At 34.7% G+C, this 72,089-nt stretch overlaps 2 protein-coding genes across 3 annotated transcripts; both read left to right on the forward strand.

Moving 5' to 3' along the window:
* The first annotated feature begins 10,071 nt into the window (after window positions 1–10,071).
* Window positions 10,072–10,782, forward strand: LOC145002932 (protein FAR1-RELATED SEQUENCE 5-like). The gene has a single exon (XM_078962109.1). It carries the CDS (start codon window positions 10,072–10,074, stop codon window positions 10,780–10,782), a length of 711 nt encoding a protein of 236 aa, XP_078818235.1.
* Window positions 10,783–35,085: 24,303 nt separating this feature from the next.
* On the forward strand, window positions 35,086–39,186 carry LOC145000650 (uncharacterized). 2 transcript variants are annotated; one of them, XM_078959912.1, is made up of 7 exons: window positions 35,086–35,516; window positions 35,863–36,882; window positions 37,233–37,323; window positions 37,425–37,582; window positions 38,023–38,074; window positions 38,179–38,349; window positions 38,457–39,186. In XM_078959912.1, exons 2-7 carry the CDS (start codon window positions 35,890–35,892, stop codon window positions 38,999–39,001), a joined length of 2,010 nt encoding a protein of 669 aa, XP_078816038.1. In that variant the 5' UTR covers window positions 35,086–35,516; window positions 35,863–35,889; the 3' UTR covers window positions 39,002–39,186. The 2 variants fall into 2 exon arrangements, with proteins under 2 accessions (XP_078816038.1, XP_078816036.1); XM_078959910.1 differs by having other exon boundaries at window positions 35,087–35,516; window positions 35,857–36,882.
* Window positions 39,187–72,089: the final 32,903 nt, after the last annotated feature.

A 72,089-nucleotide genomic window follows, 5' to 3' on the forward strand; every position in this document is an offset into this window, starting at 1 on the left:
GGCAATCTAACTCGCCCGATGGCTCATGAAACTTCTTGCTAAGTGCAAGGGAAACGAATGATCGGGATGCTCCTGAATCAAATAACACTTGAACTGGGAGGCCGTTCACATGGAACGATCCTAAGGCATACATATACATATAGAGAACATATCAATAACATAACATCATCATAAAAAAATAAAGGGGAAGAATCATACCCGTCACCACATCGGGTGCGGCGCGTGCCTCCTCGGCAGTCAACTGAAATGCCCGACTCCTCACCACTGGAGCCTCTGCCTTGCCCTGCCGACCATCCGTGATCCGCAGGGTCGCTGGAGCTGGCGCCTTTACTGGCGCTGCAACTGTCAACTGGGGGCAATTGGCCTTCTTGTGGCCCCTCTGGTTGCAGTGAAAACACAGCAACTCGGATGTCTGAATAGCTGAAACTGGAGCAGTACAATCCCTGCTAAAGTGCCCTGTCTTGCCGCACTTGTAGCAGCCTCCTGATCCCATCCTACATATCCCCACGTGCGTCCTGCTGCATTTCCCGCAGCGGCTCGATCCTGAATGACCTTTCGGCCTACCGTCTGATCCCTTGGGCTTCTTCCCCGAAGCCCCTCCTGCCTGACCGTCCTCTAGTTTCCGTTTCCGGATGTGCTCCAAATCTATCTCCCTCTCCCTAGCCCTGGCAATCATAGAGTCCAGGGTAGGGCAAGCCGAAAAGCTACCATGCTCCCGGATGTCAGCTCGTAGCATATCATGGTAACGAGTCCTCCTCATGTCCTCGTCACCAGCATACTGGGGCACCAATAAAGCCCTCTCCCGGAACTTGGCGGTGATCTCCGCCACAGTCTCCGTCGTCTGCCTCATGTCTAGAAACTCCCTAGCCAGCTGCTGAAGCTCGACCGCCGGTGCAAACTCTGCCCTGAACCTAGTCACAAAGTCCGACCAGGTCATTGCCTCGATAGCTGAGGCTCCCAACGAGTCACCCACTGACTCCCACCAATCCCGGGCTCGGTCTCGTAAACACCCTGCTGCGTACCTCACCTTCGACCCCTCGGGGCAGAAGCTAGTCAACTGGGCAGACTCGATATCTGCAATCCACCGCCTGGCGACAATGGGGTCCTTCACCCCATGGAAATCTGGCGCACCACTGCCCCTGAAGTCCTTGAAGGACAGTGTGCGAGATCCTGACTGGCTAGAGGCTAAATCGCTCCTAAATGCCCGTAGGCGATCCTCCATCAACTCTATGATCCCTTCCTTGATCGACCCAAAGAGAATGGGGGTCGACTCAAGGATGCCCCTGGTGATCTCCGACGTGATGAACTCACGTAGCCTCTCGTCAATCGGCTCGGAGCCTGATCCCGAACCTGACCCCTCTCCTGAACCGCTATCTGTCGGTCTCGGTCGAAGTACCACCATTCTGCAAAACATCATAATAATCATTAGTGATACTGCTACTTTCTGAGGGATCTCAACTACTTACAGGTTCCCTGGTCTCATTTTGGCCTTCCTTGGTTCGGGTACGGATCCTCTGCTTTCAGTAGTACAGGCCCATACTACCTTCCACATCTATCCGTACCTTCTCCAAGGAATTCCTCGACTCCACCAGATCCCCTTCACTACTGCTGATCAAAGCTATACTCATCCTAGGCTTGCCCTAGGGAGATCTCTAATTCTACTCCAACCAGTTCTCAGCTGCTGCAGGCCTCATTATAATGCCAATTGGCCATTACTCGAATGCCATCACACGTGACGAGGCTCAGATAATCCTTCGAGTACCGGACTCGTCCCTACAACGGTTGGACTCAAACAAGAGCTACGCAGTGGGATCAAATTCGGCACTCTAAGATTATCCAATCTTGATTACATGTGATGTGACGCATTCGACTAATGGCTAACTCCCATTATTCAGAGTCCCACGAAGCACGAAGCAAGCAGCATTTAGACAAGGGTAACAGTCTCACTTAACTCTATCCACTGTCAGGAACTGAGCTAGCATATAGTGCTAAGCTCATACTACCAGGCATAACCTATTCAGGCTACCCTACTTACTGTCTACTCCGTAACTATCATGCAATTTCTCACACAACTGAAACACAAATAGTAGGCACATAAGGCATCACTCCTAGATCCTTAGTCCTATTCTAGCATGCGGTTCTACGAAAGCTGATAAACATAACATAAACTTGTATGGGTACTATGGGGAATACTTACTTGAGCTCGGCCGGTCGCGCACGTCACACACTTCGCTCTTTCTTATGACTCTTTTCCAAGTTTTAGAGAACATTTTCTTTTAGAAATTCTTTCAATCCCTCGATTTGAGTTCAGACACTCCCGAAGGCGTGTCAGAATCCCTGAAACCAGGGCTCTGATACCAACTTGTAACGACCAAATTTTCACATCAAAATTTTTTTTGTTTAAAAACGTTACTTTAGAAAATATTAATAACTAAAACATCATTCAATCATCCGTAATATAAACTGAACCATGTCCGAAAACCAAAACATACAACTAATCAGAATATCAGAGTATCAATCCCAGAAAAGCTCGTAAATACGGAAACCGAAGAGGGTGTGTGTGACATGCTGCTACCGCGCTGGCTCCTTTCCCTTAGCTAAGGAGGTACCTAAAACCAAAACTAAAACCGTAAGCACAAAGCTTAGTGAGCTCCCCCATAATACCCCATACCATACAAGCATTTAACAAATAACATGCAATTAGGAGATACGGGCCCCGCCCACACTCGTGAAGATTCGGGCCCCGCCCACACCTCACTTTCTGAGAGATACGGGCCCCGCCCACACTCGTGAAGATACGGGCCCCGCCTACACTTCGCTATCTGGGAGATACGGGCCTAGCCCACACTCCATTCTCGGAGAGATACGGGCCTCGCCCACACTCAACCGCCAACTCATATCATACAAGTATCGCACAGACAACAAGTGTAAACAATTCTATCATACTGGCATATATCATAATCAACTCAACTAATAGATATGGGCTCGGCCCACACTATAATACTAACGTCTCATCTATACGGGCCGGCCTTGGTGCCTTAGACCCGTTACTACTGGAAGGAAACTCACCTCGAAATAGTTGCTGGTCTGTGTGGGAATTGATCACCTATTACTGCTGCTGCTGCTCCGGAAACTCCCCGGCTGTAATTCCCACAATATACTTAATCATACACTGCTAACTGTCCTTTGGGTAAAAAGACCATTTTACCCCTGGTCTAGCCCTAAGTCAATTCGAAGTCAACTTTTAGTTGACCCAACTTGTCGAGTGGATCTCCACTCGCCGAGTCCCTGTCCAGACTATTGTCCTGGGTCCCTGATTCTACTCGTCGAGTTGGGCTATGACTCGACGAGCTCATCTTCTAATCTGTCATTCAACTCCTTCATCCTACTCGTCGAGTTGTATGAACAACTCGTCGAGTTCATCTTCATCCGAAGAACACATATGCTAAGACTCGCCGAGTTGTATGAACAACTCGCCGAGTCTGTTCTTGATCCATGAAGATTGCCTTGGACTCGCCGAGTCAGGGCATTGACTCGCCGAGTCCTAACATGGGTGAGTTCAGCTCCCAACTCACCGAGTCACCCCCTGTGACTCACGGCTCAACTCGACACATCATGAAGGGACCAGTCTAGTGACTCATGACCAGACTCGTCGAGTCACATATACGACTCGCCGAGTCGCAGCCATGCATCCATCAAATACGCCGATTTGCTCAATTCCAGTCCATGCCATTCACAGATCTGGGCTTCTAGGACACAAATCACACGTAAAGTTTCCAACTTTACGTGTAGATATTCACCAATATGGATTTTAAGGCTCAAAGTGCACCAAAAGAGGTAGATCTAGGGCTTTCATGCAATATGACCCCATAAAGGCATTAGATCCAAGTTCCAGGGACTAAATCATGCCTAGATCTAAAGGCTAACAACTTATTACAACCCACAAAGCACAAACAAGCTTGGGGAAGAGCCCAAGAAGGACTCCTATGAAGCTAAAAGAGATTACAAGCTTGAAAACAGAGGGGAAACGAGCTATACCTCAAGGAAAACGTTGGGATGACACAAAGATGCCTGGTCTCCTTCTCCTCTTCTTGATCTACTCTTCTTTCTCCTCAAAATCTTCAAGAACACTCCAAAAACACTTCAATCTCTCAAGGAAATAAGGGAAAAGCGATGTTGGGAGTTCTGGGGGTGAATGGGGATGAGGTTGGGGCGGAGTGAGGGTTTAAATAGGGTGCAAACCCTTGAATTTTAGGGTTTCATCCAGCAGCGGTGACTCGCCGAGTCCGGGATATGGACTCGCCGAGTCACCAACTTAAACGTGTCCTGAGTCTCGTCCCTACTCGGCGAGTCGGACCTTATGACTCGCCGAGTCCAAGGCTTAAATAGGGAAATGCTCAAATAAAATTCACATACCGGAAACCAGGTGCTACACATAGTATTCTACAAGAGTACTCTTAATGAGCTTAAAATCCAAACTCTTTGTAATCTATAATTTTAGTTTTTTAATACTCATTATCTACTTACGATATATTTCTTTGGTGGAGTGACTCACAATCCATGCATAGTTCATAATGGAAAGCAATTAGAATCGGTGCATAATTATGGTCAAGTTTTATTAGTTAATATGAAATGATTTCTCATCGTCAATCCATGAACCTCGTAGCTTAAAATTACATTCTCCCTGACAACACTTAACCAAAAGTATGTTACTATCATTATGTTGAAAATAGTATTTGGTACCCATTAGTAACAACACAATTGCATACCATACCATATGTTTTGTGTGTTTAGGGTTTTCAAATCTCATCCCTAATATAAGCTTTTGCTTTTTCCAATGTAAGGATTTATTGAAAATTGAATAAACTTTAACAACATGATCGGTGTCTCACCTTCTATACCTAAATTTCCTTTGCCATATTCATCATGATATTCTTCCTATATAATTTTGATTTTTTTTCTTCCTAACATGTACACAACTTACTAAAAAATGAGTCGATGCTTGTATTGTTCGTATAACATATCTCATCACTGAGCTCAATGTCAACATACAAATTCTCAAACAACATATCCTCATTAGCTTGACTACCAATTCATGATGGGTGTTTTTCACAACTTTCGTGTGTAAACTGTTCGATAAAGCGATAAATTCACAAAAATCCATACATGGGGTCTACATCATTCAACACTACGTGTATCACATCTGAATATGAGATAGGATAATGAACAAATTATTCCGGAAGTTAACATCAACAAAAATTTTAGAGACATAAAAATAGGATATTCGAGGAAGAACGATGAAGAGATGTCATTTTTATGGTTGGGAAAACTTACGGTGATCATTAGCTACAAAATTCTTGACTACTCTTTGTTGTTTTTGAATAGACAACTGTCTGGAAAATGTTAAGAGAGATTTTCTCTCTCTCTCTATATATATATATATATATATATATATATATATATATATATATATATATATATATATATATATATATATATATAAGAGATTATAAAAAGACAATTAATAAAGTACACAAAATCTCACTTTTATTTACAAGTGGACAAATATAGGTGAAATTGGTAGCATGGATGACAACTAAGTAATGCATCTATCCTGTCCTTTTAATCTTGCAAATTGACTATCTTAACATAATCTTTGAAACTTTAGTGAGATTAACTATAAAAAAAATTAAAGATCTATTGTGTTGGAACTAAATTGGTTGTATCATACTTACATTACCAAAATAAAGAAGACAATGTTTTCAAAAGAAAATGACTTTGCCGTGAAGGAATGTATGATTGTTGTAGTGGAGTGGGTAGGGCCCTCCAACCAACATCATTCGCGCATGCTAATGACCCGATCCATATGAATAATTCAAACACCTTCCAAAATGAATTCCTATCACTTTCACATGACTACATGACTCATTACTATGATGTCACGTGACTACCGTCGGTGCTTTTCCACGTCACCCTTTATGGATTTGGAGGTTATTTTCTTCCAACTCCAATTTTGTTTAGAGATACGAATAAGGCATGTTCAATTCCCTATCCATAAAGTAGAAGTTCTCTACTCCCAATTCATGAATTTTACCAATTTAGTTTAAAATAAATGTTCAATTATATTGTTTGTCATCAACTAATAATGATAGTCATTTAATTCTTGAGACTTGAGAGGCATTTGCGAATTTGCGAATAGTAAAAATGGGCCATAAAGTTTCATATTAGGCTATTAGCTATAGATAGCGATATATTAACATATATAATGGAATGGTAAAGGGTAAACAAGAGAGCGAGTTTATATTTGGAATCAAATCTTTTTATTACGTGAACATTTGATTAACTTCGGTAGTCTTAAGTTAGTTCAATCATGTAAAAATAAATATGGGACTTGTTGAAAAGTGGTCGTTTATTACAACTATATGAAAGTTCATTAAATGATATAAAAAATGTATCGTAACTCTAAGTTTCTAATTCTAAAGGAAAAAGTTTAAGTTCATTTTTGTTTGTCCTTTTTGAAGAGTCACGTTTGCATTATGATAAATAATTGCTACCCATAAAGTAGCCTAACTTAAGCCGAATTTAAAAAACGATGAACGTAAAATTTAATTAGGCACGTGTTATAGAGTTTAGATTGTTTAAGTAATTACTCATATGCAATGGCGAATTTGACATATGTGCTCATGGACACATTTTATTTTCGGAAGTTTTTGATGATCAACATCTTTATCAATGAGTTTAGACACAATTAGTTTGGATATAAATCAATAAACTATATATTGATGGTTAACAAAAATAGGAACAAAAGCCCAAATTTCAAATCATTATTTATTTATAGATTGTTTTCGAAATATGAAAATTTGTAAGTGAACAACTTTTGCCTTATATGGATGATTGAGTAGTAAAAGAGTTGGAAAACACTTTAAAAGATTTGTCCCTTGTTCGATTCTCATCAGCTTAAGCTCTTTGTTGGCCACATGTCTACCTCGGGTATGTGGGTCTGAAAATTTCCTATCATGTCAAAAAAGTTGCCTCATATGAGGTTTATTATCGTCACCCAAAAATACAAAACAAAAAATATTGTGGTTCATATGAAAAAAGGTTAATTGTTTCTTTTTAGAAATTATTAAACTAAAGAGATCCAAAGTGTTGAACACTGGGCTCATGTACACAAGCAAACTGTTACGAGCCTGCTAAGAAAGTAAGAAGTAAGCTGAACCTAACCGTAAACGTGCAAAATGTTTTTATTTAATAAACGTTTTTAACTAATAATTAAGCATTTAAAATATTTTTCTCATAAGTCAGAGCTAAAAGAAGCTTATGACCTCGAATAATAATTATCAGTACATTAATAAATAAATTTGTAGATAAATATTTTCAGGAAAATATGTTATTTTTGTTGAAATTTTCAAACAATAGTGAAGTTCATTGTTTAGGGCATATGGAATATTAGATAACTTTATATTAAAGATGAAATAAAATATATTTTGAACCAACTTAATGTCTTAAATAATACCAAAACAAAAGCTTGCCAAACTATGATATATTTAACTTGAAACGGAAAAAAAGTAAAATTATGTTTGATCGAGTCATTTTTAAAAAAAGTATTTGGCAAAGTAATTAGAAATAGGACGCACGTAAATGATGTATTTAAAAAATATTTGGCAAAGTAATATAGTCATAGTATCTCACCATACCATTAGCCCAGAGACCTGGTAAATGATGCATATCTTTAGTTAAATTTTGTTTAGAAAACTTTTAAATAAAATAAGAGGTCTATCACATAGATTTTACTTAAATAAGATATTTGGATACAAAAATGACCCATGCCCTTTGGGTCAAAATTATAGATTCCGTATATTTTAACAATCGGGTTTGGAAAATTATCCCGACAAAAATGGATATTTCATGTGTTTGGATAGCTATCTTTAAAGTTCAGATGCATCTTGATGTCTTTAACAAGTATTATGTTTCTTTATTCAAGGATGTCATTGGCCGAGGCAATAGTCTCTCTTTTTGGTTTGATCAAATGGATTGACTTTTCCCCTTTATGTTCAAAATTCCCAATACTCTTGAATCCTCCAAAATATGCAAAGTAGAAGATAAGTGCATGCTTATTAGCCATCTGATTCAATTTTTAGGGCTGGAAACGATTTCCTCAATCTTTTGAGGAGTTAAATCAATTGCAACAACGCTCTAATCTTGTGTTGAAGGTTAATTTATCAAGGAGTGATGACAAGTAGTTATGGTTGGGGAATAACGTTGCAGAGTTCACACTAAATTCCTTTCGGAGAACAATTTTTTAAACAATGGGGTTCCTATAAAGATTTGACCTGTCGGATGGGGAGCAACTATGAGTCGTATTCCCTCTCTCGTGGCTCTCTTAAATTGTCGTTTAACTGTCATCAGTACCCTCTGTCACTAGCAGACGTAATTTTCAGGGGTATCACACCCGTAAATTTGCAATATACCATAAAAGTTCTAAAAAAGCTTTTAATGTGCAAAAACATTTGAGGGGTAGCTCCCACTAAGGTCTGCCATTGTCTATCACATTACGGTTCCTTTGAAGAATGTTTTGATCATCTTTTGGTTTCCTGTAATTTCACTCCGTTGGTTAGGAGTAAAAAATCACATGGTTCAACTTACAACCCATAAGGGCAACTTTGGTTAAATAAATTTTAGTCTATCATTTGGAGTTTCGTAAACCTATACTGCAAATAAAAATCGTACACACAACTTTCATGTCGACACTGTGGTGCATTTAGAGATCAACTCTTTGGTGCATTTGGAGATCAGGAAACGAGAAAAGCTTTTAAATAATAGAATGTCTTCGCATTTCAAAGTAATGAGTAATATTGGAGATGAAGGCGAACACTTTTCTTTGTATTTAAACACATACTTAAATCTTTACTAGTGTTAATTAGGATTATTGGGACGTATTTGGAAAAAACTAGTTAGTAACGGGTAACAGGAAACGGTATATATATATATATATATATATATATATATATATATATATATATATATATATATATATATATATATATATATATATATGGAAAACTTCAATAGAGAACCAATATGGATCAAAGAACCAAGGAACCCATCTTAACCATCTATTTTCTTTTAATCTTGGCCATTAATCCTTAATTAACCAAAAAACACGGAGGGACATTTTGGTAAGTTCAACGTCTAATCTAATGTTGATGTTTGTCCCCGTTAGCGTCTTCTGTCACTGTCCTTCATCGATCAATCCAAAATCTCGGCTGTTCTTCGAAATCAACATTTTTCATCCAATTTACTAATAGTTTCTTCAGACTTCAGCTAATAATCAGGTATTTTTAATATCTATTCATCTTTCGTTTATGATTATTAGGTCAATTCCGGTGCATTGTTTATCAACTTATTTTTATTGTTATTGTAATCGTCTATTGTCAAATTCTGTTGATTTTGCCGTTTAATCTTCAAATTGTTATGTTTTTATTGTTAATTTGTTATTTTTAAGTCGTATGTTGAATTTGCGTTTGATGTTACTGTTTTTCATTCGACCGTTTTTGTAATCATTCCTCTGTAATGCATATTCGACATTTAGATAATCAATTATATCTTGTGCATCTTCTGACATTTAAGTTTTTTTCAAACTTTTAGTGATTTTGAGAATCTTATCTTATCTTATGCATATATTTTAAAGTTTTGTGATTATCTTGTTTATTTGTTTCCTTTTTTGTATAATTATCAATTCTAAATTTCTAATCTGTATATAAACTCCAGGTTATCGACGATTCATTATGCGTTCTTTGAATTCTTGTTCAGATTTGCATTCAACTATTAATGAACAATCACGTAACTTTTTTTTTTCTTAATATAAATTTCACATTTTCTATATAATGTGATAAAATAAATGTTTTGTTTGGTTTTGCAGTTCATGATCAATCATCTTCAAGTATGAATATTGATCATTCAAATAGCAGTAATTCTCGTTATAGTTTTGATTTTGAGCTCTACAATACTGAAAGTTTTAAGCTTGTTCCTTATGATAAATTGATACATAAAAAGCCTTTCAAAGGATAGATGTTTGATTCATTGGACATTGGTCTTGACTTTTACAAGACTTATGGTCAAGAATGTGGTTTTGATGTTAATATGTCAAGTCAAAAAAGATACAATGATGGAACAATTCGTATTAGATATTCGACATGTAGTAGATCTGGTTTCACGGAGTCATTCAAGATTAAAAATGTTAAGAAATTTTCAGATGTTAAGAGAATGAGGACTTCTTCTAAGAAGAACGGATGCCCTGCTGTTTCAAAGTTCAAAAATCTCCGATGTTCTTTAATGTTCTACATTTATGTGTTTGTTGAAGATCACAACCGTGAACTTGTTGCTCAAGATCAGTTGCACTTATTAAGGATTAATAGGACAATGGATTTTCTTGATGAATCCTTTATACATAAGGTTGGTACTTGTAACATTGGTGCTTCAAAAGCTTATAACTTGGTGAGTAGTATGAAGGGTGGCTTTGATTCTAGGGGAGGGACTGCAGTTGACTTTAAAAATTTTCATAGGGATTTAAATTGTAAAATTGGTGTCAAAGATTCCCAAATGGTTATGGATATATTGACAAACAGAAAATTGTGTTTCTCTAATTTTTCATTTGAGCTTCAAAAAGATGTTGATGATCATCTTACTCGACTTTTTTTGGCTGATGATACTTCGAAAGCCAACTATAAGGAATTTGGAGATGTACTATCTTTTGATGCTACTTATCAAACAAACAAGTAATTCCTAATCCTTATTTGTTCTTTTTACGGTATTTGTTCTTTTTAATAATACCTATAAAAAAATCATGTATTCTATGGTATTTGTTCTTTTTACTGAAGTTGACTACCACAAGCATTGTGTTACTTTTGCTGCTAGTTTACTAGCTCGTGAGATATCAGATGCACATGTGTGGTTGCTTGAAGTGTTTTGTAAATCATTTGTCAAGCCTCCCATGATGATTGTAACACATCAGGATTCATCAATGAAGAAAGCTGTTAATTTTGTTTTTCCTGAATCGAAGCATAGACTATGCATGTGGCACATCACTCAAAAACTTGAGGAAAAGGTATATTTTTTGTTTCTTGATTCCTATATATGTTTTGTAACCATATAGATCATAAAGCATATAGTGAATTCACAATGTAAATTTTCATATGATGAAAGGAACAAATCTAAATCATAAATCACACTGTGAATTCATAATGTGAACCAAATGTTATGTTAATATGAATTACATCAAATATTCAACATATGTAATGATTCTTATGTGTTTCTTTTTTTTTAGATTCCTATCGATGTTTATAACCATCTGGACTTCCAGAAAACATTTTTTGATATTATATGGAATCTTCAATGTTCTCCACAAGATTTTGAAAGTTTGTGGTCAACAATGTTAGATAAGTTTCATCTAAAAGAAAATGGCTGGTTAAGGTCTTTTTTAAAATAAGGGATTTATGGATTCCAACTTTTATGAGAGATCTTGAACTTTCTGGTTTGATGCGAACTACTTCAAGATCAGAGAGTCTGAATAATGCTTTCTCACTTTTTTTGCATCAAAAATCAAATTTGGTGAAGTTCATGATGTCGTTTGATGGTGTAATGGAGAAGCAAAGGCATCATCAATCTTTATTACACTACTAGAAAAACAGCCTTTTACGACGCTCATTGCGCGTCGTAAAAGGCTCAGACGACGCGTAAATGCGCGTCAAGGAAGGCCCTGTCATAAAGAGAGACGACGCACTATAGACGACGCTCATTTACGACGCGCGTTTACGACACGCAATGCGTATCAAAGAAGCCCCTGTCATAAAGCAAGACGACACGCATTTGTGTGTCGTAACTTTACAACGTGCTTGTTAATGACACGCAATGCGTATCAAGAAAGCACCTGTCAAGAAAGGCCATGTCATAAATGAAGATGACACACATTTTTGCGTATCATAATTTTAAATGTTTAAAAAAAATATAATTTATAGATTTACTTATTTTCAAATTAAATTTGTATTTAATGTTTCATAATAGAAAATAAAATATCATATACAAAAAATAGAATCCATTGCATAAATTTAATGTTATACAAATAATCGTTCCATGGAAAGATAAAACAAATATAAACCATGATTGGATAACATCAAGTGAGCAAAAGTAATTACATTGAATGACTATATAGTAATTACATTGCTATTAAGGAACACCTTCTTGTTTCTACTTCGTATTGTTATGCTTCTGTTTCCACATGATACCTGTTTTCATCATCAACACATTAGTATTCAGAAAGGCTTCAATCATCATCAATCTATGTTATAAAGTATTAAAATTTAATACATATATAGTAACTCATGGAATAATTTGTAATGGAGTTCAACTTCTGTTAATAGCATTCTTGGAGGTGGGACTTCCATTAAAACAACACGAAGGAAACAATATCGGCAACAACAATAGTGGTTATTGTTTAAGGTAATGGCTTTGTTAAGAAATTTTTAAGTTGATTACCTATTTTACAAAAAAATGTGATCTGAAATTTCCCAAATTGTCTAACTAGACATTCGAGAAGTTCTTGGAAAAAAATTAGCTAAACTCGGGGGACAAAAATGTATTTATTTTGGGTTAAAATAATCAGATACGGATATATGTATGTCAGTATGTAGGAAAGTTAGAAGAAACATCAACCTCTAAATAGCAACTACCCAAAAAAAAAGTAGAATCTAAATCCCTAAAAATCTGCTAATAATCATATGAAGCAATCACCTTACAAAATTAAAATATTATGAAAAAGTTCAATAACTTAATTGAAGGAAAGAAAGAAACAGATTCTAACCCACAATTTCAACCACTGTCATTGCTGCAACACAAGGAAAAGAACCCTCCAAGAACAGCTAACTGCAAGAATTGGTTTCATTATATACCACAAATAATTCATATTCTTCAGTTTAATAAACCACAAAAAATAAAATAAAAAATGATATAAATTAATAAATTACCAGAGTTGCAAGTCCATGACCAGCTAGGCCACACCAATGACACCAAGGGGTGACAAGGCTGCAGTAAGAGCTAAATAAACACAACGTCTTAAATCTTAATTTAGCTTAAGAATAACAAAGAATGGTTATATTTTTGTAGTTTTTAAGTAGTAATTTCAAACAAAATCTTTAATTCTTTAAGACCAATTACTTACCAATTGTAGAGAAAAATGATTTATCACCCTATTCATCTACAAACACTAAAAGAAAAGTGCTAATGATTGTGCTAGCTGCAGTCAGAATCCCACTCCTACTATACGGATTACTGTTGGATAAATCCATTGGGCATGGGCCCATCACAGATAGGGCACCTTCACCTACTTACCTTCTTCACTCCACCTCTTTAATATTCTTGTTCCTGAAGAAAAGTGTAAAATTGAATCACTTTAAAGCATAAATAACAACTATATTGTCTAGGGATATTGTATGCCATGTCCTTCTTTCAACATATGAATAAAAATGTTGAGCTTATAGATGATATGATTAGGGATGCAGGAAGAGTTGGAAAACAATACTTTGTAGTGGGTATAATTTATATCATAAAAACAAAACTAGGAACTTAAGGGTCCAGTAGGTGAATCTTGACCAATTGATAGAGTGTTCGATCCTTGTTTTCCTATAAACAGGAAAAGAAACTTTCAAGTTTCAAGAACAATACACCTACACAATCCATGTTTAAAAATTATCAAGTTACGGAAAAACTTACTAGTTTGCAAAAATCAAATCGTTATAAACAACTTAACAGCCGACAGTTTAAAGCAACATTGAAGCAATGTTGTAACACTATCATCAAGATGAAGGTCCATGTCACCGAATCTGGCATTCAAGATAATATATTATTAGGATGAACGAATAAAATGATTTAACTACCATCAATTAAAGAGAAAAGATTGGTGTTAATCCAAAATTATAATAATCAATTTTCAACACAGTAGATAAATAAATAAATAAACTCATTCACTTACAGTAGCTGTGGCTTCATTCACAGGTTTTCCATTTTTAAGTGTACGAGTCAATATAAATAGTTCTGCTTGTGAGGGTTCCTACCCATCAGGCCTTTTTGCCTTCTGTCACGGTTTAAAAGGGCATAATGGTCATTATGATAGTATTTTCTACAAGGAATAACCTTAAAAAGTATAAAAAAAAAAACAAGTATAATGTCACCTCCTCCACAGGGATTCTGGCATAGCTTTTTGGTCCTGCAGTGTGCCTGAATTTTACCCTTGCACAAATGCCCTTCTCGTCCTAATCCTCCAATGTATCCCAAAAGAAACATAAATTTTGTGTAACAAATAAAAAAAACTATTTTTTTTGTTCTCATCATGGGCTAACTAAAACTCATTAACACACTAACATTTTACTTCTTTGCTCTTATTCATTTTACCTCTCAACTGTTTCCATGTTGAGATTGATGAATATCAAGAAATTTGTTTTTTTAACAGGGGTAAAATCGTAATTTAGTCTCGTTTTGACACTTTACTAAGTCTGTTTCCTCAAGTATGACAATTTTACACTTTTATCAAGAGGTAAAAGTCTGAATATAATAAATGGATCCCTTTCACCAAACTACGAATTCAATTTTGGTCATTACATCATAATCAAAACGCTGCAAAGGGCTTCTGGAATCAGCTCATTTCATTTGTGGTGCGAATAGGAGCTTGGAATTCAGCTTTGTTGTTTTTTCCAGCAATACCCCGGAGAACCAGTAAAGGTGATGTCACCAAACTCTATATCAAAACAATCACAACAATTGTACCAAAGGGTAGTGCAGTTGTGGCTGTGTATGCGATTGCAGCCGTGTTTAGGAAGCAGAAAGTCAGAAAGAGGGGACCACAAACGAGGCATTCGGTTAAAAGTAGGTTTCTCACCTGTATAGCAAAATTAAAATATTTTAGATCAATGATCAATTTGTTAATTTACTATAAACTCCCTTTAGTTACCTTTATTTGTTTCCTTATATGCAACATAACTTATTGTAAATACATAATAGACAAATACTTGTTTTTAAAGATATCAATGATAAGGGCATTTACTTATTTGTCTTTTATGATAATCAGGGCTCCTACTCCTACTGTCATTGTCCCTTCCATAATATATGTCCCTGCTTCTGCTGCGACTTCTCCTCATGTAGCCCCTTTATTAATCTCTATACCTGGAACTACATAACCATACTATCACACTGCTACATTAACAATAAAAATAACCCTAACATTTTATCAGTGTACTACACTCATGAAACCTGTAATTAAGAAAAAACTTATCATAAGACATTATAATAAGAAAAAAACTTCAACATTTACCTATGTTGTGATCTGAGTTCACCATTGCTCTAACTGACCTAAGCCTCCTTTCACATATTCACCGTTTCTAAAGGTACAACATTCAGAATCGTGGACCTTCATTAACCGGAGTCCCACACTTGTCCTTAGAATTAATAACTCCACACTGGTCAACAACATAAGATATCATGATAAGTGTGTTTCTTAATTTAAAGCAATAATGAGCATAAAAACATTACAACGACTTCCTTATATATGCGCATTAGCTATTTCGATCTCATAGAAAATACAGGAAAAGTAAAACATATTGTATCACTTTAATCACCAAATGTAGTGGTGCCCAAAAAATTGAGAAATAAATGGACTCTCATGGAACAAACTCTCCAGACTCAACTGAACCTATATATCTAACTTAGTTTTTTTCAAGAAAACTTCAAACTTTGGATGAGATATAATAGTTAATAAAGGCAATTATTATGATGAACCTGGAATATGAGTCCAATTGTATCATAGAAAAGAACATTGTCCAAACAAAGTTATAAATTTAATGAGTTTTAAGATGGATACCTGTGAGCGAGGTATAAAATCATAGATATCCAAGACATTGAGCAGCTACCAAATCCCTTATATCATGTTCTTTGTAATCCCGAATATCATCACACGTTCAAACCCCCTCCCTAAAAAATCACATATGGAATTCTTGGTGAATAGTAAATTTAAATAAAATATAGAAAACTTTATAGAATGGGGTAGAGAAACAAAAAGCATATGTCTACTCGTTTCTTTTGGTGTTCGGGATACGAGAACTTGTATGAGAGTTTATACTCCATAAATCCCATGGAAATCGAGCTTTCAATAGAATTTGAGACCCATCCCCTTCGACCATATTTACAAAAGAGAAAACATCAAAAGCGGGGGCGATTTCAACATATAACAAACAAAACCTACAATTTCAAAAAGAAATTTATATATAAGAAAGATAGAAAACCGAAGGAAACAGTGGTATGGGGAACCTCTCATGGGCGTACTGGATTTATCGTTAAACCCATTAACAAGCACTTTGGTGTCTCCATATTTGCCACTATCAAACGCACCACCACAATATTTAGGGTTTCGACTTAAGGAGAATATGTGGACGGTGGTCAATGATGATGTTATGATGCCTCATCATTTTTCCTTTCTTCTTCCTCAGTAGATGGTATCATCAGAATCATCGTTTTAAACATGCCGACTAGGTCATATTTAGGGGTTTTTTCGGAATTGAAAATGTGTTTTTGCTGTAACGCGATAGAAAGGGATTCAAAAAGGAGAAAAAAAGGAATAGACAAAAAAAATCAAAGACATGTGTCTGTGAAATTGAGATTTAGGGGTGTGATGGCGCATTGAGATGAAGGAATGAGTTGCCACGTCGGTTTGTATGACCCAATCGACGCCGACTTGTACTCAATGAAGATGAAATTAAAACGATGAAGTCTTCTGAATCTGAACCCCTCCTTTTGCCTCTCAATTTGATCTCCAGTGCCTGCTTATTTTCCTTCTATCTTAATCTTTTTTCTTTATCTTCCGCCTCTCTCTCCTCTTCTGTTTCTCTCTTTTAGAACTCCTCTTTTACCTTCTTTGCCGATGTGGATGAGTCTAGTTGCTTTTGTGCCGCCTCGTGGTAGATTCATCGCCTCTTTCATAAGAAGAGATCACAACCCTTCTTCTCCCTTCTCCTCATAACCCCTTGACAACCTTCGAACACAACCTCATCTGGAAATCGAAAAAAATAATAAGAAGAAGAAGAAGGGAGAAGAAGGGCTTTGATCGAACCAGAGGAAGAAAAGAGGGAGAAAGAGGAATAATAGGCACATCTTTTCTATCTTCTTTTTTCTTTTCACTCTCAAACTCTGGCTGTAAATAGGAAAGTGCAAGAGATATTGAGAGAATAGACACAAGAGAGACATATATATTGATTCAGGTACAGTTAAGAGGTAAGAACATATAATCATTTGAAGAAGAAGGAATTTGGATGGGTGAGGGTGGGGACGAGGCAAACTTGTTTCCTGTGAGATCCAGAGCACAAAATCCCTAGTTCTTCCAATTTTGGGATGGCGTGTCTTTAATGTCTCAGAGGGAGAAAATGGTGGATAAAAGAGGATAGTTGACATCGTTGACTACTGTATGCCTGCCAAGCTCCAAAAATACGAAAGGGAGGAAGAGTTGCAGCCGCGTAATGAGGTCTAGGGTTTACAGAGAAAAGGAGAAGCAAAGAGTGAAGCTTGTCGGCTGGTGGAGATGATGAATTCATTATTCCTTCCCGAACAGAAACAACTTAACTAAGAACGAAACCTTTAAATGAGGTCTAGGGTTTACATGGAATCCCTAAAAGATGGATGAAATGCAAGGTTTTTAATTTTTTAGGATTTCATTTCCCCCTGCTATTAAAAAGGATGGAACACGCGCTTCCACTAAAATTTATAAAGCAACATCCTTAGATGACACACATGTGCCCTCCGTGTTTTTGATTTTTTTCACTAAGATGATAATCTAAGGGCACGCAAGAATGCATGACCTAAATGCTTAAATTTTTTGATTAGACGACACCATTTTAAGGTCACTCCCTTTTGCGTAACATAAATCACTGAGTGTCGTAGATTGTGTGTCGTAAAAGGCTATTTTTCTAGTAGTGTTAGATTATCAGTCCACAACTACTGCCCCCAAGCTAAGGACTCCTTTGGCTATTGAAAAGCATGCATCGGAAATTTATACATATAATATTTTCTTGGACATTTAGAAAGAGTTATATAAATCAGTGTTTTCTTGTGTTCAAGAATATGTAGTTATTGAAGATGAAAGTGAAGTTTATGTTTTGAGAGATAAGAAGAAAAAAAGTTGATTGATAAAAATGTGAATGAGGATGAAGAATCTGATGACTTTTATCGAAATAGTCTTCCTTCTCATTGTCCTAATACTCATTACAATATATGTCTCTTTGTCCTAATATAGTTTATTAAATATAAAATGTAGTTTCAAAATTCACACTGTGAATGTAGGATGTTTTGCTAATTAATAGTGTGAATTTTTATAGAGTTATAAATTGGTTTGTACTTTTCATTAGATTACTATGGAATATGTTTTTTTTTGTGAATTTGATTTGAACTTCATATTTATATTATAATATTATGATTTCTAATGACCTATTGATTAATAATGTGAATTGATGTTAATTTGTATATTTTTATCGAATGGTATGAGATAGAATTTCTTATTCACATATTAATTTGTTTATTAATGATAATTTATAGGTTGTATTTAGTAGAAGGGGTGATAGCATTAGCATCAGTTGCAGCTGCATGCTTTTTGTCCAAGAAGGATTGTTATGTCGTTATATGTTTTTCATATTACATATGAAAGAGTATGATGAAATTCCATCAAATTTCATTTTGAGGAGATGGGGAAAAGATATCATAGCTGATGGATTGTTGAGAAAAAAGTACTTATATCCTCATAAAGGCAGTAAAAATGAATGTTTGATTCAAGATGCATATGTTATTCTTCGTTTGTCTATTAACAAGATAGCAAATAATGAGGATTAGTTGGCTAAATATATAAAGCAACTTTAGGAGGTTGATAGTGGTATTCCTTTATGTGCCTCATCAAGGGCATCTTCGAGTAGATCAGTTCACATTGAAAAAATTATTGGAGCTGCAGTACCTGATGTTATCAACATTCATAATCTAGAGGGGATCAGAAACAAGGGATGAGCTAGTGGTAAAAGAATCAACAACACTAGAGAGAAAGTGATTGAGAAATCTAAAAGGGGTACAAGGTTGTGCAGTTTATGTCGTAAACCAAATCACAATGCTAGGAGTTGCATTTTGAGGTTTAAGAAGTCTGATTTAGAATCTAAGGTTACAGAAGGCTGATTGTTTCTAATTTTTTCTTTTTAAGACAACTAAAATAAGATTTGATATTTTGTAATGGTCATTCAATGGACAGAAATGTTGAAATATTGATGTTAATTTTGATATTCATTGTTTTAGAGTTTATTTCTAATAATAGAATATATTTTTTTCAAATTTATTGTTTTTGGTTAAAGATATTTTTTTATTGTTAGTTTTTTGAATATTTTCTAATAAAAATTTCATGCTAATGATTTTATTTATGTATATTAATTATCATTGATAATCTCATAAATAAAATTTTCATGTTAAAGATTGTCTTAATGTAATTTAATTTACATCGTGAATCTCAACTATTAATTGTTTTAATGATCTATATGTACCATAATTCACATTGTGAACCTCACATATAAAATATACATGTTATAATATGTACTGTAATTCACATAGTTAATCTTACATATAAAATTTTCACAAGGTTAACATATAACAATGTAAATTTTCTACATATATTGTATTGTTATTACATTAACATCTAATCATTTAAACCAAAAGAAATCAAGTAAATGTATGAAATGACAATGTACTTTCAATTCTTTATTCAGAGTAGATATATAATCACTTCCCCCCACCCACACACCAATATCATATTTTTAATAAAACATGTAATTGTATAACATACATGTAGACATTCACATGAAAATATAAACATCTTTTAAGTATTTAGTAAAGTTCATTATATTTGATATAGAAACTACCATCAAATTGTAACATAACAAGCATGTATATGTTCTTAAAGAAATTAAAGTGCATCTAAACTTATACTAATAATGAATAGAAAACTAAGTTTTAAGTTTTACACTTCTTTTTCCAATCCTTGAAGTACTATATCCTTTCTCCCCTTTTTTCCCATCCCTTGTCGAGCAAATCTTTTATTTATTCATTAGTCTTTTTTGCAAACTTAGTTGTTTGTGCAATGATTTTTAACCTCTGTGTGTTTACGTCACTCAATAGTATCTTTGTCAAATACTTAATGCGTAAATCGTTTAACACACTTTGTTGTTGTTTTGATTCTTTTGGTAATCCACGTGTCCAATTTACTGTTTTATCTCCAATATATGTCTCCAAATGACGCATGCAAAAAAATCCATAGTCAACATGATTATCCCTCGTGCACCAATTCATGTTCACCCTTTCTGGTTCAACACCCTCCAAAGTTAAAGCTGATTTGTGATTGACCCTCATCAAGTACCTACTAAAAGGTATTTTCTACAAAAAAGCAATTGTAATTTTCTATAGTTATTATTTTATTTAGATTATCAGTCTATTAATACTTATATTTATAATGTAAATTTAATATTCTTACCAATTCATTAGGTGCATCACGATAAGCTCTAGAAAACTTTGCAACTGAATTTCTATTATCAATGGCATCAACCGTTGGTTCCTCTAAGTTTATGCAGATGATGTAAAAGTGATTTTTTTTATGAACTAGTAAAAACACCTGTTTAATAATTTAAATTGTTAAACTTTGTTAAAAATATGTAATATATTCAACAAAAAGAACAGTTTATTACCAAGTGAACTTTTTCAAATGTCAGAAGTTGTTTGTCCTTTTTCATTGCATCTTTGATATTTGACTCAAATTTATCAAATCTTTGATTGAAAGGGATATTTTTGTCAAATATGAACTGTCTCTGCAAATAACATTAAATATACATCAATCTTTAAAGAGTAAATTGTTAAATTCACAATAAGTTAAATTTAAAATTTAAAATTATTCACACTGTGAATTATAATGGGATTCACTATGTGAATTTTATTACTTATTCAGAACTATTGAAAATTGTATTTATTATATTATCAACATTATCATGATATATATTTTTTTAATTAACTTACCACAATTGATGTATCAAATAAATACCAATTTAGTGTAGAATTTGATTTAAGCTTTTCTTCATAGTTCAAAATATCAGTCCAAGCATCAATGACATGTGCATGTACCCATAATCCTGCCTGCATTGTTTCAATCATTCCTCTTCCAAGCACATACCCTCTCTTAGTCTGAAATACCTTCTTACTTAATTTGTAATTAAATAAAACAAAAAAACAATTAATAGAAAATTAATTTGTATTTGTATTTTATATATTGTTGTATTTAAATAAAATATAACATGAATTATTACCTGTTATTACCAATTCTGGAAAAAATTCTATCTGATACTTGTACTTCATCTGGATCTACAAATTTTGATACACATACCTGTTTTTTATTATAAGGAGAAGATAGCTTCAGTGATGGTTTTTTTAGTCTTTTTCCTACTTCTCTCTCTTTTTTTGTCTTCATCATCTTCAATTCCCAAGATATTGTTGTCACATTCTGTTTCTTCTGAATCATAACTTTCTCCTTCATCAAGTTTTTCATCTTTTATTTCTTTCTTCATGTGTTCATCTTCATTGCTTTCATCTCCTTCCTGAAACTCTTGTGTTAGACCAAGACCCAGTCCAAGTGAAAAACTAGGCATTGATGATTTTCTAGTATTTTTTTATTTTTTTATCATCTATCTTTTGTTCTCTAAAACTTTTTACATTTTCAAAATCATCATAATTATCAAAATTTAAAATACATTGAATAGAATCAGCAATCTCATGCACTATTGGATCATTGTACAGATTTCGTGGTGTTACAATAATTGTTTGATTCTTTATTTCATGTTCATTCAAATTCTCTTCGCTTTTTTTTTCATCTTCATCCGTGTCACTTTTGCATCATCTTCATTTTGAGTTTTATAAATGATTTCTTGTTCAAAGACTTTCTTCATATCTTTCAACTCATCGCTTTCTATGAATTTTGTTGTTGAAAACTCAATTAACTTTCCAAACTTCATTTTATCATTCACTAGTTTTTTGTAATCCTTTTTCGCTTTGAATACCAATTCCTGCGAAATGAGATAAAAATGTCAAAGAAAATGATTTTTTTTTAACTTTTTTCTATAATAAATTACAGTTTCAGAATATGAATGCATTGATGAGGTATCACATTTTTACTGCATTTAATAAATTACATATTCACTTTGTGAATTTATTATAAAGAAAGTAATAAAATACACTTTTATATTCACAATATGAATCACTTTATGAATTTCATTTTAACTACAATTTTATAACATATATCTGTAATTTAACTTCAATCTTTTTAAATTATATAGATTATTAACTTACATCGAGTTTCATATCTTCATTTTCATTGGTGTCGGATTTTTCATCATTCTCTATAACATCATCATTCCATTCCAAAGTTCCAAAGTCACGACTCTTTAACTCAGCTTTTTCCCTTTTCACCATCATTTCATAATCCCAAAAATGTAGTGCATGTATTTGTCTTTTTTCATTCTTATCATTTCTCGTAAACTCCAAATAAGCTAGCTGTTTATGTAAACAAAATTATGATTAATAGTTTTCTTATAATAATATAAATAAAAGTGTTAATTATAAGAATTTTCCTTACCAATAATACAAGAAGTGGCACACAATAGTAGTTTCCTCTATCGGTATCATCCCATGTCGTCTTTGATATTTTCAAGCAATTGGTTATAAAACCACACCAGTCAATTTCTCTCATAGGTGTTTTGCCTAACAAATGTGGCAATATTGTTGTCTTACAATTTCCAGGCTTATTCTATTCACAAATGGTATTAACAAAACAGTAATACAAAGTTTGTTCTGAAAATAATCCCTGAATCCGATGATTCTTTAATTTTCTCTTCAACATCCGATGGTCTCATAGCCTTGAAATCGTATTGTTGCTTCTAGTCCATTAATTTTTTTCCTTCACATTGATCAGTGTTATATATATCTTTTCCACCTAGAGGAATTCCAAGAAAATCATGAACAAGTTCTGGTGTTATGTCTATCTTTGCATTAGGTATATGGATTTCATATCTGATGGATTGAATGAATTCACAACAAAACGTGCCAATTTCCCAGAAATTCCATTGGTTGCAATTCTCAGCAAAGATCCCAATCTCATTTCTCTGATAGCTTTTCTCTGTTCTTTGTTTATAGATTTAACAATATCATAAAACTTCTATGGGCTCATTCTTGTTCTCAAAGATACTCTGTCATTTGGAGTTATTGACACTTTTGCCTTTTTTTCTTTGACTACTTCCAGAGTCTTTGTTTTTCTTTTTCTTTTTCCTGTTAGTCAATAATTTTCATAAGCTTCTCATAATATAACATATATAATATAAAATAACTAACAATACAAGAAATTCACATGTGAATTTGTTTTGCAAAATATAATATAATACATAAAATAAACATGTGAATTTATTTATAACTTTGTAAATTAAACATGTGAATAGTAATAAACAAACCTGTTATTTTTTCATTAGATTCTTTCTTTACAAGGGTATCTTCAACTTTAATAGGAGTCACAAATTTTCTGTATTCAATCATTTTAAGTTTTGGACTCTGTTTGATTTCTGTTCATGTTTTAACAAATTTATAAAGAATTAATTTTATAATACCAAATTCAATTATAATTTTATAAATACTAACCTTGAGTTGTTTTCTTTTCAGGTGTCTTGAAAACAAAATTTTCTTGCTTCATCGACTTTTTCGTTTTTTTTTTTATGTAATCTTGGACTCTGTCTGATTTCTGTTCATTTAAAAAAGATTAAAGATAATTAGTATTATATATCAAAGTAAATTATAATTTTATAAATACTAACCTTTAGTTGTTTTCTTTTCAAGTGTCTTCAAAACAGATTCATCTTGCTTCATCATTTTTTTTTTTGCTTTTTTTGAATCTCATCAGATTCCAAAGTTCTAAAAGGCGTGAGGCGTGGCGTGGCGGCAAGGCCAAGCCTCAAGCTTAACGAGTTATGGCGAGCCATGGCGTTTTTCAAGGCGTAATGTAAGGCGGCGATTTTGTATTAATTTATAATTATATTACCGCATAAATATAAATTTATATCAAATATCCCTAGTTTTTAGAAGTGTTATATCAACAACTAATAACAGAAAGTTAATAAAAAACACAATACTTGTATGTCTGATTAGAAAATGTATAAAAAAGAGCAAAAAAAACGTGTCTTAAACGAAAAAAACGCGCTCCATAACACGCCATAACGCGCTATGGAACGCCATATCACGCCTTGCCACATGCCACACCTAACAGCAATGTTATGAAGCTTTTCGTAACGGCGACGCCGCGCGTAATGCCATGGCGCGCCTTGGCGCCCGTCATGGCGCACCTTTTAAAACACTGTCAAATTCTAAACTTTTTATTTTTCAACATTTCCTTCAATAGTCTTTTCATCTTCATTTTTTCTTAACTTATTAACTATTTCCACCACGGTTCTCCTTGCTGTGTTTTTTGTATATTTTTTTGAATCTTCAACTACATAATGTGAAAATTTTAATATGAATGTAAAAAATATAAGTAGTATTAATACATGTCAAACAATATAAAATTGAACATGTGATGATCATATTGCAAAAACTTTTTAGAAATTCACATTGTCAATCTGTTAGCCTATGAGCTATATTCAAGATTCACATTGTGAATTTATACATTTAATATCAAAAGAGTTTGAGGTTCACCAAATGATGTACACATACACATGGTGAATTTTTACAATTACATTGAGCATAGTGAAATACAAACAAAAGTGTTGATCAACTTGCAAAAAAAATATGTTTTTAAGAGATTCACATTGTGAATCTGTTTGAATGTGACATACACATCCAAGATTCACATTGTGAATTTATACATTTAACAGCAAAAGTGTTTGAGTTTCACCAAATGATGTACACATACACATGGTGAATTTTTACAATTACATTGTGCATAGTCAAATACAAACAAAAGTGTTGATCAACTTGCAAAAGAAAAAACAAAAATTTTTTAACAGATTCACATTGTGAATCTGTGTGAATGTGAGATATGCATCCAAGATTCACATTGTGAATTTATGTATTTAACAGCAAAAGTGTTTGAGTTTCACTAAATGATATACCCATACACATGGTGAATTTTTACAATTACATTGTGTATAGTCAAATACAAACAAAAGTGTTGATCAACTTGCAAAAAAAAAAAAAAAAAAACATTTTTTAAGAGAATCACATTGTGAATATGTTTGAATATGACATACACATCCAAGATTCACATTGTGAATTTATGCATTTAACAGCAAAAGTTTTTGAGTTTCACCAAATGATGTACACATACACATGGTGAATTTTTACGATTACATTGTGCATAGTCAAATACAAACAAAAGTATTGATCAACTTGCAAAAGAAAAAAACAAACATTTCTTTAACAGATTCACATTGTGAATCTGTGTGAATGTGCGATACACATCCAAGATTCACATTGTGAATTTATGCATTTAACAGCAAAAGTGTTTGAGTTTCACCAAATGATGTACAAATACACATGGTGAATTTTTACAATTACAATGTGTATAGTCAAATACAAACAAAAGTGTTGATCAACTTGCAAAAGAAAAAACAAACATTTTTTTAACAGATTCACATTGTGAATCTGTGTGAATGTGAGATACGCATCCAAGATTCACATTGTGAATTTATGTATTTAACAGCAAAAGTGTTTGAGTTTCACCAAATGATGTACACATACACATAGTGAATTTTTACAATTACATTGTGTATACTCAAATACAAACAAAAGTGTTGATCAACTTGAAAAAAAAAAAAAACACCATTTTTTTAAGAGATTCACATTGTGAATCTGTTTGAATATGACGTACACATCCAAGATTCACATTGTGAATTTATGCATTTAACAGCAAAAGTATTTGAGTTTCACCAAATGATGTACACATACACATGGTGAATTTTTACAATTACATTGTGCAGAGTCAAATACAAACAAAAGTATTGATGAACTTGCAAAAGAAAAAACAAACATTTTTTTAACAGATTCACATTGTGAATCCGTGTGAATGTGAGATACATATCCAATATTCACATTATGAATTTATGCATTTAACAGCAAAAGTGTTTGAGTTTCACCAAATGATGTACAAATACACATGGTGAATTTTTACAATTACATTGTGCATAGTCAAATACAAACAAAAGTGTTGATCAACTTGCAAAAGAAAAAACAAACATTTTTTTAACAGATTCACTGTGAGATACACATCCAAGATTCACATTATGAATTTATGCATTTAACAGCAAAAGTGTTTGAGTTTCACCAAATGATGTACACATACACATAGTGAATTTTTACAATTACATTGTGTATAGTCAAATACAAACAAAAGTGTTGATCAACTTGCAAAAGAAAATATGTTTTTAAGAGATTCACATTGTGAATCTGTTTGAATGTGACATACACATCCAAGATTCACATTGTGAATTTATGCATTTAACAGCAGTTTCACCAAATGATGTACACATACACATGGTGAATTTTTATAATTACATTGTGCATAGTCAAATACAAATAAAAGTGTTGATCAACTTGCAAAAAAAATGTTTTTAAGAGATTCACATTGTGAATATGTTTGAATGTGACATACACATCCAAGATTCACATTGTGAATTAGTTTTTTTTTAATAAGTGTATATTATATGATTAGATAATTAGTTATTTTAATTTGAATGCAAATGTTCTAACTTTTTTTTTATCTTGAATATCTTTAATTTTTTCACTTGTAGTTGAAGGTAGAACATCTTTTAGACTTCTTGTCAATTTCATTCTTTTCTTATTATCCTTTTTTTTCATTGATATTTTCTTCATTTCCTGTTTTTGATTAACAAATTAATTCAAACATCAATTTCATGGTATGAAAGTTATAATTTATTCACATTGTGAATTTAGTTTGAATCAAAACATTACCAATGCAACTCTTTATAAATTTACAATGAGAAGCAGAATAAGAGATACAATATGAATTAAACATAAATACACAATATGAATTTCACAAGATGAAAAAAATCAAATGTAATTGACAAATCACCCTGTGAATTCACAATTTGAATAAATGATATGTTAAATTGATATTTAATCATGATTCACTTTGTGAATTGTGAAATAATATAATACTCAGAAACATTGAATCCTTTCAAAATAATCAAATGTAAATCACAAAGCACACTGTGAATTCAAAATGCGAAATTAGTTTTTTCAATTTAATGAATAAATTCAGAAACCACTTAGATTCACAAAGTTTTTAGGAAATTACGGTTTGTAATTTAGATATTCATGATTTCTGTATCGATTTGAAGAAATTTATATCATTAGGTTTTTGGTAATTATACGAATTCTCAAAAGTTCATGAAATTAGGGTTTCGATTTACTTAATAAACTCATATTCGAGTTAGATTCACAAAGTTTTAGGAAATTTTAATTTGTAATACATATATTCATTAGGTTTTCGTTATGTATACAAATTATTAAAAGTTCATCATCCGACGAGGTTTCAAATCAGTCTAAAACGATTTTGTTAATAAAATAGTGTATTAACAAATTCATCGAATACATAATGTAACAGATAGTTTAGATTTGTCGTTTTGAAATTTATCAATTGAAAAAGTATAATGTTGAAAATTGATTAAATGAGATAATCGAAAGTGAATAGCAGTCAAATATACCTTCTAGATTCATTTTGACGAACTTTTCGGGAAGATTCACTATGGATATTGACTGAATCGTTGCCGGAGATTCGTTTGAAATCGATGTCGTCGGTGGAGTAAAAGATCGCTTTCAATGAGAGGGTAAAATCGATTTCACTGAATTGAAACTGATGAACTAATGACGTTAATTAACAGTGAGAGTTAAAAAGTTTTAGTTTGAGGACAATGCCCCTATAAGTTACGTGTTTAGTTATAATCAGCTGAACAATATTGTTTTTTCATACTTTTACATCTTAAATCCAATGGTTGTTAATATTTTGATCCAACCATCTTAATAGGTTCTTTGGTTCCTCCACCCATATTGGTTCGTTATTGAACCCGTCCCTATATATATATATATATATATATATATATATATATATATATATATATATATATATATATATATATATATATATATATATATATATATATATATATATATATATATATATATATGTTGCGAAAGCGTTGAACACAATGATTTAGAAGGTTAAACTATTACTGTTAGGTAGGTCGAAATTAGCTAGTAAACACATTACGATATCTAATCTTTAACTGCTCCCGCATAAAATAACTTAAACAATTACATGCATTCATTATGTTAATAATACCATGAAATATTTGAAAATTTTAATTAGGCTTGCACCTTACTCCGTATTTATTTATCTATAATTTATGATTCATATATAATAGAAGTATAGAACATATGTATATTGAATTGGTTTATAATATATAAAATGGTTTCACTATAAAACCAAAACCAAACTACTATTTATCAGTTATAAAAATATAAAAACTAAACCATTGATTTTCAAAATTATTTGGTTATTAAGATTCAGCTGTATCATTTAATTTGTTTTTTTTTTTTTTTTGGTTATTAAGCTCGACTCTAAAATGCATGACTATGACCGAACCCAAAATACCAAAGATTTTGTCTGTCTAAAAAATAAACCGATCGATTAACCCAAAAATCGATAAGATCATTATTTTTGTTTTTATGTTAGGTTTTCAGATTTGGTAAATCTTAAACGCCCCAACTTATATCCGCTTAAATGGCATATTTTGTATAAATTTATATAAAAATCATATTAAACATTCGAGATAATATTATGTATAAGAAATCAGAATACACATAAAGTGCATCCATAGATTGTAGTAACTTTTGAAAAAGTATATTATAAGTTGCATGTGTCAACCGTGAAGAATAGTAAATAACGTTGAAATTTGACTAACGCGTTTGCGGTGGTTGGAGGAAAGGCTTTACCTCAAGGCCGGCGGCAAGACAACTAACACCGTATATTGCGGGAGACCTACAAGTACACAGACAAAACCCACTTTTGTTGGTTGTAACAAATTTAGAATAAAAGTATTAAAAATCATAGTCTATATATATATATATATATATATATATATATATATATATATATATATATATATATATATATATATATATATATATATATATATATATATATATATATATATATATATATATATATAAACTTAAATTAATGCATTAAGTTTGGGTGGCAATATTTAAAAGATGGAATATTTTATATTAACCATTTGATTGATGAAGTTTTATTCATACTTTATTAATATAGTTTCATTAATTCATATAATAGTAATTATTTACTACAAAGTACATGTAATTTAAGAAAAGAACTATATTGTTATAGAAAATTTGATAAGGCCTTTGAAATGATTTTTTTTTTAATATTCAATATATCTTTAATATGGATTTATAATTGTTACTAAAAAGTTTTTGATAAGGCCTTTGAAATGATTTTTTTTTAATATTCAATATATCTTTAATATGGATTTATAATTGTTACTAAAAAGTTTTTACATTTAATTTGTTCTATATCAGTCTTATCGTAGTAATTAAAAATCGAAGCTTTTAAACGTAAATAAATATATATATATATATATGGCAAATCTAACCTACTCTTAAACTACACCGTAAATCCACCTATGTCCACGACGGGACTTGAACCCTCAACCTCAAAGAGGGAGGGCAACACCGGATACCACTGGGCTACAAGCCCTTTGGTTGGATCTATTTTCTTAATTAGATCAAATTAAATATTAAAATCAAGACATGAGATCAAGATAAAATATTAATGAATTTCATATGTTATTATTTTATATAAATACGAAGATAAATAAGAACAAATGATACGAATATATTTAATTTATATTTAAAGAATGCTCACTAACTTACGTGGAACATTATGTCAATTTTCTATACCATCCTAGTATCGATATGTTTGATTTCCTCGTTCCATTTTTTAGATAGTCGCTGAAAACTAAAAGTCGGAAAATTATTGTCTTGGGCACTACACGCCTAGGCCCATGGGTTGAATGATTTTTTAGAGTGTGGGGGCTAGGGATGAATATGGACGGGTACTCACCCTAATTATTTTAAATTGTAACTGACGGTTCCTAAAATGTTGAAATCATAACCAAAATTGGCGGATAGCGGTTCCAATACTAGATACCCAATTCGTTAAATTTGTTGAATTTTTAAAACTTGCAAACGTGTATCTACTGAAAACTTATAAGAAGTTATGGATAACTTCAATATGTAATTCGCTCGTATTAAAAATAAGGATTAAAAGTATTAGTAGCTTGAATAACATGACAAAAAAAATGTGTGCATGTTTCTCAAGACCTTTAAATATTCAAAACAAATTACTCAAAATTCTAGAATTTTAAATGGTGTTATTCAAGATATTGTGTAATACATGTGATATATATATATATATATATCGGTTCAGGTGGGTACCCAATGGGTAGCGATTTCTTAAAAATATATGGAATTGGACCCACTTAAAGCGGTTCCGATGTGGTTTCAATTCCAAAAGCAGGTACTCAGTTTCGTTGCTCATCCCTATATTTAAACACACTTAAGCCTCTAGGTTGGATCAATTGCAACCTTCGTCACACCTAGAAACCCTATCAACTCTACTTATATTTTGAGTTTAGTTTCACCTTGAGAGCTTATCTTTCTTTGATTTGTGCATGAAGCTTAAAAATCAAGATTTCCTTTAGAGCATTGAAGTGAAGAGGAAGTGTAGATCCAACAAGTTTGCACATTTCTTGGACCTTTGTGAGTATAAAGCTTTAACCTTTCCTTTTTGTTTTCTATATTTTGCTTATTGTCTATTTCTTGGACTACATCACATTTTAAACACTTATGGTTGTTATATAGACCATTTGGACTTAGAAATTTGGTATCTTGTGCATGTTCTCTAAGTTATGCAACTTGTTTTGGCATTTTTGGTCTTTTTGTTGTTTAGAGTTTAGATCTTGTTGGATTAGAGTGTCTTAATCAATAAATTTAGAAACGTTATCCGTTAATACACCGTAAAGGACCATGTCTGAAAGTTTGGGAGATCAACGTAATGTAATAAGTCATGTTGCCTTAAGAATAGGGCTCGAAAGAGTCGTAGCTTTCTGATTTATCTGTATCTCATCAATTTATGCTAGGAAACCCGACTACTTCTTTCATTTAGTGGGTTTAGGGGGTCCTTATGAGGCACGGGGCTCCTGTTTAACCAGGTTGTTGACTTTTTGACTAAGTTTGACCATGGGTCAAACTTTAAGTTTTTAGGTCATAAGCTGATATTTGACATTTTATTTAATGTTTAGGTGGTTCGTAGTACCAGCCTTTACGTTTCCTGCAAGCCTTGGTGTTTATCTTCTTTGTCTGTAATGTGAGTTTTCTCATTATACTATTTAGGACACTAAGTGTCACTAAACTGCTATTGTCTTTGTGACTTTTGCATGATTGTTTATGTTAGGTGAGGCATGTTTATATGTTGTTGGGTGAGAGTCGTGAGCGAGGCTTGTTTATATGAATGTTTGGATGAGGCCTATTATGGTATATGATATCTAGGGTAACTCGTTAAGCTTTGTGTTTATTGATTAAATTTTTTAATGATTCAGGTACTTTTGGTAGCAAAAGAAAGAGTCTGATCAGATTTCATTGTATCCATTGGAGATTCTGTACTATCTATTTTATGATTTCACTATGATAATTTATTGAAACCTCAAACTCATGTTCTAAATATTTTTGGTTTGAAATGATATCGTATGGTATTTACTTTATTTAAAAAATGAAAATTTTATTCTATATTTTGACTAACAAGAAACTTAATTTTTAAGTTCAATGATAAAATTAGTGCAACAAGTTTATGTGACAAATTGAAAATTATATAAAACTTAGTTGTTATATAATTATAGCAAAATTAAATATTTTCTTATATTTTATATCTATCCATCTTCATACTCAAATAAAGTAACGATATGTAGAATTTACTAACACTTTTTTCCTTTCATTTTGACACTTATATTGATTTAAGAAGTAGGGAATTATATAAAAACAAAAAAGTAAAAATAAAAATAAAAGAATACTTGATTTCTCATAATTATATTAGCCCTTTTTAAAAGTTCTAACTTTTTTCATCGATATAATCATGTAGACCACATTTTTAGCCCATTGTATAATTTGTTACATGAAAATAATATAATTTGGTATAAATAGTGATCAAACTTTTGAATAATCGGGATTAGTGACTGGAGCAGAAATTCAAATGTTGAAAAGTTATTTGATAAATAACTTTAAATGAAAAACGGGGGTAAATTAGCATCTCTCTGTCTTCTTTGTAAGATTTTAAATCTGTCGTTGTATGCGTCTTTTTGTCTTTGTATTCTAGCACATTGCTAGTAGGCCTTTTTTTCTTCTCAAAATAAATAAATTGGAGGGTCCTACAAGAGTTTTAAGTGTTTGTACAATTATGGACAACTATGTTTATGTCTATGTTAAAAAGATAAAAGGAATGCATTTTGTTGGCTTGTACAATTGAAAGTCTAAATATCTAAAAGGGAAAAAATCAATTTATTCTCTAGTAGATTTATTAAACATATAAAATGTTAAAAAGGTTAGCCACTTACTAGATTTAAAGAAAAGGGGAAAAAATACTTTTTAAAATATATAACTCATCTATAAGTCAAGAGAGTGGTCGAATTTGATTTCTTGTATCATATGCGATCAAAGGAATAAAGAAGGAAACAAATTTTGTATAAGTATGTTTATGTGTTTGTTAAAAAGATAAAATAGATACACAGAGCCATCAAGGGTATAAGAGATTGTAACATCCGAATTTGAAATTAGGATTAAGTCAGTTCTTACGGCAACAAGTTTACGTGACTTGCTTTCTAATGACTTTGTAATGGGTGAAGTTGATAATACAAAATTATAAATAAGTAAAAAAAATATTGGTAATGATATTTGCGAAGTTCAAATATATGTTTGATAATATTATTTTTGGTTTTATAAATAAAAATATAAAATGAATTTGTTTCAAATATTCGTAACGAGTTTGAAATAAATAAGATGCGGGTTAAACTACGCTTTTCTACTTGCCAATTAAACAAGTTGAAAATCACACTTTTGTTCCTCAAAGAAAATATACAAAATAAAAGTTAAATCTGTGGATGCACCTATAATAAGCATGATTGTTAACCTATGGATACACGTATGACTATAAATTTAGGGGAAAATAACTTAAATAGATAACGCAAATTCAAAAATACGTAAAAAAGACAATTGTTTTTTATTACATAAAATACTATAAATTTACTTTTTTTATACAGAATACCAATGAAGTATATATGTGCTCAAATAAAACTTTATGATAATCTGTTATCTTAGTTAAACGGAAAAATGACTTAAAAATGTAACGAAGTTTCTAAAATGTTCAAAAAATATCATTGTTTTTTTAGTACAAAAAAATACTATTAAAGTATACAATTTGTACACAGAATACTAACAGAGTACACATTTTAATATAAAAAATATCATTGAAGTTTCCGAAATGTTCAAAAAAATATAATTGTTGTTTTTTCAAAGCACCTATTGTTAACTTTGTTGTTTCCAGATTATGTAAAACATGATCATTGAATATTATTCACTACCGTACTAGTCCACACCAATTATGTATTCTCTTTCATTCCCTCACTCTATTAATTTGTATCTAAATACAATTATTAAAAAAACATAACTAAGAATTCATCAATAAGGATGCAGACCTTTTAAGCACTCGAACACATATGCTTCTGTAACATCTAGAAAATCGGAGTAAATTTAAATTTTGAAAAACATCCCATTAACCATTAATGTTATAAAACAATTGTTTCAAAAGTGTTATTGAATAATCAGAGTGTACCCAAAATCCGAAATCATTAAACCAGAAGGATATGCATGCATTTGCTTTCCTGATCATCTAAAGTACCTGAAAAATAAAACTGAAACTGCAAGCCTGAAGCTTAATGAGTTTTCTCAAAGTACCACTATATATATATATATATATATATATATATATATATATATATATATATATATATATATATATATATATATATATATATATATAGAAGTAAGTTCATGCGAAAATATAAATATCCTGCGAAAACGCGAAAACAGCTTTTATCTTATGAAAATTAGATACATGTACTATAAAAAAATAATTTTATTAGCAATAAATTAAAGATAGTAAGTTTACATTAGATGGTGTTATGATAATATAGATTTAAAGACGGTTTTTATAATTATATTTTTTTCACGTCCTTAATCATTTTTAAATTCATGTTTTCATAATAAAAATGTTAAAAATCATACTTTGCTAATATGAAATAGTCTATCATCTATCATCGATTATCATCATATATTTCAAAGTTTGGATGAATTATTTTCCAAAATATAATGTTGAGGTGACATAATATCATATGGTTTTCTTGTTTTCGCGTTTTCGCAAATTATTTGCATTTTCGCATGAACCCTCCCCTATATATATATATATATATATATATATATATATATATATATATATATATATATATATATATATATATATATATATATATATATATATATATATATAATGGATTAAATGTGTATAAAAATATTAAAAAACTAAATATGTTCTATTATTTTTTTTATTAATTTTATTTTTGGCTTATCTCCACTAATTGGTTGAAGAATAAATATATTATACATAAAGTGAAGGAATAATTTGAACCAAAAAAAACATATTTAATTATGAGCAATAATTTGCCTGTCATCATCCAAATACCGTACAATTATCTTCGAAAAAAAAATCCAATTTCTAAAAATTTTCACAGCAAAGTTGAGGAAGTGTGGCGTACACATCGATAGCAATTACTTGAATCGTCACCACCGCTGGTTGAACCGTCGCATCGGAGTTGGGTCCCGCCGTATATTCTTCACTCTCCACCTTCTTCTGCGCCGATGGTGGTTGCAAACATCCAAATCACAATAAAAATAAAAGTGCGAACGCCACGACAATTCTGGATAAAACGAACCCATACCCGGATTTCAGTTTCGGGTCCACCCGTTTCTTGAAGGCTCTTTCTTCTGTAGCCTGTAGTCCCCTTGTTTTGAACGTTTTCCATTAAGTCAAACATCGTCGCTTTCAAAATATTTATATAATTCCTCCAATTGCGTGCATATAAGAGAAAGCTGTTTGTAGAACTAGAGCTTTGCACCAGTTTTCAAATTTGGTATCCCTTTGACAGTTGACTCAACATTTAATGAGTACCCAGGTGAGAATTTTCCATTTTCCACTTTCTTATTTCATTCAAGTTTGTATTTCATGTTTCTGTCAGAAATTATCGGTTATTGTATTGATTGATTGTGGGAAATTGTTCAATTTTGCTATACTCTGTTAAGAAATCAAAATAACTCCTTTGCTTGATCGCAATCAATCATTCAATCGCAGATTTTGATCATTAGTTTAACAAAACTCGTTCTATATCCACTTCAGTTGTTTGCTGAGTAGTTCATTGAGGCTTGGGATGTTCAATATTTGGAAAGAAATCAATAATCTTGATGTAGGGTTCTTAAGTATCTGTTTTAATTTGTGTGTTTTCATTTTTATTTAAGGGTTAGGCTTCAAGAAGGTGAAATTTTGCGAAAATGAAAATGAGTTGTTGTAGTGAGATTGAAGACGACTTTTTCGATGCACGCGAGGTGTTTGTTTCAATGTCTGACTCAGATTCCGAACGCTACTCCGACGATTGTTCTACTTCCGGGTATAAATACGATTCATGGATTGGTAATCTTGATAGCGTCAACGAACGTCGCAATAAGTTCATAAAATCCATCGGTCTGAGTTCTAAATGGCTCGTAAGAGATGAAGAATCCGACGAGATTTCCGATGAGAAAACAGAAAACCCCAAACCCGCCGCCGCCCAACAAATTCCAGACCTTGAAGACGCGTTTCTGATCCGACAGCCTTCTTTATCCATTTGGTCAAATCCCACCATCGAATTACCAAAACCTGATTTAGTAATCGAGAATTTTCAAGAAGAATCATCAATGAATCAATCATTCGACTTCGGTTTATCTTCAGCTTCTCAAAAAGAAACCCTAAACAGTAGTTTATTAGACAGACGAAAGAAACTAAAGAAAGGTTGGCTTCATAAACTAAACATCATCTCTCGACTCACGGATCATGAATCAGAATCAACGGTCTCAAATGGTGCCACGTGTACTCTTTCAGTTCCTGTTCACACAAACAAAAAGAAATCAAAAGAATTATCATCACTTTACGCCACCCAAGATTTCGAAGCACATAAAGGCTCGATTTCGGTTCTTAAATTCAGTCTCGATGGTAGATATTTAGCGAGTGCTGGTGATGATGGAATCGTGAAAATTTGGGAGATTTCTGAACATGACGATCCAAGAAAATATGAAATTAAAGGGAATGACACGTCATCATTATACTTTTCAAGTAATCATTTATCTGAATTGGCGCCAATTAAAGAGAAAAATAGGAAGATTAGGAAATCATCGGATTTGGCTTGTGTCATTATACCACCTAAAGTGTTTCGGATCTCGGAGAAACCCGTGCATGAGTTTCATGGTCATGATGGTGAAATCTTGTCCCTCTCGTGGTCGAAAAATGGGGTTAGTATAACAACTATTCTGCGTCGTTTCATTGTACTCTGAAAAATCTACTGAATACTGAATATACAAATGGAAATCATTTTTCACATTATAATCAGGTAGATTTTTCAAGGTATAACAATGTACTTTTATTTATTTATTTATTACAATATTTTGCTTTGGTTTCGTTGTATTCTGAAAAATCTATCTGAATATACAAATGAAAATTATTTTGAATGGTATATTCAGATTGATTTTTCAAGGTACTGAGTCCAAATAAGAAAAAAGAATAAAAGTACAATACTACATTTTTTTTATCAACATCTTGTATTTGCATAATCCTAATACTTTAATCTTTTAACATTTTATAGTGTCTTTTATCATCATCTGTGGATAAAACAGTGCGTATGTGGAAAATCGGATACGATCGTTGCCTCAAAGTTTTCACTCATAACAACTACGGTAACTTTCCCTCAAAATTCGGATATTTTTTTTTTCCATTTTAACAATTATTTTACTTATACTTATTATTTATTCGTACTTATTATTTATTTCGAATGCAGTGACATGTGTAGAATTTAACCCTGTGGATGAAAACTATGTGATTACTGGATCCATAGATGGAAAAATACGAATTTGGGAGGCTCGGAGAAGCCAAGTCATCGATTGGATTGAAATTCGAGATCTCGTGACTGCTATTTGTTATTATGCCAATGGAAAGGTTCGTTTTAGCTTTTAATATTTGGACAAAACATTTACATTTTCAGTATTTTAGATGAAAATCTATTACAAATTCATTTTTATCAAATAAAAAAAACATTGATAATCTGAATTATTTTCATTTAAGCTATTATTCACCTACTAAAATCGGTTACAAAGTTTTACAATGTTTTCTTACCAACATAAGTGATAAGATTGTCCTGTCTGTAAGCATTTGTAACATGTTAAATGATATTAATATGTGAACAAAGGCTAAAACGAAAAGTTTAAATAAGTTTGAATTTTTAGTAGTTTTTCTTGAGAAACAAAATTTATAATGTTTTTTCAACTAAAACGTGAAAAATGTGAATAAGTTTTTCTTATATTCGACATTTTATGTATAGAAAACGAGAAAAAAAAAAAACATTTTAACTAATTGCGATCTTGTTTTGTTAAACGCAGGGATGCATTGTGGGAACATTAGATGGAAATTGTAGTTTTTACGATATCATAGGTACGTAACATAGTGTCCAAAAAAAAAAAAAAAACGAAAAATCAGTTATATAGCACATAGTGTTCTTTGATCCTTAAATTTGATGATTGAATCTGTTCTTTCAGATAAACGATTGCATCTGGATGCTCAAATTTGCGTAATGAGTAAAAAGAAATGGCCGAGACGAATAACCGGATTCCAATTTTGCCCCACCGACGCCAGAAAAGTTATAGTTTCATCGGCGGATTCACAAATTAGGGTTCTTTGTGGAATCAACGTCGTCGGAAAATTCAAAGGTAAATACTAAATACTAAATACCAAATACATAACTACATTTACATTCCGATCTGTTTTCGAGGGCTATTTGAATTTGTTTTACTTACTGAAACGTATAATCACGCAGGAAATCGGAGTTCCGGAAGCCAAAAGTCGGCATCTTTCACGGTGGACGGAAAACACATCGTTTCAGCCGGAGACGACTCCAACATTTACATCTGGAACCACGTCAGCTCCGATAAGCTCGACGCAAAACCCAAAAGCAACGTATCGTTCGAAACTTTCTTCTCCCAGGACGCCTCGGTGGCCATACCGTGGTGTGGGATTAAAACCATAGCAGCGGCGTTTCCGTCACCGAGATTAACCAACACCGCCGACGTTCCTCCGAGAAGCAGGATAGATTCACCGAGAATCCCGTCGTCGGGTATAAACCGGAGTCATTTCTTGGACTCGTTGTTGAAGACTCCGGCGACGTGGCCGGCGGAAGCGCTGCCGCATCAGACTCAAGTTTGCGTGTCGCCGTCGATGCGGAAGTCGGAGTACAGGTTTCTGAGAAGCGCGTACCGGAATACTTTTGTGGCGCCGCATACGTGGGGTTTGGTGATTGTGGCGGCGGGTTTGGATGGCCGGATTCGGACTTATGTCAATTACGGGTTACCGGTTCGGGTTTAAATATTGGAAATATGTGTGTAAAAAAAAATATTGGTATATTAGTTATATAGTACATATAAATATATATAATACAATTATACATATACAAAATTGTGAATTTTTTCTACTTTCTTGTACTGGTAGACATAAAACTCAATTTCAAGACTAATATGTTTTGAGTGATATATTTTGATTGTGAAATAAAATCACACAACAAAACAATATTCGAAGAGAAATTTTTTTTGTAGTCTTGGTCATAAATTCATTGTTTCATAACCCTAAATATTGTTGATCTTGGAATTTGGGGTTGTGATTGCTAAACTAGTCTATATATTTCATGTTAGCAATTACAACTTTGTTTGTTTTCTTGGTTTGTAAATATCAACATTGTATATAAGATGATTGATCACTGATTAAATCAACGTGTTTAATTTGTTGTTTAAGATCGTTGGATGAAGAATATACATATGTTGCTTAAATACTAAATCAACATGTTGACCTACGTTGGTTGCTTAAATACTAAATCAATATGTAGACATAAGTTATTGTTGAATAATCATTGTCTATAATTTCTTCTTCTATGACCATGTTGGAAAACTAACGATATTGGGTGTGACATCCCATAAATTGGTCTGATTTGAAATAGTATCATGCTTTGAAAGAAATATAATCCTTAATAGAGTTGTGGTGGATAATCCCTAAAAATTTTAAAACATTTTAATTGAAAATGTTATAAAACAAGGGGTATCCTCTAGCATCATACATATTAGTAAAGTATAAATAAACTAAGTGGGTGTTTGTGTTATTTCAAGGCCAGTTAACTATTAAACTAGTTTTGTCAAATAAATGTCTGGACTCTGGACCAATGGGCCGTTAACAAATATTATTATTTCCATCACAAGTCTGAATAATATTTCTTGTTGATTTAGGATCATATCTTTGGACTTAAACTTTGCTTGATTTCAAAGAGAAAATGACCTTACCGTCCCACTAAGTATTTTAATTTTATCCTTGCAGTCTTAAAAATTATTTTCTTGTTTTTTAAAGTAACAAAGGTGATGTCGATCTGTTTTTTATTCACTGCAATTTAATAGATCAGTTAATTCAATTTACATCATCTTCTTTCTTACTACACCTTCAACTCAAAAAAAAAAAAAACAACATACATACATCCTTATAAACCTGCAACTCAAAAATAAAGAAAAACTCACATATATTTCATTATAAACCTGCAAAATAAAGAAAAAACTTATATATAAACCTGCATAATAAAACTTGGGTCTCTCATTTCAGGAAATAAAACTCCATTTTAATTCATTCTACATTATCTTCTTTCTTACTACACTTTGCAACTCAAAAATAAAGAAAAAAACCCACATATATTTCCTTATAAACCTCCAACTCAAAAATAAAGAAAAACTCACATATATTTCCTTATAAACCTGCAAAATAAAGAAAAAGCGAAATTAAATTGATTCCTACTTTTTATGCCTACAAATGTTCCTACCCAATAAAATTATGACAAGTGTCATCTTTTCATATTTTTTAAACTAAATCATTAAGACTATATTAGGAATATATCAAATACAATTAAATTGAATGGTGATTTGTCATAATTTGAATGGGTAGAAATAATTGTAGGAAAACAACTTATATATGTTATCCATCTATCTTTCTCTTTTGCAAACGGACATCACCCTGTCTAACTCCTCAAGCCTTCAATAACCCGTTGCCGACAAAAGCTCAATCAAATACTATCGACTATCGAGAAGGGAGGAGTCAGTGACGAGTAAAAAAAGAAGCAGGGAAGAGTTCATCGATTGATGTTGGGTTGTTTCCAAACAAATTTGGTTTTGATAGTAGAAGCAGTATAAGCACCAAATTATCATCGTTGCAATGCTCATTTTTCAAGGTGCTCAACAACAATATGAAATGGATATAAACTGAAACGTATGTACTTTCCTAATTTTCTTTGTCATTTGATTTCAAACACTATCTAACACCATTTGCATAAGGTTTGATTTTCTGGCACTAAACTCTAACTTTACATGTATACAAAGTGTTCGATGAAATGCTTGAATCAAATATTCTTTTCAAAAAGTTTGTATTCATTATATTCACGTATGGAATGAGTGGGTTGATTTCTATTAAAAGTAAACTTGGTTTTGTATGAGTATACTAAGAGGAAAATTACAATTTGGAAAAAGGCATTTGCTTTAGTCACGTTCAACGGTTCAACCCATCTCCAAACAATCCTGATTCTTATGCATTTGACAATGGTGGTTTGATGATGTTGCAGGTGATGGAGGCGTGGAGATGATTTTTTTTTGTGATGATCCAGAAGGTGGAGACAAAAACGAGAGAGAGAGAGAGATATGAGCCCATATTTATTTTTTTATTTCTAAAGTGAAAAAGAATTGATATAAATACAGAAAATCGATGACTATGAACCAATATTAAAGTCCCTGTCTATGTGGCAAAGGGGTAACCGAATTACCCTTTTATTTTGTCAAAAGTGACCAAATCGATCCAACAAAAAACAGTTTGTTCCCTAAAAAGCATGAAAAAAATTAGGAACTGAAAGGGTAAAATCAAAATATATAGTAGGGTTTTTGCGTCATTTTACCTTCTAAATACAATTTCTACACTGGTCATGGTCTCATGAACATGTCAACGGTATTAAGCTCAATTTCTATACTAGTCATGACCATTGTAGAAACTGTAGCTTGGTCATATTACTTAAAACACCCATAGATTGTAATATATGACCAAACTATAATTTTTACATTGGGTCATGGTCTCATGGACCCATCAATGGTATTAAGCTTAATCTCAGCCCTATCTATCATTATCGAATCCAAATCTCGTTCTCGGTTTGAGTTTGAGAGGTACTATGGTACTCATCAAATTCATCCCTATAAAGTGAAAAAAAACATGGTGTTATTTTGTTATTTCCGGACTTGAACCTTGTTTGCTTTTTAAATACACGTTATCCATTTCTTTTATAATTTATAAGCTTATTGTAGGGATGAGAATATACGAACAAGTTCAAATTTCATACTTTTGGTTATAAATGGATAAAATGTTAGCGCTAGTCCTTTTTAAATACATGTTAATCATATTCTAACATTGATGCAATGAAAAGTTCTCCGGGTAGATCACAAAGGGTGAACTGAACATATCAATTAGTCCTGGTTGGGCCCAACACAATAATGTCAACGTCAAATCACCGAGGAGCCCAATGATATCACTTTTCTTGTTAGGGCAAAATGAACGAATAAACATTGACTACATGATTGTAACCTTTACTTACCAAATCATATATGGTACTATGTTTTATAACATCAAATTATTGGTGCGTTTACACAACGCTGATATGTAACCGATTTGTAAATTACAACTTATGTATCTTCGTTTGAAGAATAGTAAATATTATCGTCGTAGAATTACTTGTGACAATATCCATGAAGTAATCTTTAAGCATGGTTTTTTCCAATACTAAAAATCTCTATTTCCAAAGTAATCATGAATATTGTAGCAATCCCAATTGTAATGTCTTAACCTCAATCGACAATCTACAATCAGTTCAAGACAATCTTAATTCACCACTCACTTCCAAAAGTATGAACGACTATGAAAATTTGAATAATTCAAATTATTCAGGAAGTAAAAATGCAAAATTGAAACACAATAATAAATAATTGAATAAGGTAGTACAATACTCATAAACAATTCTCTATTATTCATTCACCAAAATCAATACATTTATTTTGTTACAAGTTTCAAACTATCACCTAACTACTAAAAGAAAAATCGTCTCTTAAACCTATGCTCTTAGCATGTTGGTAGTGTTTGACTCATCTCAGAGCCTTTTTGAAAGGATCTACAACATTATCTTTTGATGATACTCGCTTCACCAGAAGGTGTCCTTCAACCTGATGTCAAATGTAATGGTATTTTTTGTCGATGTGCTTGGATCTATCATGATCCTTTGGTTCTTTTGTTAAAGCAATCACGCCTTCATTATCACCGAGGAGTTTTATCGGTTCTTGAATAGTTGGAATGACTCCAAGATCTTCGATAAAGTTCTTCAGCCAAGCCGCTTCTTTGATGCTTCACTCTCCACAATGTACTCTGACTCAAAAGTGGAATCCGCAACTATGTCTTTCTTGGAACTTTTCCAAGTAACCGCTCCACCATTCAATAAGAATACCCAGACAGACTACAAACAAAACTTGTCTCAGTCTGTTTGAAAGTTGGCATCACTATATCCACTCAGTTTTAATGTATCACTACCGCTAAGAACTCGAATCATGTCTTTTGTTATGCGCATATACTTAGGAATATTCTTTAGCATACTCCAGCGGGCTCTGCCAGGATTTACCTGAAATCGAATAACCATGCACAAAGCATATGACACATCTGGGCGAGTACATCTCATTGCATACATGATCAATCCTAAAGCCAAAGCATATGGGACTCGACTCATGTTAGCTATCTCTTCATTTGTACTGGGACTTTGAGTCTTACTCAATCTTACAGTACAATTAATAGTAAATTCTCCTTTCTTGGAATTCTCCATGCTGAAACGCTTCAGTATTTTATCCAAATATGCACTCTGGCTAAGACCAATAAGGCGATTATTTCTATCCCAATGAATTATTATTCCAAGCATATGGGTTGCTTCCTCTAGATCCTTTATAACGAAACATTTTCCAAGCCAAGACTTAACTTCTTGCAAGATTGGAATGTTGTTTCCTATAAGGAGTATGTCATCAACATACAAGCTTAGGAAGGTCACTATACTCCTACTAGATTTGACATATATACATGACTCATCTTCACTTCTAGAGAATCCAAACTCTTTGACTTTCTCATGGAAGCGAAGATTCCAACTGTGAGATGCTTGCTTCAATCCATAAATGGACTTCTTAAGCTTACACACTTTGTCATGAAACTTGGCATCTACAAAACCCTCTGGCTGAATCATGTAGACATCCTCAGATAACTTCCTATTGAGGAAAATAGTTTTAACATCCATTTTTTATATTTGATAATCATGAAACGCTGCTATGGCAAGCATTATTCTAATATATTTTATCTTAGCTACTGGTGAAAAGGTTTCATCAAATTCAATCCATTTGGTTTGAGTAAATCCCTTAGCAACCAACCAAGCTTTGAAAATGTGTATTTTTCCCATCCATGTTGGTCTTCTTCTTGAAGATCCATTTACACCCACCTATTTTCCGACTAGGTACATGATCAACCAAGTTCCATACTTGGTTATCATACATGGACTGAATCTTGTTGTCCATTGTCTCCTTCCATTTTACAGCCTCAAGGCCTGCCATTGCTTCCTTGTAGTTAGCAGGTTCATCCAAATTAACAGTGTACGTTCACTGACAAACGTATCACCATCCGTAGTTATATGGAAACCATAGAACTCAGGTGGCATGCTAAGCTTACCAGATCGACGAAGGGGTAATGAATTGTCATCTGGCTCAACTGGAAATTATTCCTCAGTTTGAGTGTTAGTGTTGTCCGAGGTTCTTTAATTGGGTGGCTCGAATTTCTTCAAGATCAACATCACTCCCACTGCCCTCTTTCAATATGAGCTCTTTCTCACGAAAGACTCCTCTTCGAGCTACAAAGTCCACGTTCTCACTAGGTTTGTAGAGCAAGTATCCAAAGTAGTTTTGTGGGTAGCCAATGAAACAACACTTATCGGCTCTAGGTTCAAGTTTGTCATGAGTACCTCGTCTTATGAGCACTTCACAACTCCAGATCTTGATGTGTGTGAGCGGGGGAGCTTTTCTTGTCCACATCTCATTAGGTGTTTCGGAAACCTTCTTTGTTAGAACAAGATTCATGATATGGATGCTTGTCTCTAAGGCATAACCCTATAAATGAATAGGAAGATAAGTTCGACTCATCATGGAACAAAACATATCTAGTAATGTTAGATTATGCCTCTCAGCCACACCATTCAATTGTGGTGTTCTGGGAGGAGTCAATTATAAAGCAATTCCATATTCCTTAAGATATTCGTGGAACTTGATACTAAGATACTAACCACCTCTTCCAGATCTGAGCATCTTTATCTTCATGCCTAATTGATTCTTGACCTCGTGCTTAAACTCTTTGAACATTTCAAAGGTTTTTGATTTATGTTTCATTAAGTAGATATAACCATATCTACTATAATCATTTGTAAATGTTAGATAGTATCCATTAACATCCATTGTGACAGATCTGAACGGCCCACATACATCCGTATGGATGAGGTCCAACAATCCTCACCTCTTTCACATGTTCCAGTAAAAGGTGATTTTTTTCATTTTTCCCAATAGACCAGATTCACATTCATCATTTGTTCTTAGATCAAATGATTCCAACACTCCATCATTTTAGAGTTGGGCAATATGTTTCTTGTTTATATGCCCAAGATGACAATGCCACATGCATGCCCTTTACACACCATTAGACAAATCAATATGAAATACACTATTGCCTAGGTTATCAACACAAGTCATTATTTCATAGACACCATTATAAGGTAAAGCTTTGAAAGTAAAAACACCATTTTTATTGTCACACCCCCGAACCATACGACGGAAACGTCCGAGGGCTCGCGTGACTTAAATTGAATATCATCACAATGAATATACATGAAACATAACATAAACATCACCATGCATTAATACATTACAACTGACATTGTTCACATCAAGTACATTGTCTAAATATTACATATCCACAACATAAATTGTTTGAAAGGTTTCAAAACATAACATCCTAACATACTTGGTATTACTCTTCAACTTACCTGTTACCTGAGAATACAAGTTATTTTGAAAACGTCAACATATGGAATGTTGGTGAGTTCATACAATGAATATACATGAAACATAACATAAGCATCACCATGCATTAATACATTACAACTGACATTGTTCACATCAATTACATTGTCTAAATATTACATATCCACAACATATATTGTTTGAAAGTTTTCAAAATATAACATTCTAACATACTTGGTATTACTCTTCAACTTACCTGTTACCTGGGAATACAAGTTATTTTGAAAACGTCAAAATATGGAATGTTGGTGAGTTCATAAGCAGGGTTGTTATGAAAATGTTTTGTGCAGTTTGTAAAACCCAGAAAATCCGATATTTTCTTAAAAGGACAATTGTTTATACTAAAGTGTGAAGATCCATAGGTTTCTACATGAATGATTTCAAAGCGTGTATAAACGAGAAGTTTTGCATTATAGTTATTGAAAAATACAAGTGAATGATGTTGATTTCCTCGAAAAACCCAAAGTTTTCTGATAATATAATATGATTGTTTCGAATTATTATACCGTCACAACGAATGTTTATGAATTCTCTTGATTACTCAGATAGCATTGTATTTATTTGTGTGAGTCGTTATAACCATGCATGATAATGTCTAGTTCGTCTGTCTTGGTATTCTACCGAACGTCGGAATTGATCTTAAGATTTTGTCACCCTAGACTGGCCAAGTCTAACTGTAGCGAACAACTAAGGTGTGGGGAGTCACCCCCATATAGATCTATACACAAACTCTCGCTCTCCCTCCAGGAGACTTTGATTATAACTACAGATTACGACCGACACTTATTGGTGTCAACCGTTATTACTCACTTAATCCAAATGAATTTGATTAACCATGATTAACGATCTGATTTTTGTTTACTTGAATAGCCGGTAAGCCTAACAGACGAGGATAAGAGGACCACGAGGTCCTACTAATCATGCTTGTTATATTACGCTGTCGAGTATACGAGGATGCGTTGGCCCATTGCACATATGATTTACTTGGACCTTAATAGCAATGCTAATGGGCCACTGAGGCCCAATAGCACGGAAAAGTCATTGAGGGTCCCTTAAGCATGTAATTGGGTCACAGGAGGCCCAATAAACATTTATTATTATTGTTAGGCCTAAAAGTCATGTCAATGGGTCACAAAGGCCCAATAAGCATGATTAGAATCTTTCAAGCCCAACAATTTGAATATTTACTTGTTTTATGTATAGTATAATTGTCGGAAGTTTGATTGAACAAGTGTTAAATCGCAAAGGCACTAAGCTTGTCGATTGTTTATAAAAATATTTGAAAATATATGTATATTCTTCATTCTATTTTCATAAGTTATAATTTGGTATTTTTGACCCAAATATCTTAGTAATAAAATAATTGACTAAAAAATATTAGTTTGACCTATTCAGCCCTTCTTTAATAAAAATGATAATCTTAGTCCGTTTTTATAAAAAAAAAATGACATTTTAGGCCTTAAACTATTTTCTTGACATTTTTGGCCCACATACTTATTTAAATAATGTTTTTAGCGCAAAACTTACTCTTTGTCAGTTTCACCCCTTTAGTAAAGGATTTTCATTTAAAGTACAAACTTTTCGCAATTTTTACAATTTTTACCCAAAATCCAAAAACTTTGCATTTTTGATCCTTTTTGGCAAAAAGGGTCATTTTAACCCCTGAAATAGATTTATTTGCCCTTTTACCCAATGTTTTGAGAAATTTACCATTTAAATACCTTAAAACACTTTTTTTTTTCGCAATTTTGGGCCTATGGGCCGAAAAGCCCAAAAAATTGGCCCATTCGGCCACAATTTACATTTCTAGTCCTTTGAAGAGCATAATATTCATAAAAACATTTATTTTAACTGTTTTGACCCTTTTGGTCCCTATGAAAACCGTGAATGACAACCTTTAACCCAACTTTTGTTTATTTGACAAATATGGCCCAAAAATGAGTTTTATGTTGTAATATGTTAATATAACCTTAGAGGGTAATTATTCTTGACTTGTTTAATGTAATATAAATTAGATCACGTTTGTTTTCCTCATTGAGCTATAGATCTTGAGATTTCTTTCCTTTTTGGCACATATATACCACATAAACACATGAAATCACACATAACATACACATACACATAGATCTACACATTTTACTTGTATTCCCCCCCCAAAAAAAAACTTGTGAAAACAAAAAATAGAGGGGTATGAACTCACCTTTGCTTGTTGTTTCAATTTGAAGAAAGAAATGGAAGAGTTTGATGTTGTTTTCGGCCCTCGAAAGCTTCTTGAGGAGACTTTGGCTTAGATAGGTTCTAAGAAGCATGATCATGAACTTTCATGAGTTAGAAGGAGATTTATAAAAGATTCAAGAAGCTAAACCATGGATCTAAGCATCAACTTACCTTGGAAGATGATTTTTGTGGAAGAACCTCCTTGAAATGCCCTAGATCTCAAAATTTTGATAGAGGAAAGGAAAGTGTTCTTGAGAGAATTTGGAATGAGAGTTTGAAGATGTGTGTTTGTTTGGTGATCCTTGGTCGAGAGTAGAAGAAGAGAAGAGAGAGAGGGTGAGGTGACCATTATAGATGCATGTTGGTCCATGCTTGGGTACATGATGTGCAATAAGGAGGTCGCACCTCCCAAAGTCAACCCTCCCTATTTTTACATCTTTTTTTTTTGTTTCCTACTTGGGCCGAGAGTAGAGAGAGAAGAGAATGAGTTTGGGCTTTTAATGCTTGAGTCCATAATATTCGTCTAATTTGATGGTTTTTGGCCCATTGGGCCTTTTAGAGTAATTCACGGCCCAATATACATCAAGGGGTGATTTTTATGGCCCATTAGGGCTAATTTGATTTGTTATGGCCCAATAAGGCGCATTTAGATAAACTAGCCCATTTTAGACTTATAAGGCCCAAAAAGGTTAAGTCTCATGAGAGTGGGTCCAATTAGAGCCCATATAAGAGTTCTAATCCCAAAATAGTGAAATTGGAAGCTTATTGGTCCATTAGGCCCAATAAGGAAGTCCCAGTCCAAAATGGACTTAATCCGAGATTTTTAGGGTTTCCTACCTTTTGTTGACTATTTGAATGTTTGTATAGAGTGTTTGATGGAAATTTTTTTGTCATTGAATAAACATCCCACATGCTTCTAGGTTTTAATCACAATGTTATCCTTGTTAAGTGTTTACAAAGCATCAGAATTCCTAGTTGTGACATCATCCCCTCGTTAGAGGGAATTTCATCCCAGAATTCTTTTTAAAGCTAGATTTGAGAATGCGAGAATAAGTGAGGGTACTTCTGCTTCATCTGGTTTCGTGTTCCCAAGTGAATTCCGGTCCATGTTTCGTGTTCCACGGAACTTTCACAATCGGAATGCGACTTTGCTTAGTAAGCTTCACTTCCCTATCCATGAATTCGACTGGTTCCTCGATGAACATGAGATTCTCATTGATTTCAATTTCTTCCAATGGGATGACGAGAGTTTTGTTGGATAATCACTTCTTCAAATTGGAAACGTGGAACATGGGTATACACTGTTGAGCTCAGCGGGATGCTACAGTCTATAAGCCACTGTACCGATTCAGGCAAGAATCTCGAAGGGTCCAATGTATCGTGGATTTAGTTTTCCCCGTTTCCCAAAACGAATCACCCCTTTCTAGGGAGAGACTTTTAACAACACCCGATCCCCGACTTAAAATTCCAAGGGCTTTCGCCGTTTATCAACGTAGCTCTTCTGTCGGTCTCGCGATGCTTGTAATCGAGCTCTGATTTAAATTATCTTCTCTGTCATTTCGCGTATGATTTCTAGTCATGTTAATGCATTGCTTGGGGTCTGTCCTCTGGCTAGCTGAGTATCATCTACCTCAACCCAACACAATGGTGATTTACATTTACACCCATACAATGCCTTGAATAGAGCAACTTTGACGCTTGAGTGATTACTGTTGTTGTACAATAACTCGATTAAAGGCAAGTGGGTATCCCACGACCTACCAAAATCTATCACACATGTGCGAAGCATATCTTCAAGCGTTTGAATGGTTCGCTCGCTTTGACCATCCGTTTGTGGGTGGTAAGCAGTGCTCATGTCAAGCTGTGTTCCCATAGCTTTCTGAAGTGATTGCCAAAAGCTTGAAGTAAACCTACTATCTCTATCTGAGATGATAGATGTTGGTACTCCATGGAGTCTCACTATTTCCTTGATATAGGTTCTTGTCAGTCTTTCCATTTAGTATGTCTCTTTTATTGGTAGGAAATGAATGTATTTTGTTAACCTATCGACTATTACCCATATGGTATCCAATCCATATGTTGTCTTGGGTAGTTTGGTCACAAAGTCCATAGTAATCCTTTCCCATTTCCACTCGGGTATTACTGGTTGTTGTAATAATCCCGAGGGTTTCTGATATTCTACCTTTACTTTAGCCCAAGTGAGGCACTTGCTAACGTAAGTGGCAATTTCTACCTTCATGTTAGGCCACCAATAATGCTGCTTGATATCCAAGTACATTTGATCTAAACCTGGATGGATGGAGTATCGTGTCTTGTGGGCTTCATTCATGACTACTTCTCAGAATCCCCCAAGTTTAGGGATCCAAATTCGGTTCATGAAATAATATGCTCCATCCTCCTTAACTTCGAAATTCTTTTCCATGCCATGTAATGCTTCGCCTGGTTTGTTTTCTATCTTCATAGCATCGAACTGGGATGCTTTGATTTATGAGGACATATGGGATTGAATGGTTGTTGAAAGAGTTTTTACACGATGATTTGAGTATTCTTTCTGACTGAAGGCATCAACTACCACGTTAGCCTTGCCTGGGTGGTACTTGATTTCGCACTCATAATCGTTTAGCAGCTCAACCCATCTCCACTGCTTTGTTTAACTCCTTTAGTTTAAAATGTGTTAGAGACTCTTGTGGTCAGTGAAAATGGTGCACTTTGTACCATAAAGGTAGTGCCTCCAAATCTTCAAGGCAAAGATCACTGCTCCCAATTCGAGATCATGGGTGGTATAATTCACCTCATGTGTCTTTAGTTGTCGTGATGCATAAGATATCACCTTCCCATGCTGCATGAGTACACAGCCTAAACCTTGATTTGAAGCATTGCAGTAAACTATGAAGTCCTCTGTTCCCTCTTGTAATGATAGTACCGGTGCACTTTAGAGGGCTTGATTCAGAGTTCGGAATGCAGCTTCTTGCTTATCTGTCCTTTCAAAGGGTACACCCTTTTGTGTAAGCATGGTAAGTGTCTTGGCTGCTTTGGAGAAGTTCTGAATGAACCTCCTGTAATATCCTGCGAGACCTAAAAATTGACGAATTTCCATGGGTGTCGTTGGAATCGCCCATCCTTCATGGATTTGACCTTAGAAGGATCCACATGTATCCCTTCTTGACTAACAACATGACCCAAAAAGTTCACACTATGAAGCTAGAACTCACACTTAGAGAGTTTTGCGTATAACTTTTCGGTTGGTAGGGTTTCCAAGATTTGCCGGAGATGTTGGCCATGCTCCTCTTCTCTTCGAGAATAGACTAGGATATCGTCGATGAAAACAATGACAAAAGTGTTGAGGAATGGTCAACAGATTCGATTCATCAGGTCCATGAATGCAGCAGGGGCATTCGTTAGACCGAAGGGCATTACAACAAATTCGTAATGTCCGTAACGAGTTCGGAAAGCGGTTTTGGGGATATCCCTACTTTGATACATGAAAATTTGCTCGAAAGAGCATACATAAAGGGTACAAGTTTGGTAGCGTAACGACTCTATGAGTAGTGTAATGAGTTAAACATAGAGTCGATGGTACATAGCATAGATCATATAAGCATAATACTAAAGACGGATACGACTAGTCCTAGTCATGGTGGGATGTGCCAGGGGGTGGTGCTGAAGAAGTGGACGCTCCCTGAAGGCGAGCCACCTGTCATTCCGCATCTCGGAGTCGAGTCTCCCACCTCACTTGTCTCATGTTTAACTCTCGGGTAACTTCTAGTGTCTCCTTCTCTACGCGCTCAACCCTAGTACGCATCTGGCGCATCTAATCGGCGGTGCTCTAAGCCGGATCGCCAGTGTCCCGTAATCGTCTCACCATGATTGGAAGTGTGCGATCAGCCGGTCCTCCCTCCCTCAAGTCATTGAACTCGCGTACCATTCCAAAAGGGGGTCACTGTCCCTGTTGCCTGCTCCACCTTAAAATGTCGATATCCCAGGGGGTGTGGGGCCAGTCGGGCCCATCCGATGAGCGGGCACCCTAATCGGGTAAGGGGGGTTGATGACTTCTGACTCCGTGTCCGAATCACCATCGTCGTCATCAATGGGTTCTTCCTGGGGGTCTCCTTCAACTTCTTCTTCATCCAGGTCCACCACTGGTTCGACAGGTCCGCCCTCGACTTCCGCCTCAGGTTCCTCTTCAAACTCTTACTCGGGGTCTTCTTCAGGTTCCTCTTCCAACCATCCATTATTCCCATGGTTAGGGAAATATGGATCTCCAGGGTGATGGAAGCCGGCCATACTGTCTGCAAGAGTGTATGTATAAATATGCTACTATTAAGCCTAAGGTTTATTATTCAGGTATTTAAAGGTTAGGTTGATGCTCTCTTCTTGGTAATAAAGGGGTATGATTTTAAGTTTACTGACCATCGCGATTTCCCCAGGGCATGTGACAGTTGTATTCCAGAGGAAATGTAGTTGATCAAGCTACATTCGCCCCTTAATGCAACTATGAATAATCCCGGCTTAACTGAGATGCCAAGATCATCTTATTTGATTTGGTATTAAGTTCTTCTTCCTATATCGCACAAGTAAAGGTGTTTTTATATTTTTTTTCTGAGTTGTTTTAGCCCCTCTTTGGTTTATAGTTGCATATCAATGTGTGGTTGATTATGCCAGTTCACTATAAACAGAGCTCTGATACCAACCTGTTACACCCCCGAACCAGACGGCGGAAACGTCCGAGGGCTCACGTGACTTAAATTGAATATCGTCACAATGAATACACATGAAACATAACATAAACATCACCATGCATTAATACAATACAACTGACATTTTTCACATCAAGTACATTGTCTAAATATTACATATCCACAGCATAAATTGTTTGAAAGTTTTCAAAACATAACATCCTAACATACTTGGTATTACTCTTCAACTTACCTGTTACCTGAGAATACAAGTTATTTTGAAAACATCAACATATGGAATGTTGGTGAGTTCATAAGCAGGGTTGTTATGAAAATGTTTTGTGCAGTTTCTAAAACCCAGAAAATCCGATATTTTCTGAAAAGGACAATTGTTTATACTAAAGTGTGAAGATCCATAGGTTTGTGCATGAATGATTTCAAAGAGTGTATAAACAAGAAGTTTTGCATTATAGTTATTAAAAAATACAAGTGAATGATGTTGATTTCCTCGAAAAACCCGATGTTTTCTGATAATATAATATGAATGTTTCGAATTATTATACCGTCACAACGAATGATTATGAATTCTCTTGATTACTTAGATAGCATTGGATTTATTTATGTGAGTCGTTATAACCAAGCATGATAATGACTAGTTCATATGTCTTGGCATTCTACCGAACGCCGTAATTGATCTTAAGATTTTGTCACCCTAGACTGGCCAAGTTTAACTGTAGCGAACAGCTGAGGTGTGGGGGAATCACCCCCATATAGATCTATACACAAACTCTCGCTCTCCCTCCAGGAGACTTTGATTATAACTACAGACTACGACTGATACTTATTGGTGTCACCCGTTATTACTCACTTAATCCAAATGAATTTGATTAACCTTGATTAACGATCGGATTTTTGTTTACTTGAATATCCGGTAAGCCTAACAGACGAGGAGAAGAGGTCCATGAGGTCCTACTAAACACGCTTGTTATATAAGGCTGTCGAGTATACGAGGACGCACTGGCCCATTTCACATATGATTTACTTGGACCTTACTAGCAATGCTAATGGCCACTGAGGCCCAATAGCACGGAAAAGCCATTGAGAGTCCCTTAAGCATGTAATTGGACCACACGATGCCCAATAAACATTTATTATTATTGTTAGGCCTAAAAGTCATGTCAATGGGTCACAAAGGCCCAATAAGCATGATTAGAATCTTTCAAGCCCAACAATTTGAATATTTACTTGTTTTATGTATAGTATAATTGTCGGAAATTTGATTGAACAAGTGTTAAATCGCAAAGGCACTAAGCTTGTCGATTGTTTATAACAATATTTGAAAATATATGTATATTCTTCATTCTATTTTCATAAGTTATAATTTGGTATTTTTGACCCAAATATCTTAGTAATAAAATAATTGACTCAAAAATATTAGTTTGACCTATTCAGCCCTTCTTTAATAAAAATGATAATCTTAGTCCGTTTTTATAAAAAAAAAATGACATTTTAGGCCTTAAACTATTTTCTTGACATTTTTGGCCCACATACTTATTTAAATAATGTTTTTAGCGCAAAACTTACTCTTTGGCAGTTTCACCCCTTTAGTAAAGGATTTTCATTTAAAGTCCAAACTTTTCGCAATTTTTACAATTTTTACCCAAAATCCAAAAACTTTGCATTTTTGATCCTTTTTGGCAAAAAGGGTCATTTTAACCCCTGAAATAGATTTATTTGCCCTTTTACCCAATGTTTTGAGAAATTTACCATTTAAATACCTTAAAACACTTTTTTTTCGCAATTTTGGGCCTATGGGCCGAAAAGCCCCAAAAATTGGCCCATTCGGCCACAATTTACATTTCTAGTCCTTTGAAGAGCATAATATTCATAAAAACATCTATTTTAACTGTTTTGACTCTTTTGGTCCCTATGAAAACCGTGAATGACAACCTTTAACCCAACTTTTGTTTATTTGACAAATATGGCCCAAAAATGAGTTTTATGTTGTAATATGTTTACTATAACCTTAGAGGGTAATTATTCTTGACTTGTTTAATGTAATATAAATTAGATCACGTTTGTTTTCCTCCTTGAGCTATAGATCTTGAGATTTCTTTCCTTTTTGGCACATATATACCACATAAACACATGAAATAATACATAACATACACATACACATAGATCTACATATTTTACTTGTATTCCCCCCGCCCCCCATAAAACTTGTGAAAACAAAAAATAGAGGGGTATGAACTCACCTTTGCTTGTTGTTTCAATTTGAAGAAAGAAATGGAAGAGTTTGATGTTGTTTTCGGCCCTCGAAAGCTTCTTGAGGAGACTTTGGCTTAGATAGGTTCTAAGAAGCATGATCATGAACTTTCATGAGTTAGAAGTAGATTTATAAAAGATTCAAGAAGCTAAACCATGGATCTAAGCATCAACTTACCTAGGATGATGATTTTTGTGGAAGAACCTCCTTGAAATGCCCTAGATCTCAAAATTTTGATAGAGGAAAGGAAAGTGTTCTTGAGAGAATTTGGAATGAGAGTTTGAAGATGTGTGTTTGTTTGGTGATCCTTGGTCGAGAGTAGAAGAAGAGAAGAGAGAGAGGGTGAGGTGACCATTATAGATGCATGTTGGTCCATGCTTGGGTACATGATGTGCAATAAGGAGGTCGCACCTCCCAAAGTCAACCCTCCCTATTTTTACATCTTTTTTTTGTTTCCTACTTGGGCCGAGAGTAGAGAGAGAAGAAAATGAGTTTGGGCTTTTAATGCTTGAGTCCATAATATTCGTCTAATTTGATGGTTTTTGGCCCATTGGGCCTTTTAGAGTAATTCACGGCCCAATATACATCAAGGGGTGAGTTTTATGGCCCATTAGGGCTAATTTGATTTGTTATGGCCCAATAAGGCGCATTTAGAAAAACTAGCCCATTTTAGACTTATAAGGCCCAAAAAGGTTAAGTCTCATGAGAGTGGGTCCAATTAGAGCCCATATAAGAGTTCTAATCCCAAAATAGTGAAATTGGAAGCTTATTGGTCCATTAGGCCCAATAAGGAAGTCCCAGTCCAAAATGGACTTAATCTGAGATTTTTAGGGTTTCCTACCTTTTGTTGACTATTTGAATGTTTGTATAGAGTGTTTGATGGAAATTTTTTTGTCATTGAATAAACATCCCACATGCTTCTAGGGTTTAATCACAATGTTATCCTTGTTAAGTGTTTACAAAGCATCAGAATTCCTAGTTGTGACATCATCCCCTCGTTAGAGGGAATTTCATCCCGGAATTCTTTTTAAAGCTAGATTTGAGAATGCGAGAATAAGTGAGGGTACTTCTGCTTCATCTGGTTTCGCGTTCCCAAGTGAATTCCGGTCCATGTTTCGCGTTCCACGGAACTTTCACAATCGGAATGCGACTTTGCTTAGTAAGCTTCACTTCCCTATCCATGAATTCGACTGGTTCCTCGATGAACATGAGATTCTCATTGATTTCAATTTCTTCCAATGGGATGACGAGAGTTTTGTTGGATAATCACTTCTTCAAATTGGAAACGTGGAACATGGGTATACACTGTTGAGCTCAGCGGGATGCTACAGTCTATAAGCCACTGTACCGATTCAGGCAAGAATCTCGAAAGGTCCAATGTATCGTGGATTTAGTTTTCCCCGTTTCCCAAAATGAATCACCCCTTTCTAGGGAGAGACTTTTAACAACACCCGATCCCCGACTTAAAATTCCAAGGGCTTTCGCCGTTTATCAACGTAGCTCTTCTGTCGGTCTCGCGATGCTTGTAATCGAGCTCTGATTTAAATTATCTTCTCTGTCATTTCGCGTATGATTTCTAGTCATGTTAATGCATTGCTTGGGGTCTGTCCTCTGGCTAGCTGAGTATCATCTACCTCAACCCAACACAATGGTGATTTACATTTACGCCCATACAATGCCTTGAATAGAGCAACTTTGACGCTTGAGTGATTACTGTTGTTGTACAATAACTCGATTAAAGGCAAGTGGGTATCCCACGACCTACCAAAATCTATCACACATGTACGAAGCATATCTTCAAGCGTTTGAATGGTTCGCTCGCTTTGACCATCCGTTTGTGGGTGGTAAGCAGTGCTCATGTCAAGCTGTGTTCCCATAGCTTTCTGAAGTGATTGCCAAAAGCTTGAAGTAAACCTACTATCTCTATCTAAGATGATAGATGTTGGTACTCCATGGAGTCTCACTATTTCCTTGATATAGGTTCTTGTCAGTCTTTCCATTTAGTATGTCTCTTTTATTGGTAGGAAATGAATGGATTTTGTTAACCTATCGACTATTACCCATATGGTATCCAATCCATATGTTGTCTTGGGTAGTTTGGTCACAAAGTCCATAGTAATCCTTTCCCATTTCCACTCGGGTATTACTGGTTGTTGTAACAATCTCGAGGGTTTATGATATTCTACCTTTACTTTAGCCCAAGTGAGGCACTTGCTAACATAAGTGGCAATTTCTACCTTGATGTTAGGCCACCAATAATGCTGCTTGATATCCAAGTACATTTGATCTAAACCTGGATGGATGGAGTATCGTGTCTTGTGGGCTTCATTCATGACTACTTCTCTGAAACCCCCATGTTTAGGGATCCAAATTCGGTTCATGAAATAATATGCTCCATCCTCCTTAACTTCGAAATTCTTTTCCATGCCATGTAATGCTTCGCCTGGTTTGTTTTCTATCTTCATAGCATCGAACTGGGATGCTTTGATTTATGAGGACAGATGGGATTGAATGGTTGTTGAAAGAGTTTTTACACGATGATTTGAGTATTCTTTCTGACTGAAGGCATCAACTACCACGTTAGCCTTGCCTAGGTGGTACTTGATTTCGCACTCATAATCGTTTAGCAGCTCAACCTATCTCCACTGCTTTGTTTAACTCCTTTAGTTTAAAATGTGTTAGAGACTCTTGTGGTCAGTGAAAATGGTGCACTTTGTACCATAAAGGTAGTGCCTCCAAATCTTCAAGGCAAAGATCACTGCTCCCAATTCGAGATCATGGGTGGTATAATTCACCTCATGTGTCTTTAGTTGTCGGGATGCATAAGATATCACCTTCCCATGCTGCATGAGTACACAGCCTAAACCTTGATTTGAAGCATTGCAGTAAACTATGAAGTCCTCTGTTCCCTCTGGTAATGATAGTACCGGTGCACTTCAGAGGGCTTGATTCAGAGTTCGGAATGCAGCTTCTTGCTTATCTGTCCTTTCAAAGGGTACACCCTTTTGTGTAAGCATGGTAAGTGTCTTGGCTGTTTTGGAGAAGTTCTGAATGAACCTCCTGTAATATCCTGCGAGACCTAAAAATTGATGAATTTCCATGGGTGTCGTTGGAATCGCCCATCCTTCAATGGATTTGACCTTAGAAGGATCCACATGTATCCCTTCTTGACTAACAACATGACCCAAAAAGTTCACACTATGAAGCTAGAACTCACACTTAGAGAGTTTTGAGTATAACTTTTCGGTTGGTAGGGTTTCCAAGATTTGCCGGAGATGTTGGCCATGCTCCTCTTCTCTTCGAGAATAGACTAGGATATCGTCGATGAAAACAATGACAAAATTGTTGAGGAATGGTCAACAGATTCGATTCATCAGGTCCATGAATGCAGCAGGGGCATTCGTTAGACCGAAGGGCATTACAACAAATTCGTAATGTCCGTAACGAGTTCGGAAAGCGGTTTTGGGGATATCCCTACTTTGATACATGAAAATTTGCTCGAAAGAGCATACATAAAGGGTACAAGTTTGGTAGCGTAACGACTCTATGAGTAGTGTAATGAGTTAAACATAGAGTCGATGGTACATAGCATAGATCATATAAGCATAATACTAAAGACGGATACGACTAGTCCTAGTCATGGTGGGATGTGCCAGGGGGTGGTGCTGAAGAAGTGGACGCTCCCTGAAGGCGAGCCACCTGTCATTCCGCATCTCGGAGTCGAGTCTCCCACCTCACTTGTCTCATGTTTAACTCTCGGGTAACTTCTAGTGTCTCCTTCTCTACGCGCTCAACCCTAGTACGCATCTGGCGCATCTAATCGGCGGTGCTCTAAGCCGGATCGCCAGTGTCCCGTAATCGTCTCACCATGATTGGAAGTGTGCGATCAGCCGGTCCTCCCTCCCTCAAGTCATTGAACTCGCGTACCATTCCAAAAGGGGGTCACTGTCCCTGTTGCCTGCTCCACCTTAAAATGTCGATATCCCAGGGGGTGTGGGGCCAGTCGGGCCCATCCGATGAGCGGGCACCCTAATCGGGTAAGGGGGGTTGATGACTTCTGACTCCGTGTCCGAATCACCATCGTCGTCATCAATGGGTTCTTCCTGGGGGTCTCCTTCAACTTCTTCTTCATCCAGGTCCACCACTGGTTCGACAGGTCCGCCCTCGACTTCCGCCTCAGGTTCCTCTTCAAACTCTTACTCGGGGTCTTCTTCAGGTTCCTCTTCCAACCATCCATTATTCCCATGGTTAGGGAAATATGGATCTCCAGGGTGATGGAAGCCGGCCATACTGTCTGCAAGAATGTATGTATAAATATGCTACTATTAAGCCTAAGGTTTATTATTCAGATATTTAAAGGTTAGGTTGATGCTCTCTTCTTGGTAATAAAGGGGTATGATTTTAAGTTTACTGACCATCGCGATTTCCCCAGGGCATGTGACAGTTGTATTCCAGAGGAAATGTAGTTGATCAAGCTACATTCGCCCCTTAATGCAACTATGAACAATCCCGGCTTAACTGAGATGCCAAGATCATCTTATTTGATTTGGTATTAAGTTCTTCTTCCTATATCGCACAAGTAAAGGTGTTTTTATATTTTTTTTCTGAGTTGTTTTAGCCCCTCTTTGGTTTATAGTTGCATATCAATGTGTGGTTGATTATGCCAGTTCACTATAAACAGAGCTCTGATACCAACCTGTTACACCCCCGAACCAGACGGCGGAAACGTCCGAGGGCTCACGTGACTTAAATTGAATATCGTCACAATGAATACACATGAAACATAACATAAACATCACCATGCATTAATACAATACAACTGACATTTTTCACATCAAGTACATTGTCTAAATATTACATATCCACAGCATAAATTGTTTGAAAGTTTTCAAAACATAACATCCTAACATACTTGGTATTACTCTTCAACTTACCTGTTACCTGAGAATACAAGTTATTTTGAAAACATCAACATATGGAATGTTGGTGAGTTCATAAGCAGGGTTGTTATGAAAATGTTTTGTGCAGTTTCTAAAACCCAGAAAATCCGATATTTTCTGAAAAGGACAATTGTTTATACTAAAGTGTGAAGATCCATAGGTTTGTGCATGAATGATTTCAAAGCGTGTATAAACAAGAAGTTTTGCATTATAGTTATTAAAAAATACAAGTGAATGATGTTGATTTCCTCGAAAAACCCGATGTTTTCCGATAATATAATATGAATGTTTCGAATTATTATACCGTCACAACGAATGATTATGAATTCTCTTGATTACTTAGATAGCATTGGATTTATTTATGTGAGTCGTTATAACCAAGCATGATAATGACTAGTTCATATGTCTTGGCATTCTACCGAACGCCGTAATTGATCTTAAGATTTTGTCACCCTAGACTGGCCAAGTTTAACTGTAGCGAACAGCTGAGGTGTGGGGGAATCACCCCCATATAGATCTATACACAAACTCTCGCTCTCCCTCCAGGAGACTTTGATTATAACTACAGACTACGACTGATACTTATTGGTGTCACCCGTTATTACTCACTTAATCCAAATGAATTTGATTAACCTTGATTAACGATCGGATTTTTGTTTACTTGAATATCCGGTAAGCCTAACAGACGAGGAGAAGAGGTCCATGAGGTCCTACTAAACACGCTTGTTATATAAGGCTGTCGAGTATACGAGGACGCGCTGGCCCATTTCACATATGATTTACTTGGACCTTACTAGCAATGCTAATGGCCACTGAGGCCCAATAGCACGGAAAAGCCATTGAGAGTCCCTTAAGCATGTAATTGGACCACACGATGCCCAATAAACATTTATTATTATTGTTAGGCCTAAAAGTCATGTCAATGGGTCACAAAGGCCCAATAAGCATGATTAGAATCTTTCAAGCCCAACAATTTGAATATTTACTTGTTTTATGTATAGTATAATTGTCGGAAGTTTGATTGAACAAGTGTTAAATCGCAAAGGCACTAAGCTTGTCGATTGTTTATAACAATATTTGAAAATATATGTATATTCTTCATTCTATTTTCATAAGTTATAATTTGGTATTTTTGACCCAAATATCTTAGTAATAAAATAATTGACTCAAAAATATTAGTTTGACCTATTCAGCCCTTCTTTAATAAAAATGATAATCTTAGTCCGTTTTTATAAAAAAAAAATGACATTTTAGGCCTTAAACTATTTTCTTGACATTTTTGGCCCACATACTTATTTAAATAATGTTTTTAGCGCAAAACTTACTCTTTGGCAGTTTCACCCCTTTAGTAAAGGATTTTCATTTAAAGTCCAAACTTTTCGCAATTTTTACAATTTTTACCCAAAATCCAAAAACTTTGCATTTTTGATCCTTTTTGGCAAAAAGGGTCATTTTAACCCCTGAAATAGATTTATTTGCCCTTTTACCCAATGTTTTGAGAAATTTACCATTTAAATACCTTAAAACACTTTTTTTTTTCGCAATTTTGGGCCTATGGGCCGAAAAGCCCAAAAAATTGGCCCATTCGGCCACAATTTACATTTCTAGTCCTTTGAAGAGCATAATATTCATAAAAACATCTATTTTAACTGTTTTGACCCTTTTGGTCCCTATGAAAACCGTGAATGACAACCTTTAACCCAATTTTTGTTTATTTGACAAATATGGCCCAAAAATGAGTTTTATGTTGTAATATGTTTAATATAACCTTAGAGGGTAATTATTCTTGACTTGTTTAATGTAATATAAATTAGATCACGTTTGTTTTCCTCCTTGAGCTATAGATTTTGAGATTTCTTTCCTTTTTGGCACATATATACCACATAAACACATGAAATCACACATAACATACACATACACATAGATCTACACATTTTACTTGTATTCCCCCCCCCCCCCCCCATAAAACTTGTGAAAACAAAAAATAGAGGGGTATGAACTCACCTTTGCTTGTTGTTTCAATTTGAAGAAAGAAATGGAAGAGTTTGATGTTGTTTTCGGCCCTCGAAAGCTTCTTGAGGAGACTTTGGCTTAGATAGGTTCTAAGAAGCATGATCATGAACTTTCATGAGTTAGAAGGAGATTTATAAAAGATTCAAGAAGCTAAACCATGGATCTAAGCATCAACTTACCTTGGAAGATGATTTTTGTGGAAGAACCTCCTTGAAATGCCCTAGATCTCAAAATTTTGATAGAGGAAAGGAAAGTGTTCTTGAGAGAATTTGGAATGAGAGTTTGAAGATGTGTGTTTGTTTGGTGATCCTTGGTCGAGAGTAGAAGAAGAGAAGAGAGAGAGGGTGAGGTGACCATTATAGATGCATGTTGGTCCATGCTTGGGTACATGATGTGCAATAAGGAGGTCGCACCTCCCAAAGTCAACCCTCCCTATTTTTACATCTTTTTTTTGTTTCCTACTTGGGCCGAGAGTAGAGAGAGAAGAGAATGAGTTTGGGCTTTTAATGCTTGAGTCCATAATATTCGTCTTATTTGATGGTTTTTGGCCCATTGGGCCTTTTAGAGTAATTCACGGCCCAATATACATCAAGGGGTGAGTTTTATGGCCCATTAGGGCTAATTTGATTTGTTATGACCCAATAAGGCGCATTTAGATAAACTAGCCCATTTTAGACTTATAAGGCCCAAAAAGGTTAAGTCTCATGAGAGTGGGTCCAATTAGAGCCCATATAAGAGTTCTAATCCCAAAATAGTGAAATTGGAAGCATATTGGATCATTAGGCCCAATAAGGAAGTCCCAGTCCAAAATGGACTTAATCCGAGATTTTTAGGGTTTCCTACCTTTTGTTGACTATTTGAATGTTTGTATAGAGTGTTTGATGGAAATTTTTTTGTCATTGAATAAACATCCCACATGCTTCTAGGTTTTAATCACAATGTTATCCTTGTTAAGTGTTTACAAAGCATCAGAATTCCTAGTTGTGACATCATCCCCTCGTTAGAGGGAATTTCATCCCGGAATTCTTTTTAAAGCTAGATTTGAGAATGCGAGAATAAGTGAGGGTACTTCTGCTTCATCTGGTTTCGCGTTCCCAAGTGAATTCCGGTCCATGTTTCGCGTTCCACGGAACTTTCACAATCGGAATGCGACTTTGCTTAGTAAGCTTCACTTCCCTATCCATGAATTCGACTGGTTCCTCGATGAACATGAGATTCTCATTGATTTCAATTTCTTCCAATGGGATGACGAGAGTTTTGTTGGATAATCACTTCTTCAAATTGGAAACGTGGAACATGGGTATACACTGTTGAGCTCAGCGGGATGCTACAGTCTATAAGCCACTGTACCGATTCAGGCAAGAATCTCGAAGGGTCCAATGTATCGTGGATTTAGTTTTCCCCGTTTCCCAAAACGAATCACCCCTTTCTAGGGAGAGACTTTTAACAACACCCGATCCCCGACTTAAAATTCCAAGGGATTTCGCCGTTTATCAACGTAGCTCTTCTGTCGGTCTTGCGATGCTTGTAATCGAGCTCTGATTTAAATTATCTTCTCTGTCATTTCGCGTATGATTTCTAGTCATGTTAATGCATTGCTTGGGGTCTGTCCTCTGGCTAGCTGAGTATCATCTACCTCAACCCAACACAATGGTGATTTACATTTACGCCCATACAATGCCTTGAATAGAGCAACTTTGACGCTTGAGTGATTACTGTTGTTGTACAATAACTCGATTAAAGGCAAGTGGGTATCCCACGACCTACCAAAATCTATCACACATGTGCGAAGCATATCTTCAAGCGTTTGAATGGTTCGCTCGCTTTGACCATCCGTTTGTGGGTGGTAAGCAGTGCTCATGTTAAGCTGTGTTCCCATAGCTTTCTGAAGTGATTGCCAAAAGCTTGAAGTAAACCTACTATCTCTATCTAAGATGATAGATGTTGGTACTCCATGGAGTCTCACTATTTCCTTGATATAGGTTCTTGTCAGTCTTTCCATTTAGTATGTCTCTTTTATTGGTAGGAAATGAATGGATTTTGTTAACCTATCGACTATTACCCATATGGTATCCAATCCATATGTTGTCTTGGGTAGTTTGGTCACAAAGTCCATAGTAATCCTTTCCCATTTTCACTCGGGTATTACTGTTTGTTGTAATAATCCCGAGGGTTTATGATATTCTACCTTTACTTTAGCCCAAGTGAGGCACTTGCTAACGTAAGTGGCAATTTCTACCTTCATGTTAGGCCACCAATAATGCTGCTTGATATCCAAGTACATTTGATCTAAACCTGGATGGATGGAGTATCGTGTCTTGTGGGCTTCATTCATGACTACTTCTCTGAATCCCCCAAGTTTAGGGATCCAAATTCGGTTCATGAAATAATATGCTCCATCCTCCTTAACTTCGAAATTCTTTTCCATGCCATGTAATGCTTCGCCTGGTTTGTTTTCTATCTTCATAGCATCGAACTGGGATGCTTTGATTTATGAGGACAGATGGGATTGAATGGTTGTTGAAAGAGTTTTTACACGATGATTTGAGTATTCTTTCTGACTGAAGGCATCAACTACCACGTTAGCCTTGCCTGGGTGGTACTTGATTTCGCACTCATAATCGTTTAGCAGCTCAACCCATCTCCACTGCTTTGTTTAACTCCTTTAGTTTAAAATGTGTTAGAGACTCTTGTGGTCAGTGAAAATGGTGCACTTTGTACCATAAAGGTAGTGCCTCCAAATCTTCAAGGCAAAGATCACTGCTCCCAATTCGAGATCATGGGTGGTATAATTCACCTCATGTGTCTTTAGTTGTCGGGATGCATAAGATATCACCTTCCCATGCTGCATGAGTACACAGCCTAAACCTTGATTTGAAGCATTGCAGTAAACTCTGAAGTCCTCTGTTCCCTCTGGTAATGATAGTACCGGTGCACTTCAGAGGGCTTGATTCAGAGTTCGGAATGCAGCTTCTTGCTTATCTGTCCTTTCAAAGGGTACACCCTTTTGTGTAAGCATGGTAAGTGTCTTGGTTGTTTTGGAGAAGTTCTGAATGAACCTCCTGTAATATCCTGCGAGACCTAAAAATTGACGAATTTCCATGGGTGTCGTTGGAATCGCCCATCCTTCAATGGATTTGACCTTAGAAGGATCCACATGTATCCCTTCTTGACTAACAACATGACCCAAAAAGTTCACACTATGAAGCTAGAACTCACACTTAGAGAGTTTTGCGTATAACTTTTCGGTTGGTAGGGTTTCCAAGATTTGCCGGAGATGTTGGCCATGCTCCTCTTCTCTTCGAGAATAGACTAGGATATCGTCGATGAAAACAATGACAAAATTGTTGAGGAATGGTCAACAGATTCGATTCATCAGGTCCATGAATGCAGCAGGGGCATTCGTTAGACCGAAGGGCATTACAACAAATTCGTAATGTCCGTAACGAGTTCGGAAAGCGGTTTTGGGGATATCCCTACTTTGATACATGAAAATTTGCTCGAAAGAGCATACATAAAGGGTACAAGTTTGGTAGCGTAACGACTCTATGAGTAGTGTAATGAGTTAAACATAGAGTCGATGGTACATAGCATAGATCATATAAGCATAATACTAAAGACGGATACGACTAGTCCTAGTCATGGTGGGATGTGCCAGGGGGTGGTGCTGAAGAAGTGGACGCTCCCTGAAGGCGAGCCACCTGTCATTCCGCATCTCGGAGTCGAGTCTCCCACCTCACTTGTCTCATGTTTAACTCTCGGGTAACTTCTAGTGTCTCCTTCTCTACGCGCTCAACCCTAGTACGCATCTGGCGCATCTAATCGGCGGTGCTCTAAGCCGGATCGCCAGTGTCCCGTAATCGTCTCACCATGATTGGAAGTGTGCGATCAGCCGGTCCTCCCTCCCTCAAGTCATTGAACTCGCGTGCCATTCCAAAAGGGGGTCACTGTCCCTGTTGCCTGCTCCACCTTAAAATGTCGATATCCCAGGGGGTGTGGGGCCAGTCGGGCCCATCCGATGAGCGGGCACCCTAATCGGGTAAGGGGGGTTGATGACTTCTGACTCCGTGTCCGAATCACCATCGTCGTCATCAATGGGTTCTTCCTGGGGGTCTCCTTCAACTTCTTCTTCATCCAGGTCCACCACTGGTTCGACAGGTCCGCCCTCGACTTCCGCCTCAGGTTCCTCTTCAAACTCTTACTCGGGGTCTTCTTCAGGTTCCTCTTCCAACCATCCATTATTCCCATGGTTAGGGAAATATGGATCTCCAGGGTGATGGAAGCCGGCCATACTGTCTGCAAGAGTGTATGTATAAATATGCTACTATTAAGCCTAAGGTTTATTATTCAGATATTTAAAGGTTAGGTTGATGCTCTCTTCTTGGTAATAAAGGGGTATGATTTTAAGTTTACTGACCATCGCGATTTCCCCAGGGCATGTGACAGTTGTATTCCAGAGGAAATGTAGTTGATCAAGCTACATTCGCCCCTTAATGCAACTATGAACAATCCCGGCTTAACTGAGATGCCAAGATCATCTTATTTGATTTGGTATTAAGTTCTTCTTCCTATATCGCACAAGTAAAGGTGTTTTTATATTTTTTTTCTGAGTTGTTTTAGCCCCTCTTTGGTTTATAGTTGCATATCAATGTGTGGTTGATTATGCCAGTTCACTATAAACAGAGCTCTGATACCAACCTGTTACACCCCCGAACCAGACGGCGGAAACGTCCGAGGGCTCACGTGACTTAAATTGAATATCGTCACAATGAATACACATGAAACATAACATAAACATCACCATGCATTAATACAATACAACTGACATTTTTCACATCAAGTACATTGTCTAAATATTACATATCCACAGCATAAATTGTTTGAAAGTTTTCAAAACATAACATCCTAACATACTTGGTATTACTCTTCAACTTACCTGTTACCTGAGAATACAAGTTATTTTGAAAACATCAACATATGGAATGTTGGTGAGTTCATTAGCAGGGTTGTTATGAAAATGTTTTGTGCAGTTTCTAAAACCCAGAAAATCCGATATTTTCTGAAAAGGACAATTGTTTATACTAAAGTGTGAAGATCCATAGGTTTGTGCATGAATGATTTCAAAGCGTGTATAAACAAGAAGTTTTGCATTATAGTTATTAAAAAATACAAGTGAATGATGTTGATTTCCTCGAAAAACCCGATGTTTTCCGATAATATAATATGAATGTTTCGAATTATTATACCGTCACAACGAATGATTATGAATTCTCTTGATTACTTAGATAGCATTGGATTTATTTATGTGAGTCGTTATAACCAAGCATGATAATGACTAGTTCATATGTCTTGGCATTCTACCGAACGCCGTAATTGATCTTAAGATTTTGTCACCCTAGACTGGCCAAGTTTAACTGTAGCGAACAGCTGAGGTGTGGGGGAATCACCCCCATATAGATCTATACACAAACTCTCGCTCTCCCTCCAGGAGACTTTGATTATAACTACAGACTACGACTGATACTTATTGGTGTCACCCGTTATTACTCACTTAATCCAAATGAATTTGATTAACCTTGATTAACGATCGGATTTTTGTTTACTTGAATATCCGGTAAGCCTAACAGACGAGGAGAAGAGGTCCATGAGGTCCTACTAAACACGCTTGTTATATAAGGCTGTCGAGTATACGAGGACGCGCTGGCCCATTTCACATATGATTTACTTGGACCTTACTAGCAATGCTAATGGCCACTGAGGCCCAATAGCACGGAAAAGCCATTGAGAGTCCCTTAAGCATGTAATTGGACCACACGATGCCCAATAAACATTTATTATTATTGTTAGGCCTAAAAGTCATGTCAATGGGTCACAAAGGCCCAATAAGCATGATTAGAATCTTTCAAGCCCAACAATTTGAATATTTACTTGTTTTATGTATAGTATAATTGTCGGAAGTTTGATTGAACAAGTGTTAAATCGCAAAGGCACTAAGCTTGTCGATTGTTTATAACAATATTTGAAAATATATGTATATTCTTCATTCTATTTTCATAAGTTATAATTTGGTATTTTTGACCCAAATATCTTAGTAATAAAATAATTGACTCAAAAATATTAGTTTGACCTATTCAGCCCTTCTTTAATAAAAATGATAATCTTAGTCCGTTTTTATAAAAAAAAAATGACATTTTAGGCCTTAAACTATTTTCTTGACATTTTTGGCCCACATACTTATTTAAATAATGTTTTTAGCGCAAAACTTACTCTTTGGCAGTTTCACCCCTTTAGTAAAGGATTTTCATTTAAAGTCCAAACTTTTCGCAATTTTTACAATTTTTACCCAAAATCCAAAAACTTTGCATTTTTGATCCTTTTTGGCAAAAAGGGTCATTTTAACCCCTGAAATAGATTTATTTGCCCTTTTACCCAATGTTTTGAGAAATTTACCATTTAAATACCTTAAAACACTTTTTTTTTTCGCAATTTTGGGCCTATGGGCCGAAAAGCCCAAAAAATTGGCCCATTCGGCCACAATTTACATTTCTAGTCCTTTGAAGAGCATAATATTCATAAAAACATCTATTTTAACTGTTTTGACCCTTTTGGTCCCTATGAAAACCGTGAATGACAACCTTTAACCCAATTTTTGTTTATTTGACAAATATGGCCCAAAAATGAGTTTTATGTTGTAATATGTTTAATATAACCTTAGAGGGTAATTATTCTTGACTTGTTTAATGTAATATAAATTAGATCACGTTTGTTTTCCTCCTTGAGCTATAGATTTTGAGATTTCTTTCCTTTTTGGCACATATATACCACATAAACACATGAAATCACACATAACATACACATACACATAGATCTACACATTTTACTTGTATTCCCCCCCCCCCCCCCATAAAACTTGTGAAAACAAAAAATAGAGGGGTATGAACTCACCTTTGCTTGTTGTTTCAATTTGAAGAAAGAAATGGAAGAGTTTGATGTTGTTTTCGGCCCTCGAAAGCTTCTTGAGGAGACTTTGGCTTAGATAGGTTCTAAGAAGCATGATCATGAACTTTCATGAGTTAGAAGGAGATTTATAAAAGATTCAAGAAGCTAAACCATGGATCTAAGCATCAACTTACCTTGGAAGATGATTTTTGTGGAAGAACCTCCTTGAAATGCCCTAGATCTCAAAATTTTGATAGAGGAAAGGAAAGTGTTCTTGAGAGAATTTGGAATGAGAGTTTGAAGATGTGTGTTTGTTTGGTGATCCTTGGTCGAGAGTAGAAGAAGAGAAGAGAGAGAGGGTGAGGTGACCATTATAGATGCATGTTGGTCCATGCTTGGGTACATGATGTGCAATAAGGAGGTCGCACCTCCCAAAGTCAACCCTCCCTATTTTTACATCTTTTTTTTGTTTCCTACTTGGGCCGAGAGTAGAGAGAGAAGAGAAAGAGTTTGGGCTTTTTATGCTTGAGTCCATAATATTGGTCTAATTTGATGGTTTTTGGCCCATTGGGCCTTTTAGAGTAATTCACGACCCAATATACATAAAGGGGTGAGCTTTATGGCCCATTAGGGCTAATTAGATTTGTTATGGCCCAATAAGGCCCATTTAGATAAACTAGCCCATTTTAGGCTTATAAGGCCCAAAAAGGTTAAATCTCATGAGAGTGGGTCCAATTAGAGCCCATATAAGAGTTATACGCCCAAAATAGTGAAATTGGAAGCTTATTGGTCCATTAGGCCCAATAAAGAATTCCCAGTCCAAAATGGACTTAATCCGAGATTTTTAGGGTTTCCTACCTTTTGTTGACTATTTGAATATTTGTATAGAGTGTTTGATGGAAAATTTTTTTGTCATTGAATAAACATCCCACATGCTTTCAGGTTTTAATCACAATGTTATCCTTGTTAAGTGTTTACAAAGCATCAGAATTCCTAGTTGTGACATTTATAAGCATAAATAAATCTAATTTCATTATTAAATGAATATCTATAACTTTTTCTAAAGAATGCATGAAATGAAATAATGTTTCGAGTCATATCTGACGAATAACAACAATTCAACAAATAAACCCTATCACCACTACAGAGCATAAGTTCATAAGTACCTTTCTTGGTAAAAGGTTAAGTTCACGTATTCCATATGATCAGGTTCAACCTTCCATGCTCTACTTCTTCACTTTCTCTTAGCCCTTGTAAATCAAAACAATTATGGAAACCACATTCTATGTCAAGGACCCAAAACGAGAAAGTTGTGTGTTATTGACTTGAATTGTGTAAATACCTGAAGAGGAAGGCTTGATCTTTCCATTTTCAAGTCCTGCAAGTATTTGAGGCAATTTCTTCTCCAATGCTCTTTTTCACTACAATGGAAACAAGTAGCCTCTTTGGATTCGCATGGGACATCAAAATTGGGCTTCGTCTTGGACCTACTAGTAGACCCTCTAATGTGGGCCTTCCCTTTCCAATTTGATTGGGAAGAAGCCTTTTCCTTTTTCCCTTTGCCAAAACCAATGGCCAGGACAGGAGCACTTGTTGCAGAAGGAACATTATTTTTCTTCATCCATGACTTAGCAGTTTGTAACAAGTTGTCGAGCTAGGTCAATGTTTTTTTTCGTGTTGTTCAAATGATAAGTTAAAATAAACTAATCATAACTAGGAGTCAAAGAGTTGAGGACCATGTCAATGGACAACACCTTTTCAAACAACACATTGAGCCTTTCCAACTTCCCCACATATCTATTCATTATTTGTACATGACAACAAACATAGTCTCCTTCCTTTAGCTTCCATGCCATAGGAGACTAGACCACTTTATAGCATTCTTATCTTGCTTTCTTGTGAAACTTTTCAGCAAGATTAATGCAATATTTCATAAGGCAAATAGTCCTGATAGAACTTTGCCAGCTCTGGTTCCATAGTGGCCACCATGATGCAAGCACCCTTAGTGGCATCATCGAAGTGTTTGTTATGGAAAGCAATTTCCTCAGGAGTAGTGGTGGATTCATCGATTTCAACAAGAGGTTTTTCGAGAACGTATTTCTTATTCTTGTACTAGAGAGTCATCTTCAGATTTCGCATACAATCCTAGTAGTTAGGACTAGTTAGCTTCTTTTTTAACAAAAGCGAGAGTAGAGTGAAGTTCGAGGGGGGAATAGTGGTTTGAGTAGTAGTGAGATCGTTGGCTCCAGACATCTATATAAAGAGACATAGTTTTTAGTTAGTGATATAGATCCTTATTATTTTAACCCAAAATAAATATTCATGGCTAGGATCCAAGATATAATTCATAATGAAAAAAAAGGGATACCGTAATCTAATTAGGAATTTGTCATGGTAGGTAACACAAATTTACCAATTTCAATATAATATGAAATTCCTAGATTAATTGAGATTCGTTGAATCTTATTAATGGCATGTTTAATCTCAAATTATTCTCTTCAATTTGTGACTGGGATACCGAAGATCATAAACAAGATGTGAATAACCATACAAACCCGCTAGAGAACCTAGAGGTAATTTAACATCTCGAATGGATGTGGTAGTAAACCATACATTCTTCATCAATAATGATAATTTTCAATTTGTCCATCACTCAAGTTTATAGTCCAAAATTAGTGTGATGGTGAACCACGCACACTGCATTAATGACTTATAAAGAGTGATGTGTGTCTTTCCATGGATTAGCATACATTTCACATTTTTCCTAAAGTAACTAGAGTGAGATTTTTTAAAGTGGGTTCTAGTACTATATAGCATTGTACTTTTAATGAGGTTATGTCCGATCAAATTCGTTCGACTAACGACCCTCCACCATACAAGGGAGCATCGAGTGAGAATAGATACCAATTCAATGGTCATTTTATAGGATGTTTACTTAATCCCCCACCCCCTTAGAGTATGACTTCGTGAATAAGGCGTAGTAATGATTTGACTAACTATTTCTTATACATATAGTATTAAACAATTAATATTACATAGTATAAGGTGTATTTTAAACTTTTCAAAATACTCGATATAAAATTAATTTTTGAAATTAAATAAATAAATAATTAATTAATTTTAACCAATTAATGATTTACCAATTATATTTTAATTAACCAATTAATTAAATTAATTTAAATTATTAAGGAT

Source organism: Lactuca saligna, chromosome 6 (genome assembly GCF_052625555.1).
Source record: "Lactuca saligna cultivar CGN05327 chromosome 6, ASM5262555v1, whole genome shotgun sequence".
NCBI lineage: Eukaryota > Viridiplantae > Streptophyta > Magnoliopsida > Asterales > Asteraceae > Lactuca > Lactuca saligna.

What these genes read in the sequence shown, in the direction of transcription:
- LOC145002932 (XM_078962109.1), top strand. Translation starts at nt 10,072, where the DNA reads ATGTTTGATTCATTGGACATTGGTCTTGACTTTTACAAGACTTATGGT.
- LOC145000650 (XM_078959912.1), top strand. Translation starts at nt 35,890, where the DNA reads ATGAAAATGAGTTGTTGTAGTGAGATTGAAGACGACTTTTTCGATGCA. An exon ending in TTTCACTCATAACAACTACG is followed by an intron (nt 37,324 to 37,424) that starts GTAACTTTCCCT and finishes TTTCGAATGCAG; the next exon opens with TGACATGTGTAGAATTTAAC. An exon ending in TAGTTTTTACGATATCATAG is followed by an intron (nt 38,075 to 38,178) that starts GTACGTAACATA and finishes CTGTTCTTTCAG; the next exon opens with ATAAACGATTGCATCTGGAT.